Below are 67622 nucleotides of genomic sequence, written 5' to 3' on the forward strand. Positions count from 1 at the left end.
TTTTATTTTTCAATTACACCTCCATAAACATGAGGGAGAAAACAGTGTGGCCTCTCACTTGAAGTTCTGGTTCAAATTTCAGTCCTGCTACCACTGTGTTATTAAGCTCAGTTTCCTGGTCTGTAGAATGGATCATTTTGAGGAACACATGCGTGTGTGTGTGTGTGTGTGTGCGCGCGCGCGCGCACAAACCCATTTGAGCCATGTCTGGCATAGAGAGAGGCTTATAAATGCTACGCTACACCGCGCGGTATAGTATAAGTGGTTAAGAAAACCAGAGGTCCTGGGTTCAAATCCCAGAGCTGTCACTTACTAGCTAGGTAACCTTGGACAAAAAGCCTTGATGGTCCTCAGTTTCCTTTTCATATAAGGAACGTGAATAATAATACCTACCAGACAGGGTTAGTGTGAAGATTACATGTGCCAGTAGTCAAAAAATGCCTGGTATAGGGGCACCTGAGTGGCTCAGTGGGTTAAGCCTCTGCCTTCAGCTCAGGTCATGATCTCAGGGTCCTGGGATTGAGCCTGACATAGGGCTCTCTGCTCAGCAGGGAGCCTGCTTCCCCCTCTCTCTCCACCTGCCTCTCTGCCTACTTGTGATCTCTCTCTCTCTGTGTCAAATAAATAAATAAAATCTTTAAAAAAAATGCCTGGTACATATAAGCATTTGGTAAAATGATATTATAATTTTATAATTATAATATAATATTATAAAATTATAATATAATTTTAACTTTTCCATTCTGTGTAAGCTCCATGAAGGTGGAGCTTTCTGCCAGCCCCATTCACTGCTAAACTCCAGCACCTAGAGCAATGCCTGGGACATACTGGGTTTGCACTTAAGAAATATTGACCAAGCTTCTGCTTTGTTTTCACGTTATCCTTTCTACCTGAAATATTCTCTCCAGTGGCTTCTGATAGAGTGCTCTTTCTACTACATGATATATTCACCTTTATCATTCAAAAAAAAAAAAATCTGGTCTGTGATTTTTTTTTCTGACATTGGAAATCTATCATGAAGGCAGATCAAAGAGGGGCAGGGGACCCGTGCTACAAATTGCAGAAACACAGCTCCAAGTAGCTTCAGCAGAAAAGAAGAATGGCTCATGAAACTAAACACTTCAGGATGACTGCTTCAGGAATAGTTGGATCCAGGAGCCCAAAGTCAATCACAAGATTCTTGTCTTCTGCTCCAGCTCTCAGCTCTACTTTTCCATGTGTTGGCTCCAGCCTGAGGCAGGGTCTTCTCTCACAGCAGCTAACAGCAGATCCTATCTCTTTAGAGTCATATCTGCAGAGAGAAAGCTTCTTTCCTGAGGGCAAGTCCAGGGACTGACTCTCAGTGGGTCTCATATCCCCCCTTGAACTGTCCACTCTAACGACTGGCTGGGTCTGTCAGATGCCCATCATGGGGGGGCGGGGAACGCAAGGAAAGTCAGGCTCTGTAAGAGGATGGACAAATTTCCCAAAGGAAAATCCAGATGCTTTTTTTTTTTTTAAAGGAAGAACGGGTGGGCAAGTGGAAATGACGGATGGCAATGACATCCCAAGGAATACTCTTCTCTCCCTCATTCTCTTACTTACAGGCCAGTTGGCAAGCTTTGCTTTTATGTGCTCTCAAGAGTACTAACACTTGCCCGTTTCCAGAGCCCACGTTCACTTCCTTTCTCTGTGAGGAAAGTCCTGCTCTGTCCATGCTCCCGGTGAAGTCAGTTACAAACTGCCCTGATATGATGTGTTCCCTCTGGTTTCACATGTTTGTCCAGTCTCCTCGGCTAGGTGGCCACCTCTATGGGCACGGACCTTGGTTGCCACACCTTGGTACTTGACCCCTGCTTCTGTCTTCCCCTCTCCTACCCAGGGGCACTACTTCAATTCTGAATCATGGAAAGAGTAGAAGTGGTTCATATCAATCTTGCCCACAGGACTCAGATGTCTGAGGAGGTGGGTGGACACTCAAGGTCTGGAGAAGACCCTAGGGCTCTGGGAAGGGCCCAGAATATGTAGAAAAAATGACAAGCTAAGAGATGAACATTTGGATCTTAGGGCTACACACAGGGTCTTAGTGTAGTTGGGAATGGGATGGGACGGACCCGAGAGCCAAAGAGGGAAGAAGGCATTTATGGAAAGGTGAGACCTGCTGGAGGGACAAGGAGCTAATTATCTGAGCTGAGAGGGCCTGGGTGGCTCAGTTGTTAAGAGTCTGCCTTCAGCTTGGGTGATGATCCCAGGGTCCTGGGATCAAGCCCCACATTGGGCTCCCTGCTCGGCAGGAAGCTTGCTTTCTCCCTCTCCCACTCCCCTTCCTTGTGTTCCCTCTCTCACTATGTCTCTGTCAAATAAACAAATAAATGAAATTTTAAAAAATTATTTGAAGAGCTGAGGAAAGAGTGTTCTAGGCAGAAGGAAGAGTAGGTACAAAGGCCCTGAGGTAGAAGTGCGGCTGGTGTGTTTGTGGGGCAGCCAGAAGGTGTGAGAGGGAACAAAGGACGCCCGTGGAAAAGATCCTGAGGGCTTTGTCAGCCATTGGGAGGGTTTTTGCTTTTGCTCAGAGTGACATGAGGAGCCACAGGAATCAGCGAACCCAGGGCCAAAACCGGGGCAAGAGCAGGGAAATGCAGGTGGGCAGAAACATATATGCTATGTATATTCTTTTGCATAAGTCCGATATTGTATAAAAATATAAGCAGTGATGGGGCACCTGGGGTGCTCAGTTGGTTAAGCAACTGACTCTTGATATCAGGTCAGGTCATGATCTCAAGGTCGTGAGATCAAGCCCTGTGTTCCGAGCTGGGATTGGAGCCTGATTAAGATTCTCTTTCCTTTTCCCTCTGTATTCCCTGCCCATGTACATATACTCCCTCTCTAAAAAAAATTAATATAATATAAGCAGTGAGTGTGTTCCTTTCCTGGGGAGTGAGCTGTCCACTCAGCTTGGGGTGTCACATGCAGTGGGCCAGACGAGTGAGGGACATGGCAGCAAGGGGTGGCCAAGACCCCGTGGAGGCCACGAGGGGAGGGCCTGGGGAATGGTGTGGGGCCCGGTGTCAGCCTCAGCACTCAGGGCCTGCCTGCCTCCCTCAGATACCTGACAGGGCCTGTCCTGGGGCTCAGCCCAGGATCTGTCTCCACTCTAAGTGTTCTTTATAGAGAGGCTTGATGAATCCGCAGCTGGCCCCTAAGGGGTGGGGTGCGGGCAGGTGGGCAGGGGTGAGTCCCATCACTGGTTCTCAGATTTGAGGCTATCCTCATCCTGGCCCAGAGATTTCTGCTTCTGGCCTGAATTCTGTTCTGATGCGTGTTTCTGGGTCAGTCACTAGGCCCCCTCTGCCTGTGTCCCCACCACCTGCTCCCCCGACCATCCCTACTTCCTGAGGTAGCCTCTTCCGTTTCTTACTTTCCTCCTCCCACTCTCCTTCAGCCTTTGTCCATTGATGACAACCGTCCCTCGTCTTTATTAACAACAACTAACATTTCTTTCCTCGTGAGTCTTACACTACTACCAATAGCTAAAACCTATAGTTTTACCATATACCAGGTCCTATTCCACTCGCTTTATAAATAATAGCTCGTTGAATCTTCTAGACTATCTTTCGAGTTTGTATTATTTTCCCCACATTATTGATGACAGAGCAGGCACAGAGAAGTTAAGTAACTCACCTAAGATCACACAGCTACTCAGCGGCAGCCATGTACGTAGGTAATCGTCACGGCATCTTAACCACCTGGTGGAAGCAGCCACGCCACTCTGGAGATGAGCCAAGAACGGGGAGATTTCAGGCCTTGACCAAAGCAAGTGTTGGCACCGTGAAAGCGAAGGTCTGTCTCCCTCCCCAGTGGGGCCCTGACCCATGAGGCCCTATGCTGTTCCAAGTTCACCTTCATGTCTGAGCTGAGAGCTGGGCAGGGTTGGGATGATGAGCCTCATCTTGTGGATGAGGAAACTGAAGCACAGAATGTCTGCGCCATTCTCTCGAGAGGGCACATACACTTGGGGAAGGGCCAGTAGGGCCGGGACTCGAACCGGGACTTTCTATCTCCATGCTGGTGTTTTTCCTCTGCAGCCCTGCCTCCTGGGCTTCAAATTCTTCCTTCCCCCACAAAGCAGGCAGCCCATCCTCTCCTCTCTTAACACACAGAACACCCAGCAATAAACATCTCATCAGTAGTTAGCCCGCCCCTCCCCGCCCAGGCCTTTCTCTCAGACCCTCCCAAGGTAATCCCAAAAGAGATTCCCCATTTAGAGGCAGCACCCCAGGTCTGGGGGAGGGGGCGTGGTGAATGCACGAGGCGGAATGAATCCTGTAGACCCCCGGGGTGTGGGTGGGTTGGGGTGCCCAGGATGGGGGGCAGGTGCTGTGACTCAGGGCTTGGGGTGGGTCTACCATCCATGAGTGGGAGACTCAGAGGTGTGACCCCAGATCCAGCCTGGCCTCACCTACCCCCAGCCTTCCTGCCTGCACCTTCGTTTCATGGAGGGGTTAGTTCCAAGCCTTGGAGCTGACATCAGAGGACCCAGGGATTCCCCTCACTAGCCCAAGCTGAAAGCAGGGGACTTGAATTCCAGTCTTCATTCTGTCACTGATCTGTTGCGTGGCCCTGAGGAAGACTTCCCCTCCCTAATTCCATCCTGATGTCACATCTGAAGCTTCTAACTTCTACTTCCTAGGCTCAGGATTCCCATGCAACCCCGTGGAGTGCCCCACGGGGTCCAAGCCATAACGGGGTACTCAGAAAATGATCATAAAATTGGTAGATGGTTCTTTTTCCTCTTTTTTAAAATCATCTAGGTTTTAATTTCCCTACGTAATAGCAGCATTTGAAAACCGTTACTACTTTTAAATGAGGAACCTGAGGTCCAGGGCTGGCCAGTGACTCACCTGAGGTCACCAGAAGTATTACCTACATACTAGAGTCCAGAGCTTGGCGCCCTTGGCTTCCTTTCCAGCCCTTCCCAGCCTTCACCACATCCCTTCCATTTCCTGCTGGGAGCCCAGCCCAAGCTTCAGCTCACCTGCCAAGGTCCACATCTGGAAACAGAGGCCCGGGTAGACAGAAAGGGGCCCAGCCCCATCCTCCAGGTATGGGGACAGAGGCTGGAGCCACCCTCCTTGGCTCTCTGGTTTCTTGGTGAAGATCTGCTAAGATTGTCGGCTAAGGACCGTACCCAGCTGCCCAGTTTCCCACTTGACATCGTCAGTACCAGTTGTAGCTATTGGGGACATCCGTGCACATAACTGGCACGAATGCCCACCCTTGTGGGTCTCAGACTCTAGCACATGGAGACAGACCAAAAAAGGGGAGAGAGAAAGTGTTAGATGTTTTTAAATGTTATGTAGAAAAATAGTGCAGGGAAAGGGATAGAAAGTGGGCGGGGAGGGACGCCTGGGTGGCTGTCAGTTAAGCATCTGCCTTCGTCTCAGGTGATGATCTCAGGGTCCTGGGATGGAGCCCCAAGAAGCAGGCTCCTTGCTTCTCCCTCTCACTCTGCCTGCCACTCCCCCTGCTTGTGCTTACTCACTCTCTCTCTGTCAAATAGGTAAACAAAATATATATATATTTTTTAAAGTGCCAGGGGGGACTTAATAGATACAAGCAAATAATTTCAATGAAGTGAACATATATTAAAGATAATGTCCACAAACTACGATTACATGGGATTTCTGGAATCTAATGAAGGGAATCTATAAAAAGCTAAGAATAAAATACTTAATGCAGTTTAAAGCTTAGTTGCTGAAATGAAGAAAAAAATACAGATATTCACTATCACATCTAGTTAACATGCTGGAGTACAGAGCTAGAAGAACAAACAACACACTTAATGTGCATTTTTTAAAAAAGATTTTTATTTATTTTTTGACAGAGAGACAGTGAGAGAGGGAACACAAGCAAGGGGAGTGGGAGAAAGAGAAGCAAGGGGAGTGGGAGAAAGAGAAGCAGGCTTCCCGCTGAGCAGGGAGCCCAAAGCTTGGCTCGATCCCAAGACCCTGGGATCATGATCTGAGCCGAAGGCAAATGCTTAACAACTGAGCCACTCAGGTGCCCACCCTGCAATGTGCATTTTTTAAAGGTATAAAATCTATAAAATCTCTTTAAAGGTATAAAGCCTACCTTTTACAACCAGAAACGAAGTAGGACAAAGTACAAATTAATGATCTTTCCTGAACTCATCAAGGAACTGAGGTGACAAGGCAAGCAACTGACCTCACATTCGGAACAGGATAGATATCTTCAGTTAGAAAACAGAATATTTATTTACTTACGGCAGACACTGATAAATACCATCTAAACTGACAAAAATAGTAATCTGGAATTTTGTTTTAACAAAACCCACTGCAAATTAAAAACATAGGTTAAAAATGAAAGTATGTTAAAAAAAAAAGATAAACCATGTAAACACTAATCAATAAGAGCAGGACTCACCGAATTGATTTCAGACAGAGTAATCTTCAGGGAAAAAAAATGCAATATTATCGTGGGTAAAAAGAGAGAGACATCACACTCTGATAAAAGGACAGTTTTTCAAAAAGACGTAACAATCTTAATTGTGTCTCTACCTAAACAATACAGCATCAAAACACATGAGAGAAATTGATAGATCTAAAAGGAAAAAATATATATATATCCACAGTTATGGTTGGAAATTGTGACATTTCTTTCTAGAAAAAAAGAAAAGAGAAAGTGCCAAGGGCAGAATTGCGTCTTTTAATCAGGTCAGTGAGGACTCTGTTTGAGAAGGTGACATTGGAGAAGGGATCATAAGAAGAGAGTGGGCTTTGCAGATAACCAAAAGAGTGTTCCGGGCAGAAGGGACAGCAGGTGTAAAGGCCCTGAGGCAGCAGCATGCCTGGCATGTTCTAGGAGCAATGAGGGAGAGAGTATGGCCGGAGTGGTATGAATGAGGATAGAGTAAGCAAGATAAACAAATATATGACATCCATTGCAGACAGGACTTATGGCAGGAAGGAATGAGCTATTCAGGGGAGGAAGCCTGTGACAAGGGGTAGGGTGAGAAGGGGGTCTACCGAGAAGACAGTGAGGGCTTTCTAGGCAAAGAGAAGAGCTTGTGGAAAGGCAGGCTGGTATGAGATGTTGCATCGTATTCAAGCACAAATCTCCAGTTGCTGGAACAGAATAGGGCATCGGGCAGGGATGAGGCTGCAGGGATCAGCCTTAGCCAGACAGGGAGGTGCAGAGAATCAACAAGAGACAGAAGGCCTTGGGGAACCCTCGGAGAAGGTCGGGAGGATTGGGAGGTTGTGGTGATAGAGCAGGAGATGGAATTCAAGGTTTGAGAGGCACAGCAGTTCTGAGCAGTTCTGGGTAAAGGATGGGGAGTGGCTGTGGTCAGAGGGTAAGTGGGCTGGCTTGCCTCCAGGACGTATGGCAGGACTTGGGGGACAGCCAGACCTGGGTCTGTCCTCACAATCAGTCTCAGGATGTTTGCCCCCCCGCCCCGCCCCCAAGTGGGGAGCCTCAAGGGCATGGAGCTGTCACCACTAGGGGACACTGCAAAGGAAACTATTTTGGGCTAGGGAGGTGCCAGCTGCTCGCTCTTCCTTTTCCTTCTCCTCCAGGCAACCGTCTGGGATTGCTCCCCCAAATGTACTGGTACTTCCCAAGCGGTTGGTTCCAGGCGGCCCTACTGGGCAGGGCCAATATAGGGCTGAGGAGGCAGAGCATAGAAAGGGAAAGCCCCCTTGGTTTCTGTCTCACTGCAGGGACCCAACAGGGAAACCCCACATGATCCCAAAAGGAAAGTGGGCCTTGGGGAAGACCGAGAAACCCCCATCTTGTCCCTGAAGATGGAAAATCCAGGGTGGTGCTAAGGGTGGAGTTGTGCTGGAAAGGAGACTGGTGGTTGGTACAGACCAGCCCTGACAGCCATCCGCAGAGCAGAAACACAGAGCTGGATTATTCTGGGACCTGACTGAGCCCCATCCTGACCTCACACAACCCCAGCCTAGTGAGCCCTGACCCTAGACATCAACAGAGTTCTTATCCTAGCCCAAGCCTGGGCACTGACCTGAGTCACGGGCTCTGTCAGAACCACAGCCCAAGCTCTGTACCCAATCTGGACAAGAGCTCGAAGCCCATCCCAAATAGTCCCAAGCAGACCCTCCAGGTCATTGATAGCTCTGACGCCAAGTGTCGACAGAGGCGGGATGTTGACCCCAGACAAAGCTCTAGACCAAGTCCAGCTCTAGACCAAGTCCTGATCCTAGTTATAGACTGAGTGCTAATCTTAGATCTTACTCTGATCAAAGACCGAGCTGTTGGCTCTGAAGGGAGACATTCTCCTCTGCCCTGACCTTGGCCGTAGACCGAGATTTGATCTTGCCCAGCCTGGGACCCCACTGCTCCACATCAAACCCTATCCCAGCTCCACAAGGAGCTCCCCACTTCCTTCACAGTCCCTCCCTCAGCCATCTGGTAAACCAGAAAGGAGTGGGATGACTCAAACCCCCAAGTCTTCTCTGATGGGCAATCCCCTTACCTGGCCATCTGTCTTCTACAGGATAGGGAGCTGGTGATGGAAATAGGATGATAATGACAGAGCAGTGAAACAGAATGGTTTGAGTCTCCGGGACCTACTGGTCCCTAGAACTCACCCAGGAGAGGGGACATGAGTGTAGGGCCAGTCCTGGAAGCTCAGCAGGGGGTCTGGAGCTTGGCTTGACCGAAACCCCAGCTTCCCGCCACCCCCCTCTGCATATCCCGCCCCCTCTGGGAAGGGAAATGACATTTCCCCATTTCAGCAAGGGGTGGTGAGGAGAGAAGACTGAGCGCAAAGCCGAAAGTACAAGCAGGACGGAAAGTGAAACCGGCGCAGCCCCCAGTATAAGACCCCTGCCCGGGAGATGGCTGGCCACACAGGCTGGGCCCCGCTATGGGCCAGATGGCAGGCGACCTTGGCTGGCGTGAGTCTGAGGCCAGGGCTGGGGGTGGAGGGTGGGCAAGCCTGGCTGACACTGGGCAGGGGGTGGGAGGGCTTGAAGGGTATGGATGGGGGCAGCTACTTGGCCAAGACTAAGAATACAGGATACGGTCGACTGGAGAATGGGAATGAGTCTGGCATGAATGCAGGGTGGAGCAGAGACAGAGGGGTGATTGGTCGGCCAGGGCTAGCCAGAGGACAGGATGAGAAAGAGGTGGGCAGGCAGTTTGACGATGACCAGGACCAAGCATGTAAATGAAGAGTTTGGTTTGAGTGAATGAGCAGGGACAAGACAGTTTGGCTGACAACTGGGGCTGATAGAGAAGGAACAGCAGGAGGAGTTGGCTGGAGTGTGGGGCTGAGGCCAAGGAGTCAGCAGCCTAAGTGGGTCAAGGGTCTGTAGCTTGGAAGATCTGATCCTCTGTGGGTGACTCAAGGAGTCAGAGCCTGGAACCAGAACCACAGGAAGAGGAGCAGATAGTAGGGCCATGGTAAGGACCAAGGGCTAGAGGATGGGAATAGAGCCAAGGCCAAGGACCCAGGACTGGGTACAGAGGGTAGGGAGAAGCCATGGGAAAGGGCTCCAGAGCTCAGACAGGATGCAGAGGGTCAGTAGGAAATGGCACAGCTCAGTGCTGGGTGGGCAATAGCCACCAGAGCCTGGGGGCACGCACTTTCCCTCAAAATAGAGCTAAGAGGAACCCCACGCCATCAGAAGTCTCTGGGATAACAGAGGGGTCCCTAAGCCAGGGGATCCTGAACATGGGGGTCTCAGGCACTGCCCCCCACCTCTGGAAGTACATTGGTGAATGGAAGCACCCAGAAACTCCCCTTGGTCTTTATTTATAGGACAATTCGGGGAGCGGAGCCCAGGGGTTAGGGATCAAGATCGGACAGGGGAGAGGCATGGAGAGGAGGGTGAGCAGGAACAGACTTAGACTTACAGCCTAGTTTTGGTTTGTGTTTCGAGAATTGTGTAACTCCAGTGATTGCTAGATTTCCTCTCCCTGATGGAGAAACCGCCAAACACTGCCTTCTTCCCATGGCTCCCACCCTAGGGCCCCCCCACCACTCTTCTTTCCAGGAAACATAGAGCAGGAAGTACTTTCAGAAATCAGCTGGTCTCACTCCCCCATTTTATAGATGGGAACCTGAGACATAGAGATAGATGACTTGCTCAAGGGAAGAACCTGGATGAGAAATAGAGGTTCTGCCTCCCATTCTGGGCTCTCCTCCTTTTCCTGGCACCCCCTGTTCTTCCAACACTGCAGAGTGACCCACCTGCCTTGGTGGTGGCTGGACCAAGCCATCCTTCTGACTCCCTGGGATGGAGCCTCCAGCACTGCCCGCCCACCCCTGGGGCTCTAGTTCAGGCCATCAGAGCTGCCTGGCTAAGCTCAAGGAATCCTCTGGCAGAACACAGCATGCCCATTGCAGGGGAGGTGGCTGCCTCCTCTAAGTTCCCTGGGGGAAGCACCCAGGCTCTGCGTTTGGGCAGATCTGGAATCCAGTCCTGGTTCCCTCACCCTCTAGCTATTTGAACTTGGGCTGGTCAACTTCACTGAGCCTCATTTTCCTCATCTGCAAAATATAATAATATGATAGCCCCAGGGTACCGCATACAGTTGAGCAAGTTGTTCACTGAAAAAGACATTTAGCCAAGGGAGTTAGTAGGGATCAAGATCCAGCCTGACATCTGCTTGCAAAGGTGGGTACTCTGTGCAAGGTTGTGTCTGCCTTGGACAAGGGGTAACTTCTTTCCATACACACAGAGATGCCATATGGTATCCTCAGAAGCTCCCATCTTATTGATGGCTGTGCGGGGTCAGCGAGATGGTGCACAGGGCTTGCCTAGAGCGCAGGCTAGAAAGGGCACATGAGTTCTTCTCAAAGAACCATCTCCCCCTCTCTCCAGGGCTCGGTCTTTTGCTGCTCTCCTTGCTCCTGGCTCGAGCTGGTGTCTGGGGATTCCCGAGACCGCCAGGGAGGTCCCCCCTGAGCCTGCAGGAGTTGCGGAAGGAGTTTAAGGTCAGCCTGCAGCTCGCCAGGAAGCTGCTCTCCGAGGTTCGGACCCAGGCCCACCACTTTGTGAGTCTCCCTAATGCAACCGATTTTGAGGGTGGGCAAATCCCCACTCTCTCTGGCCCTCACTAACAGACCTTGCCCCACAGGCTGAATCCCACCTGCCAGGAGTGAGCCTGGACCTCCTGCCCCTGGGGGATCAGCTCCCCAATGTCTCCCTGACCTTCCAGGCCTGGCACAGCCTCTCTGTGAGTTGGTGGATGGTGGATTGGGGCAGGAGAGCTGGCAGTAAGGCTGGGCCGGGTGGATGGAGATGGAAGTCGGGGATCGAACAGAAAATGGATTTGGGGAGGAATCAGATCTGGATGAGGCTGAGTATGTCATTGGAAATAAAGATTCAGCTGGAATAAAGGAGTGGTGTGAGAATGAGGTTGTACATACAGAGGAGAGATAGGTTTGGGACGAGGAGTGGGGCTAGGGTTGGAAGGAGGCTAGAGACAAGATAAAAACACAAGTGAGGGGATGGATGGGGAAAGGGGATGGCAAAGAAGGGGTCAGAGTGGGGCTGCGGACAGAGAGTGACAGGATGGTGGAGATGAGGTTGGGTTTGATCCTCAGCCTGTGAGGCTTGTCTGACCCCTTCCCTTCTTCCCACAGGACCCAGACCGGCTCTGCTTCCTCTCCAAGATGCTTCACCCCTTCCATGTCCTCTTGGGAGGCCTGGGGAGCCAGGGGGGCTGGACCAGCTCCGAGAAGATGCAGCTGTGGACCATGAGGCTGGATCTCCGGGATCTGCAGCGGCATCTACGCTTCCAGGTAGCATGTTCCCCCCCTACCACCCCACCTCCTCAACACCCAGAGACCAACACCAAAAAATTGAAGGTCTTTGCCTCCCTTTTAAAAACACAGGTTTGCGTAAGTGTGGAGGGAGATGCTCTAGACCCTCTTTTGGGCGGGGAGCTTGCTCTGTCCCCTGAATCTCTGCCCTCTCTTGGGGTCTTGGTCTGAACAGCCCTGAAGCTCCCAGAACGGCTGTTGGCATCAGCAGGCTGTGCAACCAACCTGGCTCCCTTCTCCCTCAGCCTCTCACATCACCAGGCCTTCCTGAACATTCCCAAGGGAAACTGGCATTTTCCTTTTAACAAAAGGAAAATAGGGTCTCCTGGGTGGCTCAGTCGGTGAAGCATCTGCCGTCGGCTCAGGTCATGGTCCCAGGGTCCTGTGATTGAGCCCCGCATCAGGCTGTCTGCTCAGCGGGGAGCCCACTGCTCCCCCTGCTTGTGCTCTCTCTCTCCCTCTGAGAAATAAATAAAATCTTAAAAATAAAAGGAAAATAGAAAATGCAAGCAGCCTAAAAGCTAGCTATCCCACCTCTCTGCCCATTTCCAATCCTAAGATGACCCTTAAGAGAAGAACTTCTGGAATCCCAAGTGCCCAGGGCAATCCCGGATGAATGTGGCATCTCCATGAGCAGCAGCAGCAACTTGCTCTATGACTTCCATTTTCTTTTTTTTTTAAGATTTTATTTATTTATTTGACAGACAGAGATCACAAGTAGGCAGAGAGGCAGGCAGAGAGAGAGGAGGAAGCAGGCTCCCCGCTGAGCAGAGAGCCTGATGCAGGGCTCGATCCCAGGACCCTGGGATCATGACCTGAGCCAAAGGCAGAGGCTTTAACCCACTGAGCCACCAGGCGCCCCTGACTTCCATTTTCCTGAACCAAAAAAAATCAGGCAGGATGCAGGAGATGGTGACATAATGGCAGCTCTAAAGGAGGGGCTGTCAGGGGATATCATGCCCCTTGTGGTCTCTGATATCATTCTGTACCAGCGGGCACATAAAGGAACAGGGATGCGCTCCCGGGTGCAACTGGGCTGTTGTCTGACCCGTGGGCATCTCCCCGCAGATGCTGGCAGCAGGACTCAAGCTCCCCGAGGAGGAGGAGAGTGAGGAGCAGAAGGGGCGGCTCGAACGGGCTCCAGGGAGTCCCTCGCAGGTGTCAGCGCAGCCGTCATGGGCCCAACTCCTCTACACTTACCAGCTGCTGCACTCCTTGGAGCTTGTCTTGGCTCGGGCCGTGAGGGACTTGGTCTTGCTCTCCCATGCCGGACACACAGCCCCAGCTTTGGGATGCTCGGCGTCCGACTCCCGGCCCTGATAGGGTGACTTCTCAGCCCCTTCCCTTCACCCTTCAGGACCTAAGGACTGGAGTCCGGGCAACGGGACAGCTTCCGGCTCATGGGCCTTAAACGAGGCAGGACTCCACCGGCTTCCCGCCCCAACCCCTCCCCAATAACTTAAGGCCCCTCCGGTCCCTAGCAGATATTTATTTCTTGGATATTTATTTATTGTTTAGGGAAATGATGGTTTATTTATTGTTTCAGAGCCTGCTTGCTGTCCTTGGGTCAGGCCACCATGCGGGGTGCCCAATAAAGCACTCTTATCCTCCCCTGGCCTCTTCTTTTCAAAGAAGGGGTACCTGACCCCTGAAGGACAGGAGTCAGTAGCCTCTGGCCACCCTGGGCCTCTTTCTGCTCCTAAATTCTGGGGGCTCCTTCCCCTATTCTGGCTTGCTGGGCTGGTGGTTTCCAGGTAACTAGCAGAGTTGCGAGATTTTTGAAAGCTCAAGGCCTCTGGTGCCCCTCTGTTTCCCGTTGCAAATGGAGCTCATAGGCGCCACTGACCTCCTTCTTCTGGGCCAGTTCCCACCCCCAGGGTTGGCGTGACTGTTCCACAGCTCCCCCGAAGGCCCCCGGTGGGGACCGGGAGCAATCAGGGAGGGAAGGCTGCGGGGAGAGTCGTCCCGTCCCCTCCGTCCTCCAGACAGCCAAGACAGATGGGAGAGGTGCTCGGCACCTGCCATGAGAGGTGGTCCTGGCGGGCCAGGAAGTCCGTGGGCCTCATCACCGAGTCACGCTCCTCAAGTTCATGGTTCTCACGGGCGTCTGGTTCTGTCTGTTCCATGAATAACACACCGAAAAGCTGAGGCCCAGAGGCAGAAAGGGCATGTCCAGAGTGGCAGATGGAGAGAGGTGACGCAGGGTTCCGCGGTCCTTCTGACCCTCACTCGGGGCCAGGCTCCCGGGGGGCTCAGGGGCCCCTCACTGCGGCTTTGGCTGGCCCAGGCGGGCTTGCAATTCCTGCATCATACCCATGTGTGCAAGGCCAAACCTGCAGATGGGAGACAGGTGATGGGAGCTGGCCTCCAGGTGGCCACAGCCTCCTCCACACTCCAGCCCAGCCACCTCACCCCCTGGGCTTACCCACGTCCCAGGGGCCTTCTCCTGGCTGGCAGTGGGGTCCCTTCGGGTTTTGGGGGTCTGGGTTCTGGGGGCTCCTCTGCTTGGAGAAGTCTCTGCTCCGGGGCTGACAGCTGTTCCTCTGGTGGGGGGCTGGGAGGCACCTCTTGCCGCTCAGGCGCACGGGTCCGTCGGAAAGAGGGCCGGGAGCGGCGCAGCGAGGAGTTGCGAGACAGGAGGACCCGGCTCCGGGGGGCAGAGATGTCCAGGAGAGCCCCAGGGAGCAGGGCCTGTGGGGAAAGGGGCACAGGGTACCACAGGGCCAGATTCGAGATTCTGCTCTATCCAGCCCCGGACCCCAGCTGGAGCTCTCACCTCACTCCAGAGGCCGCAAGCACCCCCTCCAGCACTTCCTGCCGTCTCCCCCGTCTCCCTGTGGGGCCCAAGCTCAGCCTCTGCAGGCTCCTGGCTTGTTGACTGGTCCTCCTGGCCCTGGACGTCCTCCAGGCCTTCTGGAACAATATCCTCGGCCTCTGCTCTCCGGTCTTCAGTCTCCTCAGCATTCTCCACATCAAGAGGTCTTCCTGCCTTTTCCTCGGGTCGGTGGTCCCCACATCGCCCCTCACTGTCTTGCCCCTGCTCCTTCATTTGCCATCCCACAGCCTCTTCTTTCAACAGCGTCTGTCCTTCCGGGAGCCCCTCGGCTTCCCTTGTGGCCTTGGTCCCCTCTGCCCTCACCACCTGGGAGCCCGAGGTAAAGCCATCCATCCCACAGCTTCCTCCCTCCACTGCAGGCTCCCTGACCTCCACCCACTCTCCCCTGGGCTCGCCCTCTCTGGCCTCCAAAGCCTCTGCCTGGGCCCCTCTGCCAGCCGCCTCCTCGTCTGCTGAGCCCTCTGAGCCAAATCCCAGCCAGCCTCGGTTTTCTCCCCATGTAACTTCCATCAGCTCCACTCCTCCCCGAGCCTCCTGCCTCCCTTCTGAGCCCCAGGCTTCCCCAGCCTCTCTTGCGGGCCCTCCCTCCACCCCAGCTGCCCTTCCGTCCAGAGCTACATCATCCCTTGCTATCTCAGCTGCCAAAGAACTGGCCCCTGGGTCCTCGCTGTCCTGGAGGCTCAGAGTGGCCTCCTCTAGCCTCCCATCTCCGCTGGGTGTTGGGTCTGCCCCCCAGGGCACCGCGGCCTCCACCTCCTCATCCTTGGTTTCTCCGCCATCTGACTCTCCCAGGGACTGACCTGTCCCTGCGTCTGCCCCATGTCTTCCACCCAGCTCCTGGCTCTCTGTTCCAAGGGTCTCTCCCTCCTCTGCTCCTATTTCTTGGGCTTTCTTCCACCTCCCGTCTGCCTCCGGGACATCTGGGAACGTAGACTCTTGGCCTCCCTCGGCCTCCTCCAGTGCCTGGCCTCCTGCAACCTCCCCCTCTTCTGCATCTGCTTTTTCCTCCCCGGTATCCCCTCTTTCTACATCCCTTCTCTGGTTCTCCCAGGCCTCTGCCCCAACCAGGCCTCCCATGTTCCTGGGATATTCCTCCGGGCTCCCTCCCGTCTCCTCTTTGCTCAGGGCCAAAGCGCCCCAGAGCTCTTCCTCCGGCTGCTCCACCAGGGTCTGGGAGCCTGCCACCAGCTCAGGTTCCCGGCCTTCCGTGACTTCATGCTCAAGGTCACCCCACCCCGCCCCACTACACCCCTGTGCTTCTCCACCTGTCTGAGCCTCCCCATCACTCCTCTCCTGGCTGGACTCCTTCTCAGGACTGCTGGCCTCTGGGGTCACTTCGAGGTCAGCATCCTCTTCAGGCTCATTTGCCAAGTTGTCCTTGGGCAACTCAGCCTCTGAGACCCGGCAACCCTCTTCCTCCTCTTTGGCCTTTTCTGCCGCCACCTCCTCCTCCAGACGGGCTGGAACAGTCCTGATCGCTGAGGTTTGCTTCCCCTCAGCCTCTTTCCCTCCCTGATCTTCCTGGACCTCAAAGCCCTCCCTTACCTCCTCCTCTGAGCCCTGGCCTTCTTCAGCCTCCGCCCCTGCTCTCTGCTCCTTAGCTGGCTCTTCTGCACTCTCGGTTCCCAGGACCCGGGTCTGTCTGGGGGGAAAGCTCATCTCAGCCTCTCTATTCTCATCCACCTCCTCCTCCTGCTCTCCCCTGGAGGCCTCCTCAAATGCCCAGGTCTTCCGAGTGCCCTCTGAGGTCTTTTCTCCTGAGACTTCCCCATATTCTGTCATCCTGGCTTCTGAGAGGTCACCCTCTTTTCCAACTGAGGTTGTCCTGGCCTCTACCCTACCTAAAGTTATCCCAGCCTCCTCGCTGCCTGAGGCTGTTCTATTCTCCTCCTCCCTACCTGAGGCTGTCCCATTCTCCTCCCTGCCTGAGGCTGTCCCGTCCTCCTCTCTGCCTGAGGTTGTCCAGTCCTCCTCCCTTTCTAAAGCTGTGCTGTCCTCCTCCCTGCCTGAAGCTGTTCTGTCCTCCCCACTGCCTGAGGTTGTCCCATCCTCCTCCCTGCCTGAGGCTGTCCCGTCCTCCTCCTTGCCTGAGGCTGTCCAGTCTTCCTCCCTGCCTGAGGCTGTCCAGTCTTCCTCCCTGCCTGAAGCGGTCCTGTCTTCCCCACTGTCTGAGGCTGGGCCATCCTCCTCCCTGCCTGAGGCTGTCCTGTCCTCCTCCCTGCCTGAGGCTGTCCTGTCCTCCTCCCTGCCTGAGGCTGTCCAGTCCTCCTCCCTTTCTAAAGCTGTGCTGTCCTCCTCCCTGCCTGAGGCTGTCCTGTCCTCCTCCCTGCCTGAGGCTGTCCCATCCTCTTCCCTGCCTGAGGCTGTCCAGTCCTCCTCCCTGCATAAGGCTGTCCAGTCCTCCTCCCTGCCTGAGGTTGTCCCATCCTCCTCCCTGCCTGAAGCTGTCCTGTCCTCCTCACTGTCTGAGGCTGGGCCATCCTCCTCCCTGCCTGAGGCTGTCCCATCCTCCTCCCTGCATGAGGCTGTCCAGTCTTCCTCCCTGCCTAAGTTTGTCCCATCCTCCTCCCTGCCTGAAGCTGTCCTGTCTTCCCCACTGTCTGAGGCTGGGCCATCCTCCTCCCTGCATGAGGCTGTTCCGTCCTCCTCCCTGCCTGAGGTTTTCCCATCTTCCTCCCTTTCTAAGGCTGTGCTGTCCTCCTCCCTGCCTGAGGTTGTCCCATCCTCCTCCCTGCCTGAGGTTGTCCCATCCTCCTCCCTGCCTGAGGCTGTCCAGTCCTCCTCCCTGACTGAGGTTGTCCTGTCCTCACATTCTGTCCCCGACTCCTGTGCTTCCTGTGCCCTTGGGCCTTCACTACCCCTTAGGACCACCATCAGCTCTTCTTCCTGCCCGGCCTGTTTGGCTGCAGACCCGTGGATCTCCTCAGCAATTGCCTCCTTGACCGGTTCTAGTGACTCCCTGCTGTCCCCTGCTACCTTTTGCCCATTGGCACCTACCACCCCCTCAGGCTCCCTGTGCCAGGTCCACTCTGACTCCGCCTTTCTGGCCACCTCTGGTTTTCTTTCCCTGACCTCTTCCGCCTCCTCCTCCTGTTCCCAGGTTCTTAGTGTCTCCTCTCTCTTCACTTCCTGCTCACTGGGCCCTTGACTCTCCTGGGCTTGGCTGCTGTTGTCTCGACCAGCCTCAGACCCTGCCTCGGACTCCTTTCTGGCCTCTAAGTGGGCCCTTGGCTCCTGGCACCTGGCGGCCTTGGCTGCCTCCTGGACCCCAGTGTCTTGCCTCTCTGCCTGAGACCTGTGGGAGCTGCCTTCTTCCCAAGCCCAGGTCTGTTCTGTAGCTGAACTTCCCTCCTGGCATCTTCCAGCTTCTCTGGGCCCTCTCAGCCCTCCATCCTCCTGGCTTTGGCTGCCTCCAAGGCCCTCCAGGGCCTCCTGGGCTTCCTTCTTTTCAGGTTTCCCTTGCCTTCCCGCAGCCACCTCCCCCAGTTCCTCGGCTGCCCTCTCCTCCTTCCTGTCTGCAGTAGGGACTTCATCTCCCATAAGGTAGGAGACAAAGGAGCTGAGGGAATCCTAGAAGGGAAGGGGGAGGGGACAAAGGCATTAAAGGGAGGCCCAGCCCTCTCCCTTGGGACCCTGGCTCAGAGGAACTCAGGCCACAGAAGAGGGGGTCTGGGCTCTAGGAGGGGAAATAGAACTGGATTTGCAGAAGGAAGAGGAAAGGGGCTAGATTTGGGGTAGGTGGATGTGACTATGGAGGTGGGGGGGATTGAAATCCAGAAACGATCCGGCTAGGAGGCTACCTGATCCTGGGAAAGGGATCATGAGTATGAGGAGAGTCTCAAAGAGAGGAGGGAAGGTGAGGCCCCAGGGAGCAGGGTGAAACTCTCTGACATCTCTTTGCCCCTCTCACCAGCGCTCCCCGCAAGGCCTGATGCAGCCCAGGGAGATGTAGCCGGAGGAAATCCATCCTGTCTGTCTCCGTCTGTGTGTCCAGAAAGCCGACAAATGACTGCCCCCACCTACTGAGACAAGGCAGTCTTCCCCAGGGCCCAAGACACTTCCTCTTCCCCTGTGTCTCCCTGACGCACCCCCTATCCAGGCCCTGCCCACCCTCTGCAATGCCCACAGCAGCTCCCAGCCTGGGCTGGGCAATGGGTGTGCATCGCACAGGGGACTCAGGTGCATATTTGGAGCTGAAGAGCAAGGGGGGAGGCCATAAAGAAAAACCTGGGAGCAGCAGACCTCAGAATTGGGGAAGGGGGAGGAGAGAGGGGGCGTGTGGCAAGAGCAGCTCAAGTGACTCAGGTCTTGTATTCACACCTCAGCCATTTCCTGCTCCCCCCAAGCCACAGCCACTCTGTGAGAGGAAGCTGGGGTTTGTGGTTCCTGTTTTGCCTAGGGACAAGGAGTGGGAGTGAAGAGGGGCTGGTAAGAGCTTTGGCTTCTCATTTTAGGGTCATTAATGCTTCCTTAACGGGAAGAAGGGGCTGGATTGGTGGCTCCAGTGCCCATTCCCTCATGTGTAGTCATTCTTGTGAAACAAAACTTGGCTAAGCTTTGTATTGTGGTTATTTGTGTCTACCTTCCATCCTCCTGTGAATTCCTTAAAGGCAGAGGCCATGTATGACATGTTGCTGAGTTTGTAGGGTCCCGCATGGGTAGTAGGACCCCATTTTTCACTGGTTGAGTAATCTGGGAAGCAGACCAAAGGGGGCACATTTCAAACAGTAGTTTGAGGACTCGGTGGTGAGAAAGAGCTGGTAGAGGTGAGCACCAGCTGGTGGAAGCCCATAGAAGAGATTAGCAGGGGAAGGACTCAATGAAGAAGATTCAGGATGCTGCTTTACCACCTAGAGGAAGGTAAGAGAATAATCACTTCTTATTTTGAACTATATGAAGCGACTTTGATCTACACCTCTTCCCGCAATCCCCTGCCTGATCCCCACTTTCCAAATTTCCAATTAGACAAACCAGATGAGATCACAGAATCAGAATCTTGGGCCTTAGAATCCTCTGGTTTAAGCATTCTTGATGCAGGCAGGAATTCCACCGCAGCCTGCTGAGCCAAACATGTCTGCCTCTGGTATTCTATTTCCTATTGTTAAAAAGAGTCTGTACCGTCAGCTTTAGGTCTAACCTTGTATCATTACCAGCAACTTTCTTTTTTTTGTTTTCTCATGTGTAAAACCAGGGGGTCGATATTTCTGTGATATTCTTTGGTTCTGGGATAATTTGGGCAAAGAGATCTCTTTAATGTTTTGGATATTGCCAATAGACAGAAATTCTCCTGAGAGTTATCTTGATTTTCAGTTCTTGAAGCCGTTTAAGGGCAACAGAGAGGAATAAGAATCCCCTGAAGCTGGCTGTCTTTATTCTCCGCCAGAAACCGGGACTAGAGTAGCCCGGTGGCCATACTTATTTCTGGCAATTGAGGGCCGGGAAAGGAGCTGAAGCAGCTCACTGCCATGACTAGTACTGGCAAGGAAGGCCAAGACCTTGCGCCCCGCTAGTCTAACGTCACGGCTCTTCTTGGCGATCCTACCCGCTCCAGTTTTAAACCAGCGGTTCCAGGGTTCTCCGAGCCTCTCTCTGGCCCCCGCCCCGAGGCCAGGAAAGCCTGAAGCCGAGAGGGAGAGAGGACCCGGAAGTTAGGGGTGACCTCCAAGCACGTGATGAGGGGGCCCGCGGGCGCTGTCACGTGACCCGCCTACCTGCGGTACCTCGGAGCCGAACTTGCAGCTGCTCTTAAAGGTACAGACCGCGGAGGCCCCTGCTTTAAAGGGGGCCGGGGCAGAGTCCCATGGGTGGGGCAATAGTGGGTGTGCGAGGGCGCGAGATGGACCCCCGTGGGTCGCCCCGCCCTAGTGCAGCGGAGAAGCCGGAGCTGGGACCTGCAGTGGGGCGTTGATCCTTCTCATCTGTCGCAGACCCTCACCCGCCTGGTTGGAGCCAATCCTGGACTCTCGCTGACTTTGAACCCTTCGCGGGACCTGAACTTGATGCCATGGGAGGCTGTGCGGGCTCGCGGAGGCGCCTTTTGGATTCCGAGGGTGCGTATTCCCGCCCACCCTCCTGAGAGTGACAGCCTCTGCCCCGCGACCCACCTGACTTGGGGCTCGGGCGCCGGCTCGGACCCTGGGAGGACACCTGTGGGGCCTTCGTGCACCTGCGAGTGGGGTGGGGGTCATGCTCTCTTCTTCTCGCCCTCCCAGGGGAGGAGACCGCCCCGGAACCTCGGTCCCCTCTGTTGGACCGTCAGGGCGCCCTTTGGAGGAACGTGATGGGTTTCTGGTGAGTGGCCCGAGGAGTTCAGCAGAAGTAAAAATGGGGTGGGAAGAGTTGGGAAGCAACAGGAGGAAAAAGGGAAGAAAGAGCTGAGCTGTGAAAAAGGAGCTGAATTCACAAATATTTACTGAAGCCATTGGTTTGCCCTAAGGCAGCGCGTAAACTTCCAAGACTTGACTCAATTTACTTCCCACCTTCAGACTTGGACCAGGTCCTCCTATCAGATGTAGGACTACTTACTTCATGTTTTCACTCCAAGGAATTCAGACTTTAAATTTGTAAATATGTGTATTTTTTAGAAGAAAACTTTAAATCACTACTCTGGGCAGGAAGCCAGTGTTTTTCCTAATGCACGTTTTAATAAACACATCTACACTTTTTAAAATGCCATCCATCTACCTCCTGAAATCATTCCAGTTTTGAGTCTTGGGAAATCCTTCTAGCGCTAACCTGAACCTTGAGGGCTTAGGTGGTGCACTGGGTTGGACGTGACTTCACATGTGATTCCGAAAGAGTCCCATCACCTCTCCGAGCCTCTCTACTTGACAGTAGCAAAATGGGAAGAAAGGCGGAACCACTTCGTGGGCTTGTGAAAAGAGCCCATGAAATCTCTGGCACTGGGCCCAGTTCCTTTCCCATCACTGAGTGCAGCTCTGGGAAATGAGAGTAAGCAAGAAAAGATCCTTCGTGGGTCATAAAGGGCTTTGGTAGGATCATCTTTTAATCCCCACAGCAATCTGTGAGGTAGTGAGAAGGAAAACCTGTGTCCCCATTTACACGTGGGTAGCCCAAGGCCACTCAGGTAGGAAGCAGCAGGTGTGGAACCCGAACACAGTCCTTTGGGCTTCAAGCCCCAGGATCTTTCTACTGTTCCACAACACATCAGAGAGCATGGATCAGTGCGTAAGAAACCCCCCAGGAACTGAACCATGATGGGAGCTTGGAGGGAGAGTCATCAAGGTTGACTCTTCTCTTCCTGGGAGAGATGAGATGTGAACCCAAGTCTGTCATCCCAAAGCCTGTATTTCTAGCCCTAACACTGAAATGGAAATGGGGCCTGGTGAGAGAGAAGAACAGGCAAGCTGATGGAAGGCCACAGGAAGGGGCAATTTGGTGCTAGGACTGTGAGTAGATTGTTAAGCCTGGAAGGAGGTTAAGATCTGTTCTTATATGTCAGTTGTATCTCAATAAAACTGATGGGGGAAAAACGTCTATCCTGCTCACTCCAGGCTCCTGGGCCTTTGTAACAACTTCTCTTACGTGGTGATGCTCAGTGCTGCGCATGACATCCTTAGCCACCAGAGGGCATCTGGGAACCAGAGCCATGTAAGTGACCGACTCTAATTCCACCACCATATTTAGTCCTTATGGGAAGATGGGGGACTCCCCCTAGAGCAGGAACCCCCTTTGAAAAACTAATGGAATGGGGGTGGCCCAGGGGTGGGGCAAGGGGACTGAAGTTCCAGCTTCCCAGACCACAGAGCAAGGAAGGGTTTTTAAGCATCGATTGGTGCTACGTATATAAACTCAAAGGTTGGCTGGGTGGGGCCATGGTCTATGAAAGCGCTTCTTAACCGCAGCGCTGTTAATTTTAGGCTGGAGAATCCTTTGTTGTGGGGCTTTCCTGGACATCGTACAGTGCTTAACAGCACCCCTGTCCTCTACCAGTAACATACCTCCTGTTCAGTAGTTGAGAGAAGAATGTCTCCAGGCATTGCCAGATGTTCCCTGGGGGGTATAATCACCTCCAGTTAAGAACTTCTCGTCTATGATGAGCTGGAGGTGGGGGTGGGGGGATGGGGGGGGTGTAAGTGCCAAAGGAGTACAGCCACCACCTTGCAAGTCCAAGTCCAACAGGGAATTTGGTCCAAGATCAGCTTTTCTGGAAAGCCATTTTTCCCCTTGGCTGAGTAGCTACAAAGACTTCATAGAATTATTTAAAACGTTGGCATTTACATACTCGCATGTCTGCCTAAAATAGTTACTTGAAATCCTCAAGTCAGGGGGTGCTCAGGTGGTCCACACGTGAGCCCAGCAGGGAAACAAATGAGACCAGGCTTGGAGCCCCAGGGCTTTGAAAAACAGGACGTCCTCCTAGGGGCCTAAGGGGAGTAGGGTGAAGAGGAAAGGGTCACTATGGGGGTGTGGTTTAAGCCCACCCTCGTGGATCTCTAAGTGAATCTCTTTTCTCATTCTCAGGAGAGAGGGATGCATTTCCAGACTGGGCATAGAGAGGCCCACTCCCAAAACCGATGTGGCAACCACACCCAGGCCTCCATTGGAAGAGGTCCTTATAAATATATTTAGATCAGAGGAAATAAGGTGCTTAGGGATGATACGGCTCACTCTCCTACCTGTGCCTTGTTCTAGAATGACAGTAAAATTTGGAAGCCTCAATTTTTAAAAAACGAAAGCTCCCGAGTGTGTTACCCAACTAGAGCCCATGTACGGGGCCATCTTAGACCTTTGGGTCCTTAGTTTGAGATTTGTGCGTTAAGCTTTCCCGCCCCCATTGTGCACATAGAGAAACTGAGGTCCCAAGAGGCCAGTGTTGACCCAAGGCCATCCCTCAAGTCAGGGCTGAGCTGGCACTGGAGCCAGGCCCTTTTTGTGTCACCTCTTGCCTCCTTGGTGAAAGGCCTTCCTCTGTCGCCAGGTGAACCCGGACCCACCCCTCACCCCCCACAATAGCTCCTCTCGATTTGACTGCAACTCCGTCTCCACGGCTGTGAGTACCCATCTGGTCCTCCCCGACCCCCCGCCCCCTCCCTCAGCACCCAGCTGCGGCTGTCATGATTATCATAATAAAGACATTTCCTGAGCCTTTTCTGTGTGTGGCGTCCATCAGCTCATGTAATCCCCAGCGGTCCTAGGAGCTAGCTAAGCTAAGCACTACCCAGCCTCCATTTTTCAGACGAGGGAACTGAGGCTCTTGACACAAAGCTAAGGAGCCGCAGAGCTGGGACTTCAACCCAGACCTGTCTGACCTCAGAGCCTGTGTCTGTAGCAGGTGTCTGTCTTCCCTTGGTCACTTGGTTGGGAGGCTTGTCCCTAGGACCATCGGGGGTCTCATTCCGTTCTTCTGTTCCAGGCAGTGCTCCTGGCAGATATCCTTCCCACCCTCGTCATCAAATTGCTGGCACCCCTTGGTCTGCACCTGCTGCCCTACAGGTCTGAGAGGGGGTGGCCGGCAAAAGGGCAGGCAGGACCCGAAGAGCGGGACGGCCGTGAGGGCCCGGGAAGAGGCGGGACGGTTAGGGCATTGCAGGCAGAGGCTGACCTCCCTCTTCCCTCCCTACCTCTCGCCCTCAGCCCCCGGGTTCTCGTCAGTGGGATTTGTGCTGCCGGAAGCTTCCTCCTGGTTGCCTTTTCTCATTCAGTGGGGACCAGCCTGTGCGGTGAGTGTGAGGTTTTGTGTCAGGTGGGGAACCCAGAGGAGCCGAAAGAGCATTGTGGGGTAGTCTCCCCAACTTCTGAGAGGAAAGGGATTGTTTTTGTAACCCTCAGAAGCCGGCTGGGACTGTCATGAGGAGGAGATGGGAGACGAGGTCATTTTGGAGGGGGGGTGGTTGGGGTCAGGGGTGGGGGGGCAGAGATAGGAGGAAATGGGGGGAGTACACGAGCTCGAGATGAGCAGAGTCACCAGGACTCCATGACGGGGGGGAGGGTGGGGGGCGGCTGAGGCGTCCAGGATGAGTTCTTGCTCATAACTGGGTAGATAGGGGGTCCCATTCCCTGTGAGAGGCATGTGGGGGGGCGGGTAAGTTCTTCAGATCTGAAGCCCCCCTGTCCAGGGGATCTGAGCTGATGCAGAGGAGGTCGTGGCCAGACCCCTCAGGGGATTGGGGGTGTGGCGGAGGCCAGGTGTGGCCATTGCCATGCTTGTCCTCCCCCCCAGGTGTGGTCTTGGCTAGCATCTCGTCCGGTCTGGGGGAGGTCACCTTCCTCTCGCTCACTGCCTTCTACCCCAGGTAAGCAGGAGGAGCCGGGAGTGGGGGAGAGGACCCCCTGGTGCAGGCTTGGGTCCTTCCTCATCTCTCGTTTTCTTCTCAGGGCTGTGATCTCCTGGTGGTCCTCAGGCACTGGGGGAGCAGGGCTGCTGGGAGCACTGTCCTATCTGGGCCTCACCCAGGCGGGCCTCTCTCCGCAGCACACCCTGCTGTCCATGCTGGGTGTCCCTGCTTTGCTGCTGGCCAGGTAGGCTGCCTGGGCTGGGCAGATGAGGGAGCCGAGGGGAGAACTAGATCAGGCTCCCAGTCTCCAGATCCCAGCAGCCTCGTAAAGAGGGCATGTGGGTTCTGGACTGGGAGAGGACTGGTTTGAGTTCTGGAGCTGCTGCGTGTTGGCTGTATAGCGTGGAATAGGGTGCCTCACCTCTCCAGCCCTCCTTGCTTCCCTATGGGGAGACGTGCACATGGCATCCAGTATGGAGTGGATCCTGAGATGATTGGCTGGGGTGGGGGTGGGGTGGGGTGGACTTTCTTTTACTGATTTTGAGGCTATTGGGAAAAAATTTTAACTAGCTGGTCAGACCTGTGATTTCACCGATGATTGCTTGGGACGAGGCTGTGTAGAAATAAAGTGAATCAATTTCAAAGAAAATCATAAGCAAAAAAAAAAAGTATATTGGAGGAGTCTAGACGTGGCCGAGTGTAGACACGGTCTCTATTGGAAGAGACTGAAATTGGAGAAGTTTGGGCCCAGCACAGAATGAACAGGGAATGATCATTAGAATAACAATGACAAGAAAACGGAGTAGACCTGCTCCATGTGAGCCGGCAGGCTGAATGGGTAGCGTTCGGGCCCACGGGTAGCAACAACAAGGAGACAAATTTCAGCTCTAAGGAAGGAAGCACCTTTCTGCAGTCGGAATTTTCTGGCACAGGATGGGTGTGGGGCTGACAAGGCGTGAGGAAATGAGGGGGGGCTCCCCTGGGAGGGAGCGGCCCCTCCAGCCCGACAGAGGGCCTTCGATCTCATCTTCCTCCCACCCGTTCTAGCTATTTCTGTTTGCTCACACCTCCTGAGCCCCAGGACCCTGGAGGGGAAGAGGAGGCAGAGACCTCCGCACGGCAGCCTCTGATAGACAGCGAGGCTCCGGAGTCAAAGCCAGGTAGGAGACCCAGGAGTCCCTCGGAGTCATCGCTCTCTCCCCAGAGGGGCATTAGCCTTTCCTCTCTGTGGTGGATGCGGTCGGGAGGGCAGGTGGACAGCAGTGCTGGTTGTGGTAAGAGCCAGTCGTATTCATCTATTAAAGAGCTACACACTGGGGCACCTGAGTGGCTCAGTCGGTTAAATGTCTTGTCCTAGATTGCGTTTCAGGCCATCCTCTCAGGTTTGTGGGATCGAGCCCTGCCTTGGGGCTATAAATAAATAAATCTTAAAAAAAGAAAAAAAAACTGCTCAGTGAGTACTTACCATGTGCTGATTTTTCTTTAAGATTTTATTTATTTATTTGATAGATCACAAGTAGGCAGAGAGGCAGGCAGAGAGAGAGGGGGAAGCAGGCTCCCTGCCGAGCAGAAAGCGAGATACAGGGTTCGATCCCAGGACCCTGGGATCATGACCTGAGCCAAAGGCAGAGGCTTTAACCCACTGAGCCACCCAGACACCCCACCATGTGCTGATTGATGAGCCCTGTAGGTACCGGGTGACTGAGATGAGGAAAGGGGGCCCATTCATAAAGAAGTAGCTAAATCAGAAAGATGTTATTTTTTAAGCTTTGGTAAGTGCTGGCCAGACAGAAAGCAGGGATTGCTGCTAGGAACTTGGGCAGGGGGATAGAGAAGGGTCCCACCTAGAGGCCATGGTCTGTGAAGGCCTTTTTGAGGAGGGGTCATTGGGCTGAATTTTGAATGACAAGGAGTCAGGTTGTAGGCCAGGGGAACAGCATGTGCTAAGATCCTGAGGTGGGAAGGAGCTTGACTGTTCGAGAAGCAGAAGGAAGGGGCCAATGTGTCTGGGTTGGAGATGTATGGCTATCAGACAGTACAAGAGCCATGGAGAGGTCCCACCTGTTAATCCCCCCCCTTTTTTTAAATCGTGGTAAAGTTTACCAGTTTAACCATTTTGGGGGGCAGAGAGAAAAAAAAATCTTAAGCGCAGAGCCCAATGGGGGCTTGATCTTGAGACCCTGAGATCATGATCTGAGTTGAAATCAAGAGTAGGACGCTCAAGGGACTGAACCACCCAGGCGCCCCTTAACCATTTTTGGTTGTACAGTCCAGTGGCATTTAAGTGCATTCACGCTGAGAGTGTGAATGTGGTTGGTCCTTGCCCACCAGCACCCCTCTGCCGAGTCCATGTGCCAGCCTCACCTGCCCTTCCCTCCCTCCCTGCAGACTCCAAGTCAAACCTCTCCCTTCTGGAAAGGTGGACCGTGTTCAAGGTATGGCTGGGTGGCTCTGGCGCCCCCCTGTGGCCGGTGCCCGCCTGCCGGCCTTCCACTTAAAATGTCTTCTGACTCTTCAGGGCCTGCTGCCATACATCGTTCCCTTGGTGGTGGTTTACTTCGCGGAGTATTTCATCAATCAGGGACTGGTGAGTGAGGGCTGCTGGGGTGGGGGTGGAAGTAGCCGTCAAGGCGGGGCCCCGCATGTCTCCGACCACCTGCCCTGTCCACTCTTTGCTGCAGTTTGAGCTCCTGTTCTTCCGGAACACGTCCCTGAGTCACGCTCAGCAGTATCGCTGGTAAGAAGGGTGAGAGGGTGGGTGGCGGGACGGGCGGGGGACTGACGGGGAGCCCTTGATGCTAGGGCCTGGGGGTGGCCGCGGCCACCCTGCTGAGGGGCTTCTTCCTCCTCCCTGCCCGCATTGAAGGTACCAGATGCTCTACCAGGCCGGTGTCTTTGTTTCCCGCTCTTCTCTCCGCTGCTGTCGCATCCGTTTCACATGGGTCCTGGCCCTGCTGCAGGTACCGAGCCCGGCCCTCCCTCCATTCCCACCTTGGCTCCCAGCTTCCCAGACCCCAGGCTTCCTTCCCACTTCTCCAGGAAGTGTGTTGCTCGCCGTCAGATTCTGAGCACAGGGAACAGAAGGCCAGCAGGGCTCTGGCTCTGTGTAAAATATGTGGCCTTGGTAGCCCGGCAAAACCCGGGCGCAAATCCCAGCTTCCGTTCTCTGTAGCTGTGTGACGACGGGCAGGTCCCTGAACCTACCTGAGCCGAGATGGCCTCGTCTGTGAACCGGCTGCGGCCAACATCTACTTCTCAGGGTGGTTGTGACACCCAGAGACGGGAAGCGTTTTAATCCACTGGAAGCACGCTCTTAATCCTTATTTCCACGAGCCTTGTGCAGAGGCACAGGCTTTCAAATAATGTTTCTGTGGGTTAAAAAAAAAAAGTGCTGTTCTTTTATTCTGGGTGGTTCATTACAACAAAATCAACGATGTCACAGCCAACAGGTCATTTACCACAAGGCTGGTGAGCATATTTAACTCCCTGTGGTGGAAGTAGTACAGTGTTAAGCGAACACACACCGTTCTTGCCATGGTCCAACCAAAGTAGCTTCACAGAACCAGCCTTCAAGGTCACAAGTCTATAGCCCCTGGAAGTTACTATCAAAATTAACCTTCCTTTAGTCCAGGAAAGCCCTTTTCAATAAACTGAGCCCAATTCTAGGATAAAAAGGTGGAAACCAGTATAGTTTGCCTTTGACTATTACGGCAGGACCCTGTGACTGTCCTTCAGCTTTCTCCTTCTTGATCTGAGTGGGGATGCCAGCCTAAAGGCCCTGAATCATGTCAACAATTCTGAACTCAGGGGTTCTTCGTTAGACGCCACTGAAATGCATAGCTTATGATTTTCCATAGAATTAGAGACTTATAATCATTGAATTCCATTACAGAAAGCGCCTGGCCGCGTGCCACAGACAGATGCATTAGCGGGGTGTCACCAGTCACATTAGCATTGCTGGGATGTGTTTTTTTTTTTTTTTTTTTTTTTTATTTATCTGACACAGAGAGAGACCACAAGTAGGCAGAGCAGCAGGCAGAGATAGAGGGGGAAGCAAGCTCCCTGCCGGGGCTCGATCCCAGGACCCCGAGACCACGAGACCACGAGACCACGACCAGAGCCGAAGGCAGAGGCCCAACCCACTGGGCCACCCAGGCGAGAGAGGGGGAAGCAGGCTCTCCACTGAGCAGAGAGCCCGATGCGGGGCTCGATCCCAAGACCCTGAGATCATGACCTGAGCCGAAGGCAGAGGCTTAACCCACTGAGCCACCCAGGCGGCCCCGGGGGTGTGTTCTTTTTTAAAGGCAGATCTCGGAGCTCACCTCAGGCTTAATGAATTAGAACCTTCGAGGGCAAGGCCTATGTGGGTCACGTGATTCCCAGTGATCTGTCTGTGCAGTCCAATATGTGCGCCACCACGGCTCAGGCCTGGGACACTGCAGTCCTGTGGAGGACTGGGGCACAGAGGGGAGACCTGCTCCCTTGGGTGGGGTCAGAGAGTCCTCCTTAAAGAAACGAGAACGCTGTAGCCAGAGTTTCTCAACCTCGGCGCTGTTGATTTGGGGTTGGATCCTTCTTTGTTGTGGGGCTGTCCCGTGCACCGCAGAACTGAGCGGTATCCGTGGCCTCTACCCACTCCCTCCCCACTCACGACAGCCAAGAACATCTTTAGCCATTGCCAAGTGTCCCCTGAGTGGCAAAAATCACTCCCAGTCGAGAACTGCTTGTCGACACCCATAGTCTCAGTCTGGTAAAATGGCGGGGGAGGGGCGGGCCTCTCTCTTCAGGGAACCCTTGGGAGGAGGCAGGAGAGCCCAGGAGTGGGAGGGGTCCTGCTTCAAGCTGAGCCGTGACAGTGGTAACCAGGAGATCCCAAGTGAGGGAAGGAGAATAGTGTTCCAGGGACGACATGAGCCAAGGCGCAGTTGGGAGAGTGACCTGTGACATCTAGGGTGCCAGGACAGGATCAGGAGAAGGCCTGCCCCAGATCCCAGGGTCTGGTAGGCCCGCGGGGTGCTGGGATTTGATCTGGGTCTGTCAGCCCTCTCCTCAGCATCTCCCAGAACCAGGGGCCACTGGATGGGACCGCAGCCTCTGGTCCCAGGCTCAGCCCTCCCCTCCTGCCTCCCCAGTGCCTCAACCTGGCCTTCCTGTTGGTGGACGTGTGGTTGAGCTTCCTGCCCAGCATTTACCTCGTCTTCCTGGTCGTTCTGTATGAGGGGCTTCTCGGAGGTGCTGCCTACGTGAATACCTTCCACCAGATTGCCCTGGAGGTCAGCACGGGCTGGGTCAGGGCTACGGGGACGGCTGGGGGGGTTGCTCTCTGGGGAAGGCCTGGGCCGGGGCGGCTAGGACCAAAGCCTCACCCCTGCTTCCTGCCCTCCGCAGACGAGTGATGAGCACCGGGAATTTGCCATGGCAGCTGCCTGTATCTCTGACACTTTTGGAATCTCCCTGTCGGGGCTCCTGGCCCTGCCCCTGCACGACTTCCTTTGTAACCTGTCTTGACACTGCGGCTTCTCAGGACATGGGACACACTAATCTGGGCCTGCACTGACAGGCGGGCGAGTCAGACCGCAGGCGCACAGCCCAGAACTCACCCATGAGCCCTGCCCCAGGTTTGCCTGAGCAGCTGGGGTGCAGAGACACGCAGAGGTGCCGTTCTCCTTTGAGCGAGCCGGCAGTGTTCGCCGTCTCCCAGGCTGGCCTTGGGGACTTTCTTCGTGGTGTTACATCCTCAGAATAAATGCCTATTTTATTAATTGACTCCTGTGCCATTTTTCTGCTTGGAAACAAAATGTTCTTTTGTTATATGAGTAACACAAACCCGCTTTGAAATATATGCAGGAGAGTATAAAGAAAGCATTTCAGCAGATTTCTGCCCGGTCTTTGAGGCTTTACTTATTCATTCACTCATTCATTCATTTCATTCATTCACTGTATGATGCAATCTGCATATATTTTCCCCCAACATGTAAGTTTGCAAACATAGAGGTTGAAAGAATTCCTACAATAAGCACAAGTGTAGCCACCCCCTGAGTTCTGTGGGGAACATTCAGCTCCCTGCAGTTACTTTATGACATGTAACACTCCATCCAAATGAGTCTCTGATTTTCATAATGTATTTCAAAGTAGGAAGTGGAGTTTAATACACTTCCCTCTTTTTTTAAGATTTTTTTTAAAAGATTTTATTTATTTATTTGACAGATCACAAGTAGGCAGACAGGCAGGCAGAGGGGTGGGGAAGGAAGCAGACTCCTTGCCGAGCAGAGAGCCTGACGTGGGGCTTGATCCCAGGACCCCGGGACCATGACCTGAGCTGAAGGCAGAGGCTTTAACCCACTGAGCCACCCAGGTGCCCCTTCTTTTTAAGATTTTATTTTATTTTTTAAAAGATCTTATTTATTTGACAGACAGAGAGCACAAGCAGGAGGAGCAGCCAAGGGAGAGGGAGAAGCAGACTCCCTGCTGAGCAGGGATCCCGAGGCCAGGCTTGATCCCCAGGATCCCGGGATCCTGACCAGAGCCGAAGGCAGATGCCTAACAGACCGAGCCACCCAGGTGCCTCTCATTGAACAACTTTGAATATAAATCTTTTTTTTTTTTCCTAAGATTCCATTTATCTATTTAACAGAGAGAGAGAGATCACAAGTAGGCAGAGAGGCAGGCAGAGAGAGAGGGGGAACCAGGCTCCCCACCGAGCAGAGAGCCTGATGCAGGGTTCGATCCCAGGACCCTGGGATCATGACCTGAGCCGAAGGCAGAAGCTTAACTCACTGAGCCACCCTTGAATATAAATCTTTTAAGGGACCCTTGGAATAATGGGTTTGAAATGCTAGTTACATATTTTTTTCCTACAAAACATTAAAATAAAAGCAGACAGTCCCTGGCTTACAATGGTTTGACTTAGATTTTTCAACTTTACCGTGGTGTGAAAGCAAGGGCCTATTGAGCAGAAGCTGTACTTCGAGTTTTGAATTTTGATCTTTTCCCGGTTGGCGATATGTGCTATCCTCACTTGTGACGCTAGGCAGGGGCAGCCAACCACAGCTCCCAGCAAGCCCTGCCAGCGTGAGAGTCAACAATGGACACACAACCCTTCTAGCCATACAAGTTTGTCACTTTCGGTTCAGTATTCAATCAATTACATGAGATACTCCACAGTCTTGTAAAATAGACTCTATTGTAAAATTTATTTATTGTAAAATAAATCTCTGACTTTGCCCAACTGCAGGTGAATGTTAAGTGTTCTGAGCACATTGAAGGTAAGCTAGGCTAAGCAATGACATTCAGTAGGTTAGAGGTATTACATGCATTTGCGACTTTAGATAGTTTCAACTTATGATGGATTTATCCGGACATAACCCTTTCGTAAGTTGGGGGAGATCAGTGCATAACCTTTGGAGCTCGAAGTGAGCATCCTTGTATTCTCTGAGACTATTCTATTCCATCCCATCCCTGCCAGTGATGTTTGTAGCCCACGCTCAGGAAAATGCTGACATGGTGGTTAATAGCATGGGCTTTGCAGGCAGAGAAGCCTGGCCTTCAGGTCCCAGCTCTGCCATTCATGAATTCAGGATCTCAGGCAATTATCTTCACTTCTCTGCACCTCCGTTTGCTGGTCGGTCAAATGGAGGTAACAGTAGTACCAACAGCTCACAAGGTGGTTGTGAAAACTACATGAGCTCTTGGGTAGGCATGGTCAGCCCCCAGTACATGTTAGCTTTGTCCATGCTATGGCTGGAGTCCTGCCTTTCTTTTTATACTGCATTATGCCAATGGTTCTCAAACTTGAGTGTGCTCCAGAGATCTTGTGAAAATACAGATTTCTGGGCCCAGGCCCAGGGCTCTGATTGAGGAAGTATGGGGTGGGGACCAAGAATATGCTTCCCTATCGTACACCCAGGTGATGCTGCTAGTGTTACTCTTGGGACCACACTTTGAGAACCACAGAATTATGTTTTTCCTTTTTATTTTGTTTTTAATTTCTTTTTTTAAAATGACTTTATGTATTTGAGAGAGAGTACGAGAGATAGCATAAGAGGAGAGACGGTCAGAGGGAAAAGCAGACTCCCCATGGAGCTGGGAGCCCGACATGGGACTCTATCCCAGGACTCTGGGATCATGACCTGAGCTGAAGGCAGAAGCTTAACAAACTGAGCCACCCAGGCGCCCCTGTTTTTCCTTTTTAGAACATTCTTTATAGGGACTTATATCTAGATACATAAAGAACTCATAAACTCAAAAAAAAAAAAAAAGAACCTTTGGGACCCCCCACAGTGGGCCCAATTTCAATCTTTTGTGTGTGGATATCCACTTGTCCCAGCACCATCTGTTGAAAAGACTCCCTCTAGATATGTTTTAGAAAATCAGCTGTTAAGGGGTGCCTGGGTGGCTCAGTGGGTTAAACCTCTGCCTTTGGCTCAGGTCATGATCTCAGGGTCCTGGGATCAATCTCAGGACCTGAGATCGAGCCTCACATTGGGCTCTCTGCTCAGCAGGAGGCCTGCTTCCCTCTCCCCCTCTGCCTGCCTCTCTACTTGTGATCTCTCTCTGTCAAAACAAAACAACAGGGGTGCCTGGGTGGCTCAGGGGGTTAAAGCCTCTGCCTTCGGCTCCTGTCATGATCCCAGGGTCCTGGGATTGAGCCCCACATCGGACTCTCTGCTCAGCGGAAAGCCTGCTTCCTTCCTCTCTCTCTCTGCCTACTTGTGATCTCTCTCTCTCTCTCTGTCAAATAAATAAATAAATTAAATATTTAAAAACAAAACAACAAAATTAATCAATTTAAAAATTTTAAAAAAAGAAAATCAGCTGTTGAAAATCACTTGACTACAAATGTGTGGATTTATTTCTGGACTCTTAAGTCAGCTCCATTGATCTACATGTTAATTCTTCTTATTTTAAGATTTTTTTTTTAATTTGACAGAAATCACAAGTAGGCAGAGAGGCAGGTAGAGACAGAGTGGGGAGGAAGCAGGCTCCCCGCCGAGCAGAGAGCCTGATGTGGGGCTCGATCCTAGGACCGAGCTGAAGGCAGAGACTTTAACCCACTGAGCCACCCAGGTGCCCCCTGGGTTAATTCTTATGCTAGTACAACACTGTCTTAATTACTGTGGTTTTGTAGTGAGTTTTTGAAATTGAGAAGTGTGAATCCTCTTTATTCTTCTTCAAGAATGTTTTATGAGGGGCACCTGGGTGGCTCAGTGGTTTAGGCCTCTGCCTTCGGCTCAGGTCATGATCTCAGGGTCCTGGGATCGAGCCCTACATCGGGCTCTCTGCTCAGTGGGGAGCCTGCTTCCTCCTCTCTCTCTCTCTGCCTGCCTCTCTGCCTACTTGTGATCTCTGTGTGTCAAATAAATCAAATCTTTAAAAAAAAAAGAATGTTTTATGAATTTTAGGGTGAACTTGTCAATTTTTCTACACAGAGGCCAGTTGTAATTTTGATAGAGATTGCATTGAACCTGTAGATCAGTTTTGGAAGTATTGCCAACTTAACAACATTATCTCTTTTGATCCATGAACATTGGATGCTTTTCCTCTTATTTAGATCTTTATTTTCTTCCAAGAAAGTTTCCTAGTTTCATAGTATGCATTTTTCACTTTTTGTGTTAAATTTATTTCTAAACATTTTGTTCTTTTTTGGTGCTTTCGTAAGTGGAATTGTTTTCTTTTGTTTTTTAGAGAGGGGGTAGGGGCAGAGGGAGAAGGAGAAAGAGAATCTTAAGCTGGCTCCATGTCCAATGCGGAGCCTGATGTGGGGCTCAATCTCACGATCATGAGATCATGACTTGAGCCAAAATCAAGAGTCTTACACTTAATTGACTAAGCAGTCCAAGCACCCCAGTGGAATTGTTTTCTTAATTTCCTTTTGGGATTGGTCTTTATAAATGTATAAAAATACAATTGCTTTTCATCTATTGATCTTTTACCCTACAACCTTGCCAAACTCATTATTATTTCTGATAGGTTCTTCATAAATTCCATAGGATTTTCTATACACAAGGTCTGTCCTCTGCAAACTTTTCTAATCTAGATGTCTTTTATTTAACTTTTGCTGAAATTGCTTGGCTAGAAACTCTAGTACAACCCTGAATAGAAGTTGTGAGAGTAAACTTCCTTGTCTTGTTCCTGATTTTAGGGGAAAAGCTTTCAATCTTTCATCATTAAGTATGATGTTAGCTGTGGATTTTTTGTAGATGTCCTATATATCATATTGAGGAAGTTCCCTTCTGCTCCTAGTTTGTAGTGTGTTTTTATCGTCAAGATGTTTTGCATGTTGCTAAATCCTTTTTTTTTTTTTTGCATATATTGAGATGATCATGTGGTTTTTGTCTTTTACTTTATTGGCATGGTGCCTTACATTAATTCATTTTCATATGTTAACCCAACTTTGCATTCCTCATAAATCTCACTTGGTCATGGTTTGTGTATCACATTTTCTAGTATTTTGCTGAGGATCTCTGTGTCTCTATTCATTAGAGATACTGGTCTGAAGTTTTCTCATATAACTTTTTGTCTGGTTTTGGTATCAGAGTAATGCTGACCTCATAGAATGAGTTGGGAAGTAGTCCCTCTTCTCTTTTTTGGAAGAGTTTGTGAAGAACTGGTATTAATTCTTTAAGTAGTTGCAGAATTATTAACCAGTGGAACGAACTGGAACTGGGCTTTTCTCTGTGGGTAGTTTTTGGTACACGTGGTTTTTAAGCATTTGAAATGGGGTTAGTATGACTGAGAAACTGGACTTTTAATTTCATTTAATATATGACAAGTTATAGATGACTATTGTTGACATTGGACAGAACAGGTCTTGGACAGTGGTTCTCAATGCGGAGGCACTACCCCCTCTGGTCATTTTGGAAGTTTGTGGGAGTTTGTGGGAGTTTTGAATCTCACTATGAATGAAAGCATCGCCCTTACAGGCTGAGGGCCAATTTCCTATGCCCGAATGGTTTCTCAGCGTCCCCACGAGACATCTAACAATACGTGCCAAGAATCTAACTTCATTTTACATGTGAACTTGAAATATAGCTTGCTTTCTTTTATTTTTTTAGGATTTTATTTATTTGTCAGAGAGAGAGAGAGAGAACACAAGCAGGGGGAGAAGCAGGCAGAGGGAGAAGCAGGGTCCTTGTTGAGCAAGAAGCCTGATGCGGGACTCCATCCTGGGACACTGGGTTCATGACCTAAGCCGAAGGCAGACACTTAACCAACTGAGCCACCCAGGCATCCCTCTCACTTGCTTTTAATATACACTGAATTTTCCAGGAATTCAACTATTATGTACATCGGAAGACGATTGTGTTTTGTTTTGTTTTGTTTGGATCTTAACTAAGAACTGTTCACTATATTTGGAAAATCCCTTCACTGAAGGCAACACTCATAGTAAAACCCATTGTTTTTTGGCTGCCATTGTAGCTGACTCGTTTACTGTGATTCTAAATACATGTAAAAAGTCTCAATATATATACACATATCTCTTTCAAAATATCAAATATAGGGGTGCCTGGGTGGCTCAGTGGGCTAAAGCCTCTGCCTTCGGCTCAGGTCATGATCCCAGGGTGCCAGGATCGAGCCCCACATTGGGCTCTCTGCTCAGCAGGGAGCCTGCTTCCCCCCAATCCGTCTTTCTGCTACTTCTGATCTCTGTCTGCCGAATAAATAAATAAACTCTTTAAAAATACATCAAATGTAAAGAAAAAAGTTCAACATCTGTTCATATGATGATTGTCTTCCCATAAATCCAAACTATGTAATTGCATGTAGGTGCAAATCTCTGACTACTTCTTTATATCTTCTAGGGAAATCACACATTAACATTTACGTATTTAAGTATATGGGGTTTTTTAAAAGATTTTATTTATTTGAGAGAGAGAGAGAGAGAACACGAACGGGGAGAGGGGCAGAAGGAGAGGGAGAAGCGGACTCCCCACTAAGCAGGGCACCCAATGTGGGACTTGAACCCAGGACCCTGGGATCACGACTTGAGCTGAAGGCAGACACTTAACCAACTGAGCCACCCAGGTGCCCAGTACATTTTATTTTTTAAAAGATTTTATTTATTTATTTGACAGACAGAGATCACAAGCAGGCAGAGAGGCAGGCAGAGAGAGAGAGGGAAGCAGGCTCCTCGCTGAGCAGAGAGCCCGATACGGGTCTCGATCCCAGGACCCCGGGACCACGACCCGAGCAGAAGGCAGAGGCCCCAACCCACTGAGCCACCCAGGTGCCCCTTAAACAAAGAATATTTTCCTTTCTCTCCTTTATAAATACAGTTAGAATATAGCAATATTTACTGAAGCTGAATGTACGCTTACTCTATGGTCTAGCTACGGGTCTATCTCACCCAAGAAATTAAGTATTAGGGGCGCCTGGGTGGCTCAGTGGGTTAAGCCTCTGCCTTCCACTCAGGTCATGGTCTCAGGGTCCTGGGATCGAGCCCCGCATTGGACTCTCTGCTCAGTGGGGAGCCTGCTTCCCCGTCTCTCTCTGCCTACTGCTCTGCCTACTTATGATCTCTCTCTCTGTCAAATAAATAAATAAAATATTTTTAAAAAAAGGAAGGTAAGTATTTATGCCCACAAGAAGACTGGTATAAAAATGTTGATAAAAGCTTTACTCACAGGCGCCTGGGTGGCTCAGTGGGTTGAGCCTCTGCCTTGGGCTCGGGTCACGATCTCAGGGTCCTGGGATAGAGTCCCACATCGGGCTCTCTGCTCAGCAGGGAACATGCTTCCTTCTCTCTCTCTCTGCCTGCCTCTCTGCCTACTCGTGACCTCTGTCAAGTAAATAAATAAAGTCTTAAAAAAAAAAAAAAGCTTTACTCACAACAGCCCCAAGCTGGGCACCACTCAAAGCAACAGGAGAATTAATATACTGTGGCACAGTTTCAGGATTGGAGTACCCCGCGATCGTAATTTGTAACAATGTGGATGAATCTCACAGGCTTCTGAAAGAGGTTGCAGAAAAAACAAAAAAAGACATACATTACAACTCTATGTATGCATCCGAATCTCAAGAACAGGCAAAACTGGGCGCCTGGCTGGCTCAGCGGATTAAGCGTCTGCCTTCAGCTCAGGTCATAATCCCAGGGTCTGGGATCAAGCCCCAAGTGGGGCTCCTTGCTCAGCGGGAACCCTGCTTCTCATTCTCCCTCTGCCACTTCACCTGCTCGTCCTCTCTTTCTCTTTCTCTCTGTCACATAAATAAATAAAATCTTAAAAAAGAAAAAAAAAAAGAATAGGCAAAACTAACAGACGATGGTCCAAGTGAGATCGGTTAGTATACTTTGCCATCTGTATGCTGCCTTTCCTTTCAATAGCAATCAAAATCCAGCAACACATGATTGAACCCATACTTCCTGAAATGCACTGAGGGAGATATTAAGATGTGTAAAGATACTATCCCTGTCTTCAAGGAGCTCAGGGGCTATTTGGGAAAATAAAACACACACAAAGTTAAAAAAAATGTGCATGTCAGGTTATATTTAATATGAATTTCATAATGCATCTCAAGGTATTTGTTTTAAAAATGGGACACTGCCTCAACCAGAGCTGAGGCCCCCATAACTGGAGTGGAGTGAGGAAGAGAGAGCATGGTACCTAGGATCTAGTCCCAGAGAGGAGTCCTAATTCCGCCCTTCTCCTCCTTACCTCCCCATCCCCCGCCCTGTGCTCTGTCCTCTGCCTCCTCCCAGTCCCCTCCCCTCTAACGATTATAATGTATCACCCTTTGTCCATCTTTAGGAAGTAAAATAGTGTCTCCAGAAGAGTCTTCTGTGGTCTTTGAATTGAAGTATCTGGTTTGGGGACCTCACTGTCGCTAGCTGAGCCACTGCTCACTCATTCAGAGTTGTGGTTTTCTCCTCCGTAGAAGGAGATGAGTAGTAGCTGCTTCGCCTGCCTACCTACAAGTTTGTCCTGACTTTCAAATGCCTTTACACATTTGGAGTTGCTGTTGAATGCCAGCAATGACTAACACCTTTTGGCTGGCTGGTTGCATCATCACAGGCATTCAGAGAGAAGCGATTTGCCAAGGGAGTTGTGACTCCCACGTGCAACAAAGGCACCAGACTGATCAAAAGCTCCGCCAGGGTGTGCTTCCTGTTCTGGGACCATTAAGGATCCCATCAAAACCTAGGCATAAAATTCACCTATTAAAAATGCCCATGTTATGCTTGGCTCCAGTTAGAAAGCCTCGTTATCCTTATAAAGGAAGAAATTCTCAGGTTTACTGAGAATTTTACTCCACTTTTTACTCCACTGCCCTCATTCCCATCCATCCTCATCACAAGACTAAGTTGTTTTAACTCAAAAAATTGTCAGGGTCTAGCTCTGAAACAGCAAAGCTCTGAACAGCTCTGATGGCTATGAAATAACGTTTAGGTTGGAATACAGGCTAGCCGTGTGATCTTGGGCAAGTCACTTCACCCTCTAGGTGTCAACATCCTCTTCTCTAACGGGTTGTTGTGAAGATTTTAAAGAGGCATTCATTGAGAGAAGTCTGAAGACATGCATTTTATGGTTCTTGATATAATGGTACAATAGTCTGCCATTAAAAAGAATGAAACAGGTCCATATGCCTTATAGAAAGAGCTGTAAGATATGTGAATAATGAAATAAGATACAAAAGGACAAAAAGAATGCTATGATTTGTGTAACAAAAAAGGTGGAGAGGGGCACCTGGTTGGCTCAGGCAGTTAAGCATCTGGCTTCAGCTCAGGTCATGATCCCAGGGTCCTGGGATGGAGCCCTGCATCAGGCTCCCTGCTCAGCGGGGAGCCTGCTTCTTCTCCTGCTCCCCCTGCTTGTGTTCCCTTTCTCACTCACTCACTCTCTGTCTCTGTCAAATTAATAAATAAAATCTTTTTTAATAAAAGGTGGGGATATACATATATTCCATCTCTCCATTGATACATCTCTCCGTATAAATATAGATACATAAAAAATATACATAAAGGTATATAGTATAAGGATTATAACAATAAGGATCTATCAGATACCTAGCTATCTATAGATCCTTATTGATATAACCCATATACACACACTTACACACATATCTCTATCCTTTTTTGTATCTTAGCTATATATACAGAGAAATGTGTGGAAGATTAACACTGTAACCTGATAATTATGGTTGCCTCTGGGGAAAGAAGCTGAGAACCGGGGGGTCAGGGGTGGGACAGATATTTCTTCATTCTTGTACCTTCTTCTGTATCATTTACATTTTGTAATGTACATTTAGTTAATGTAATTACATTCTGTAATCATGTACATGTTTTAAGAGAAAGATCATCCACGTGAAAGAGCTTGGCACACACTAATATTCATCTGAATCTATGTTACACTTCAATAAAAAATTCACTTAAAAAGCCACCTCCCTGTTAAATTGAAATTTTTCACAATGACTTAGTAAGGGATGGGTAAAAAATAGAATTCAATTTTTTTTGCAACTTATCAGGGTCTTGGGAGTAACAGGAAGCTGCTCTAAAATCAGTAGTTTTCCTTTAGTGTGAATTGACATTTCTTCATCTCCAGTGACATTGATTTTTATCTCACTCAGCCTCCTTTCCCTCTTACCTCGGGCTCCCTTGGCAATTTCTGTGCATTCCCTTTCTGTTTGGGGAGGTGAAGAGGTTGGTCTCAGAATCAAGTGGGTCTGGGGGAGAGAGAGGGAAGAAGGGAGGAAGGTAGAGAGAGAGAGATAGGGAGACAGAGAGAAGGGGAAGAGAAGAAAAACACAGGTGACAGGTCAAGACATACAGAGAGGCCCTCCACATTCAAACCCCAACGTACCAGAAACTGACTGTGCCTTGATCTTCCCCATCTCCAGGATTTTCATGCTGTTTTCTCTACCCAAAGTGGCCTCCTTCTTTCCCTTCAGTTTGCTAAATCCTACTTTTCTTTCAGAGGAACACTGTGCCTCCTATGTAAACCCAGGCCCAGACATGCAGCAAATACTGAATGACTAGAACTACCCTTAAAAAGGTAAAACAGTCTCTGTGCCATTAAAACCCCCGCTGATGGTTTCTTTAGCCTGCCTGGATTTAAATCCACAGGCCTATGAGGACCTGCATGGTCTAATATTATCTACATCTGTACTATTAATGCCTGCTCACTCCACTGATAACACACTGGCATTCTCCTTATTCCCAGAACATGGCCGAGTTCATTCCTCCCTTAGAGCCTTTACACTTGCTGTTTCCTTTCCCTAGAAGAAGAGTTGGGAATGCTCTTTGCCTAGAAGACCATCTGCATGGCACTCCTCTTTCTGTCATTTGGATGTCAACTCAAATGTCACCTCTTCAGAGGCTCTGCCCTTCTTATTCAAAATAATCTTCCTGGCTAACCCGTTACTTTCTGAAATTATCTGTTTACCCGATAATTTATGCCACTCCAATAGGCTATGAGTTCCTTGTGAAGTCAGGGACCACTTCTATCTTATTCACGGATGTATTCAGTGCCTAGAATCCTGCTGGTTCGTAATAAATGCTTGGTAAATCAGTATTTGTGGCACAATGAGTGAATACTAGCTAACTGTTTATTGCATGTTTATTTTGTACACGGCACCGCCCTAAATGCTTCACATATACGAAGTCATTTAATTCTCGTACATCCTATGACGTAGGTGCTAGTATTTTCATTTTATAGTCGGCGAGAAAGCAGCACAGGGAGGTTAAGAAAGTTGCCCAAATTCACACAAAGTGGTAGAGGCAGGATTTGAATCCAAAGTCTGATTTGAAGTTTGCTCTAAGCCTAGCTCCAAAACCTAGCAGCTCATCAGCGTTACGTGGGCGTTTTTTAAAAAAGTAGACTCCTCGCCCTGAAATTCTGATTCCGCAGGTCGTGGGTGAGGCTGGGTATAAACGTCGACAGTCGGCTTTGAGACTCTCCAGGCTCCGCCCTGCCTGCCACACCTGTCCCCGCCCCTGCGTGGCGCAAAAACCACAGGAAATTGTAGTCGCGGATATAGTTCGTCAGCGTCTCCCGGAAGTGACGTAAGGACCCGTCTTCCCTCTTCTCGCGTTTCCGTCGTTCCGGCTACACGGTGTGACTCGCGAGCTTCGACGGTGTGTATTTCTTGGGCCTTGTTCTTTGAGGAAGGGACGCAAATCGGGGTACTTGTGGGGACGATGGGAGGTGGGGGTCGGGAAGTGGCGACCTTGGCCCCTTCTTGTCGTGATTCCGGCTCTCCCGCAGGTCCGGCTGCGCCTGCCGCAGCCCCTCAGCGCCGTCGCCATGTCGCGGTTTTTCACCACCGGTTCGGACAGTGAGTCCGAGTCGTCTCTGTCGGGGGAGGAGCTCGTGACCAAACCCGTCGGGGGTAACTACGGCAAACAGTGAGTGGGGGGCCTGCGCCGTGGTGACCACTCGGGGAGTGCGCGGTTTACCAGGCTCCGGAAGGCCGAGTATGTGAAAAGGAATGGAGGTGGGGGCGACGACGAGGTTCGCAAAGACGCGGCGAGACCGGGTTCTGAGGATTTCGAGAGTTGAAGGGACGATAGGATTGTCGAAGGGACAACCTTCACGCTTCAGGGTGCTGTGAATGTGGGAGTTCACCCTCCTGGTGCAAGGGGATAGAGTCGGAAGAGATTTCCTACTGGCGGGGTCTGTTGCATCAGCTTCCTAATTGGCCTGCATGTCCACAGGCTCTGTACCACCCCTCCTCCGCTCGGCATCGGGCTCCGAAAGCCCTAGTTACTCTTACCACCAAAAAATCCTGCTCACAAAAAAATCCAAAGTGCTCACTTGGGATTTGGGATCTGCTGGATGTGGCTCTGAAGCCCAGCCACCTGGTACTCTTCGGCTGGCTCCCCATCATCTATTATTAACTTCTCTTTGATATATCCTCTGGGGCGCCTGGGTGGCTCAGTTGGTTAAGCGTCTGCGTTTGGTTCCAGTCCTGATCCCAGGGTGCTGGGATCCAGCTCCACATGGGGCTCTCTATTCATCGAGGACTCTGCTAATCCTTTTTCCTCCCCTGCTTGTGCATGTGCTCTGTGTCAAATAAATAGATAAGAATCTTAAAAACAAATAAATACTCTTCTCCTATCTCTCTAAATTGAAATGCTTTTCACTTTCTGAAACAATGCAATGTTTCAGGAACTTCTTGCCATTTGCACCTTTTCTGTATCCCATGCCACTGTTTAATAATACATATAAATACACACATGTGCTCACCCAAATAGAATTTTATATTATTGCCACAATCAGAAAACCAACATCGCTTTTTCTAAAATACAAAATAATTGGAAAATGAGTAAAATGAAATGAATGGAGATAGGTTGCTATCTGAATGTTGTCTGTGGTCTAGTCTCTCTTCTTTCTTTCTTTCTTTCTTTCTTTTTCTTTATTTTTAAAGATTTTGTTTATTTATTTGACAGAGATCCTGAGTAGACAGAGGCAGGCAGAGAGAGAGGGGGAAGCAGGCTCCCTGCTAATCAGAGCCCGATGTGGGGCTCAATCCCAGGACCCTGAGATCATGACCTGAGCCAAAAGCAGAGGCGTAAACCCACTGAGCCACCCAACTGCCCCTAGTCTCTCCTTTTTAAAGAAAAATGCCAATAATAGAAGTTCTAAAGCCCTTAGGACTTTCTCTTTACCATTGGCTTCTCACACACTCTGGGAAACATTGGTTTCTATGATCTAATTCAACTACCACCTTCTTAAAGCCTTTTCCATTCTAGCTGAAGAACCCTTTTTTCTTGACTTCTTTTAGTACTTAGGTACTCGTGTTTTCATGTAATTAGTTTTCTGACTTAGTAAGTAAATACCTGTGTTTATTTTTGTGAGGGTGGAGATGGTCATCTTTGTATATGCAACAGTGTTTGATAAAACGGTCATACGTGAAGTAGGCTTAGATGATTGAGTTGTGTATGACGAGGTTTTGAAGAGGAAGCATCAAGGGTGAGCATCAAATAGGATGGCCTGAGTAATTCCAGTCTTTCTGTCCCATCTGAGAAGGGAACTAGAGATCACTTGAAAAGACTGGAGCAAGGAAGAGCAGTTAATGGTCTCTGTTTTTTCAAATAGGCCATTGTTGCTGAGTGAGGATGAAGAAGATACCAAGAGAGTTGTCCGAAGTGCCAAGGACAAGAGGTGAGGCCATGGGGAGGCCAGGTAGTGGGGAATCTCTGTAGCAGTGAGGGTTTTCTGGTGTTGGTGGGCATGTCCAATGTGGTTTTGGGCTCCCAACCCAGGTTTGAGGAGCTGACCAACCTCATCCGGACCATCCGTAATGCCATGAAGATTCGGGATGTCACAAAGTGCCTGGAAGAGTTTGAACTCCTGGGAAAAGCATATGGGAAGGCCAAGAGCATTGTGGACAAGGAAGGTGTCCCCCGGTTCTATATCCGCATCCTGGCTGATCTGGAGGACTATCTTAATGAGGTATGATTTCTGTGGGTGAGGGAGGATCCAGAGGGGATTGTGGACCTGGGGCCTGCTCCTAACCCACTTCTGGGGGTCCTCTCTCCTCTTGCTGTACATACGGTACTTCCTGGGGCCTGAGAAAAAGAGTGGTGAAGCAAAGAGAGGGATGTTTTTTGGCCAAGAATTTTAACCATAATTACTTTCATATTCTTACTTGTGTTGTTTTTTTTCTTTTGGTCACGATACACAAAGGATTTTTTTTTTTTTCTTAAGATTTTTATTTACTTATTTGACAGAGATCACAAGTAAGGAGAGAGGCAGGCAGAGAGGAAGGGAAGCAGGCTCCCTGCTGAGCAGAAAGCCTGATGCTGGGCTCTATCCCAGGACCCTGAGGTCATGACCTGAGCCGAAGGTAGAGGCTTTAACCCACTGAGCTCCCTAGGTGCCCCACAAAGAAGCTTTTAAAAAATAAGTTAAATACAGTTGGTAGACAGTACAGATGGTATACAGATAGCAAAACTCATGGTTGTGATGAGTCTGACATTCCCTGTTCTTTCTTCCGTGTACTGTCCTTTAGCTATGGGAAGATAAGGAAGGGAAGAAGAAAATGAACAAGAACAATGCCAAGGCCCTGAGCACCCTGCGCCAGAAGATCCGAAAATACAACCGAGATTTCGAGTCCCATATTACAAATTACAAGCAGGTGGGGATGCTAGAGGCAGACTTTCTGAACTATGGGGACAGTAACCACCCCCCACCCTGAGCAAGATAGAAGGGCATTTGCAAATGGAAGGCATGCCTGGAGAAGGAATCAGGACATGTTTCCAGAGGACATGTCTCCAGGGTGGAGGGGGAGGACGGTGTGGAAGGAGCGGTGTTTGGTAGGCATCATTCGTTATTCTCACGTCTCTCTTGATTAAGAACCCTGAGCAGTCTGCAGACGAAGACGCCGAGAAGAATGAGGAGGATTCAGAAGGTGAGGGGTGGGGGCCCTCCCTGAGAAGGGTTACTAGTGCACAGTGATTCTCTTGGCATGCTTTCTTGGTTGCCCTCCGCCTCGCTGTTCACCGCTCTGACTCTCTTCTCTGTCCTTCCTGCCTCCAGGCTCTTCGGATGAGGATGAAGATGAGGATGGAGTCAGCGCTGCAGCTTTCCTGAAGAAGAAATCAGAAGCTCCTTCTGGAGAGAGTCGCAAATTCCTCAAAAAGATGGAGGTAAGAGCCAGGGCTGGACTACGAAGGGCGATTTGCCTGCCATGGACCATTCTCAGGTTCCTGGGGAGAAGATGACTCACAGAATCCTAGACTTGGGAGGGGTGGGGTTTAGTGAAGTCTGGTTTGAGACCAGCCTTTGTGTTGGGTTAGAGCACGGAGCAACCCGGAACCTGGAGCACTGGATTCAGGGCCACAGTCTGCCCCCCAGGAGCTCTCTATCCCTAGAGCAAGTCCTCACTTCTCTCTCGGGTTGGGGGTCCACTCCAGCTCTTCATATGCTGGTTCATGAATATCCACTCTTGTTTTGCTCCTGAAAATCTCTGGAACTTGGGGCAGCAGGGAGACCAGTCAGTCTCCCCATCTTTTTCCTGCTGATCCTCTCTCTTCCTTCTCTAAGGATGATGATGAGGATTCAGAAGATTCAGAAGATGACGAGGACTGGGACACGGGTTCCACGTCTTCTGATTCTGGCTCAGAGGAGGAAGAAGGGAAGCAGACCGTGCTGGCCTCACGATTCCTGAAAAAGTAAGAAATCAGTGGTGCCTTGGGCCACAGTGGGAAGCGGTCACCTGGAGGGTGATTGCTTCTTCCTTGCAGTGTTTTTGGGTTGTCCAGGCCAACAGAGGGGTCTTGGGCAAGTATGTGGGGTGGCTGTGGTCACAAAGCTATTGTGTCCTGAGGATGGGATTCGAAGGTCCCAAAGTCCTTTAACCGTGAGATGACTCACCGCACACGCGGTGTAGGTGTCTTACTCGCACTAGCTAGCTGCGCGCGGTATCGGGACAGTCTGCTTTCCTTCTAGTCTTCTGTTTTCTCATCTGTAGAATGAGGGTTACCTGCCCCTGGCTCCAAGGAGAGCTGAGAGTGGTGTGTCGGGCAGCAGCTCAGCCGAGGACCGACCAGCAGCATGGCTGCTCTTCTCGGCTTCCCGGGAACACTCTGGGAGCTGGGCAGGAGTCTGATTTGGACTCTGGTTCCAGCCCTTAGTCCTTCAGTAGCTGGTCAGCTTTGCTAAGTTACTTAACTCTCATCATGGTCTTCCATGTCTTCATTTGGAGTCGAGGTGATGCCTATCCCTGTGTGCCCCACAGCGGTCCAGTATCAAGCCCATTGATAACGGTGCCGCTGCTTATGGGAACTGTTGCTGTTGTGGGGGTTGCTGTCCTGCTTTCAAAAGTTGGGGTTATGTTGCTTCAGAAGGTCGTGAGTTCCCGGGCCCTAGAAAGGACTAGGCAAAGGCATTTTGTTGAAAAGCATTTTTTGTTTTGTACTTCACTTAACTGGTAAAGCCCAGGAAGCGTATGTATTTGATTGTATGTGTGTTTATAACGCCTCTGATGCCACATGTGTGGGGTTTTTTCCTCACACCTGCCGGTTCTCCAACTCTCGGGACACCAGCGTGGTGTTCAACAGACTCAGTTCTGCAGCAACCCAGAGTTAACCACAGACCCCACAGGTTAAGGGCTTAGTTCTACGAGACCACCACCACCTCAGAAGCCAGTGGCAAGTCCCAAGTTTGGCTCCTGTACTTCTGACCAACCAGCTATAAATTCAGAGCTTGCAGAATCCCCTTCTCAGTTTCAGTAGTTCGCTAGAACAACCCATAGAACTCGGGAAAGTTCTTTACTTGTAATTACCCACTTATTTTAAAGGGCTGTGAAGGGTACAACTCAGGAACAGCCAAACAGAAGAGATGCGCAGGACAGGATGTGGGAGAACAGGCCCAGAGCTTCCATTCCCTTTCGGGGTACACCACACTCCCAGCACCTCAGTGTGTTTTTACCAACTGGGAAGCTTTCCAAACTTCATCGTTTAGGGATGTGTATGGCATTTTATTACATAGGCATGAGTGAGTGAGTCATTGCTCCTTGGCGATTAGCTCAGTCTCCAGCCCTTACTTCCCATCTAGTGGTGGTGGTGAGGCTGAAAGTCATAAACCTCTATAATCATGCCGTGGTCTTTCTGGCAGTCCACCCCCTCCCTTTCTCTGGGCAACCACTATCTAGATAAGTTTGCTTTTTCTAGAATTTCATGTAAATGCAACCACACAGTTACTTGATTGGGAGGGATTTGGCTTTTTTCACTCAGAGTAATTAAGGTTAATCCTATCTTCTATTTTCTTTGTCACTCTCTTTTTTCTACTTTTTTTTTTTTTTGATTAATATATCATGTATTATTTGCCCCAGAGGTACAGGTCTGTGAATCGGCAGGCTTATACATTTCACAGCACTTAACATAGCACATACCCTCCCCAGTGTCCATCAGCCAGCCACCCTCTCTCTCTCCCTCCCCAACCCTCAGTTTGTTTTGTGAGATTAAGAGTCTCATGGTTTGTCCCCCTCCCGATCCCATCTTGTTTCATTTTTTCCTTCCCTACCCCCCACAACGCCCTGCCTCTCAAATTACTTTTTTCTACCCTTTTTTTTTTAAGATTTGTTTATTTATTTATTTGACAGACAGAGATCACAAGTAGCCAGAGAGGCAGGCAGAGAGAGAGGAGGAAGCAGGCTCTCTGCAGAGCAGAGAGCCCAATGCGAGGCTCCATCCCAGGACCCCGGGATCATGACCTGAGCCGAAGGCAGAAGCTTTAACCCACTGAGCCACCCAGGCACCCCACTTTTTTCTACTTTTTAAACCATTTATAGATTGTATACTTTTTTCTCCTCTTACTCAGTGGGTTTCCTTCCACTGGTTTGGTAGTTATATTTTATCCTTTTAGAGTTACCCTTGATTTATATTTTTAGCCTGTGAAATTTTATTTTGTATACCTAATGAACAAAATCTAAAATTAGGTTGAGTTAAAATTCCAGTTGACAGAAGTTGGGTTAACCTTGGGATCCTCAAAGGTCTTTGACATTGCGTTTGAGTTTATGTAAACGAATAATTCAGAGATGCTATTTTTTACTTGAGTCACAAGACCAGTTTTTAAGGTTGATTTCCAGCCAGGATGAAAGGAAGATTTATATAAAAGGAAAAAGAACAAGGAGAGAGAAATCACAGATGGTATGGGAACAGTGAATTTTGATTGCACGTTTTTTTTCTCATTAGCTATCTAAGCCAACCAGGGTTGGTGTTAGTTGTTAATGGGTTTTCTAGAAGCATGACCGTCTGTTTCCATAATGTCTGCCAGGATCCTTTTTCAGCATCTCCATAGTAAATCAGTCTCTACCCTTTTCCTCATCAGATTTTCTCAGCTTTTGTTTTTTGGTTAAAACAAGCACATAAAGGAATGAGTTTAAATCAAGAGCTTCTATCTCTTTTTGGTGTACAGTAAGGCTGTCTAGCAACATTAAGGCACCTGGACATTGGGTAGTAGGTTTGGCAGAAAATATGAGGCCAATCACAGATATTATCAGAAACATTATAGTCTATGTTCTATTTAGTTTTTGAATCAGGTTAAGCCTATCTATGGGAATGCCTTAGAGAATCAGTGAACTTTTAAATGAAGTGGATTTTTTTCCTTTTTTCAAGTGGCTTTTTTCTTTAGCGCCCAAGCCTAGGGGAGGGGCAAAGGGAGAGGGAGAAGCTTACTCCCTGCCAAGCTTGATCCCAGGATTCCAGGATCGTGACCTGAGCCAAAGGCAGTTGCTTAATCAACTGAGCCACCCAGGAGCCCCTCAAGTAGCTTTTTTCTTAATTGACATACTTTTCCAAAGTATCCAAATACCGTCAGATGTTCTTCATTGTACATCTTTATTATTGTCTTGGCTGCTTTATTATAGTTTTTATTTAGAGTTAACTAATTTTTAGCTAAGGAAGTTATTAATGTGAGTTTGGGGCTAAAATGTTGATTTAACTTGCTGTATGGACATTAGAGGTAAATTACAGATTGGACATTAATGTTTCCAATGTTTCCTGTAGTTGGGGTAGGAAGTCTTTTTTTTTTTTTTTTAAGATTTTATTTATTTATTTGATAGATCACAAGTAGGCAGAGAGGGGGGGAAGCAGGCTTCCCACTGAGCAGAGAGCCGGATGCGGGGCTGGATCCCAGGACCCTGAGATCATGACCTGAGCAGAAGGCAGAGGCTTAACCCACTGAGCCACCAGGTGCCCTTGGGGTAGGAAGTCTTAAGTACAATCTGATGAAATCTAGTGTCTTGGATCCCTTCTGATAAATGACCACGTTATTCTCTTAATCGAATGTGAGTGTTGGGTCACCACTTTCGGTGTTCTGAGGGTGAAATCTGAAGCCGGCCCCTGTACGTGGAGGTCAGGGAAAGACCAAAGAAAGAGGCAGACGTCTCCACGTGGGCAGCGGCAGGTTCTGTAAGCAAGGGAGCTAACAGGCGAGACTTGTCTTGGAAGGTGCCAAGGCTAGTCCATCTCTGCACCCGCCACAGGAATCCTACAAGTTTATACAGAGCTCTTAATGGGGTAGTGTCACATACACAGTCCAGAAGTCTGGTCTTAACACGTTACTCACAGGGCTGTGTTCTTGAACCAGCCCCCAGAGTGGGAATGGTGGGCAGAAGTTGCAAGGATGGGGAGAAGGTAAGGGGTCTCCTGTTACCCAGGGTCAGCTCGAGGGTCGCCCGGCAGTTATGTCCTCTCGATGCCCTTCACCAGTGAACAATCACGATTTTTTTGAGACTGAGATAATATTTAACTGTTGATACGGTGAGTAAGATTCTTTTGAAACTTCGATAATATTTAACTGTTGATAATGTAGACAGTGGATAAAAAAGGCAAAAAAGATTACTGCAAAAGGAGTGAAAGAGAAGGAAGACACATAATTTTAAAATGTAAGTCTGTTGTCTCGGTTATGAACCTTGATTTGAAGGCGTGTTGGAGGAAGTCTTATACCCCCAGTAGCATGACTGTGGGATTCACAGACATGCTGCCCACTTCTAAGAGTTACTGGCTTCTGAAGGCATATGTGTGTGTGTGTGTGTGTGTGTGAGAGAGAGAGAGAGAGAGAGAGAGAGAACCTCAGAATGAAACTGGTGGGACTGGATGTCCAAACTGTTAGGATCCTAAGCAGGAGCACATAGGGACTCTAGATCAGTAGTTGTTGTTAAGAGGGTGTGGAATGATCCTTTCCAGTGTAGTTTTAGGGCTGACTTATGTTGGTGTCTCTTAATACCTTTTGACTCTTGGCTTTGTATTTAAAAAGAAGTGTATTTGGTGATACCCCGTTGGTGAAGTAGCTTTGCATCAGTTGGATTTATAACCAAGAGAGCATAAACATTAGTTTTCTAATTTCTAACAAGATGTGAATATACGAAGGTATAATCTTTCATATCAGAGAGGTCAAGCCAAATTTGTCTTCCAACTAGAATTTCATAGGGTGAGAGGGGCACCTGGCTGTCTCAGTGGATGGAGCGTGCAACTCTTGATGTCGGGGTTATGAGTTCGAGCCCCATGTTGGGTGTAGAGATTACTTAAAAATGAAATCTTTTTAAAAAAAGGGGGGGGTATTTCATAGGTTGAGAGTTCATTGTGTTTTTGAAGTGTTAATCCTAATATCCTTAGGGCTAGGAGTAAAATTTTAGGCCTGGAAAGATTAAGTTCCTTTGAAATTTAAGCAACATTTATTTTAAAATAGCATTATGTTTTTTGTTTTTTTTTTTTTTTAAGATTTTATTTATTTATTTGTCAGAGCACAAACAGGCAAAGTGGCAGGCAGAGGCTGAGAGAGAAGCAGGCTCCCCACTGAGCAAGGAGCCCGATGTGGGACTCGATTCCAGGACTCTGGGATCATGACCTGAGCGGAAGGCAGAGAATTAACTAACTGAGCCACCCAGGCGTCCCATAAAATAGCATTATGGTTTTTGATCTTAAAGGTTTAGGGATATGACCAAGAGGTTTCAGTTTAATGAACATACTTTGTGTGTTTGCAAAGGATTTTACCTATAAAGGGAGTTTTTGTCATTAAAAAGAGAGTGTTGCTATAGTATAGGGAGAAAACCCGCAAGCTGTCAAGTTCTGACAGGCATCCTTTAGCAGGCAGGAAAGTGATCCATCTGGCAAATTTATAAATTACTACTAAAATAGTCAGATCTTTTTAAGCAGTTAAAATGAAAGGTATTTGTAGATATTTAAGTGGCAGTTGAAGAGAAATACAATTTGACTATCTATTAAGTTTGGAAAGATTTGTTCATCAGTATCTATGAAAGTTTGAGATAATTTGTTTCTGTTGTTGGGCTTACATTTCATTACATAGTATTAAAGTGCGGAGATGGTTTCAGACACCAAGTGGCCTGAGACCACTTTGGGATAGCCAGTGGTCTTTTTTGCTTTTGGGGGGGAATTTTGTTATCTTGAACAGTTTTTTAAAATCAGAATTTAGTTTAATTCTCATAAGTGGGGAGCATTCAGTCTGGGAACAACAAATATTTTTACGCTAATTTCAAACTGGTTAGTTGTTGGCTAGTGAGAAGATTAGATAGAGCAACTAGTATTAAAGAACGACAATGTCTCCTGAATATAGTTTCCTCCGGGAGACCTGGGAGGTTAGCTTTGGGCAACATGGCAGGCTGTCCACAGTGAGCGGCCTGGCCCCTCTACCTTATTAGACCAGGAAGATTTTCTTAGTGAGTATGATGTGGTCACAGGCCTTGGTTTGTTCTCGGCCAGGTTCACATGCTTGATAGTCCTTGCTTTGGCTATGGTTACAGTTAACTTTAGTTCACTCTTATCGAATATAACTTGAACCCAGGGCTTGATGGAGAAAAAAAGAGAAGTTCATGAGAAGAAGCAGCCTCAGAGGTAGAGTAGGACTGGTCTTTCATCTTCTCCCATGCTGGCAGGGCTCCCACCACAGAAGAGGACAAGAAGGCAGCTGAGAAGAAACGGGAGGACAAAGCCAAGAAGAAGCACGATAGGAAATCTAAGCGCCTGGATGAGGAGGAGGAAGACAATGAAGGCGGGGAGTGGGAAAGGGTCCGCGGTGGAGTGCCCCTCGTTAAGGTAAAGGCTTTAGTGTTTTGTGTTTTTTTGTGTTTGCCTTTTTTTTTTTTAAAGGATTTATTTGAGAGGGCATGCGCATGTGCTTGAGTGGGGAAAGGGGCACAGGAGAGAATCTTCAAGCAGACTCCTCGTTGAGTGCAGATCCCGGTGCAGGGTCAAGTCCATGACCCAAGCCGAAACTAAGAGCCAGGCGCTTAACTGATGGGCCACCCAGTTTAATACTAAAATGGGCTTTAGTATTCAAATGAATTGGGAAACCATTTGGAGGAGCACACAGGGGCCCCCCTGGTTGGTTTGGGAGAAAAGTGAGGGCAAGAATGGGTTTATATCAGCTTGCACATGATAGGACATGTGTTACCCAGGAGAAGCCAAAAATGTTTGCCAAGGGAACCGAGATCACCCACGCTGTTGTCATCAAGAAATTGAATGAGATCCTACAGGCACGAGGCAAGAAGGGAACAGATCGGTAAGATTCGTGGGCCTGGACTGTGGGATTACAGGGTGAATGCTCTTTTTCTCTAAAACATGGATGGAGGTTGATGGGGAAATAGCACTGTTTGGGAAGATCTGTGTGTGGCTGCCATTGAAGGAATGGTGTACTTGGAGCATATCAGTCTGCTCTGTACTCTCCCTTTGATCTTAAACCAGTCACTTAGACTTTGGGGATTATTTTCCCGTCTGCACAATGGGAATACTCACTTTCTTTAATTATTTGGACCTGGAGGGAATAGCAGATTGTTAGCATTGTTGCTGCTTCTGTTTGGAATTTATAAAGGAGAAGCAAGTAGGCAGGTGGTGAGGGTAGTGGGGTAGTGGGAATGACCGCTGCCTTGCTTGTCTAAAGAGGGCATGCTGTGTGACAAGATGAGGTGTTTTGATTGGTCTCTGATGCCTCACCCCTTTCTCTTCCCCTCCAGGGCGGCCCAGATTGAACTGCTGCAGCTGCTGGTACAGATTGCATCTGAAAACAACCTGGGAGAGGGTGTTATAGTCAAGATCAAGTTCAATATCATCGCCTCTCTCTATGACTACAACCCAAACCTGGCCACGTACATGAAGGTGAGGGCAATGAAGAGGAGCGTCCCAGAGCTGAGCTAGTTGGAGTGGGGGTGGGGGGGTCCTGCCTGGTGTTTTAAAACTCAAGGGCTGTGGAAGCGGTCTTGGTAGTTGAAGGCCCCGTGGATTCCTGGCGAGGAGTCTCTGTTTCTCCCACCTTCACACCCCTGACTGCCGTCTGCTCTCTTGACAGCCTGAGATGTGGCAGAAGTGCCTGGACTGCATCAATGAGCTGATGGACATCCTGTTTGCAAACCCCAACATCTTTGTTGGAGAGAACATTCTGGAGGAGAGTGAGAACCTGCACAGTGTTGACCAGGTAAAGACATAAATTGGTGGGGGGTTGGAGGGTAGCACCTGGGTGGCTCAGATGGTTAAGCATCGGCCTTTAGCTCAGGTCATGATCTCCAGGTCCTGATACCGAGGCCCACATTGGGTTCCCAGCTCAGCAGGGTCTGCTTCTCCCTCTGCCTCTGCCTCTCCCTCTGCTTATGTTCTGTCTCTCTCAAATGAATAAATAAAACCTTTAAAAAAAGAAAGAAAGAAAGAAAGAAAGAAAGAAATTGGAGGCTAATTGGAGGTGTCTGCTGATGAAAGCTCAGTGGAGACAGAAGGGTCACAGTGTGGCACTGATTCTGGGCTCATTTATTTGCTCCTCCTTGCCTTCTTGTTCAGCCACTGCGTGTCCGTGGCTGTATCCTAACCCTCGTGGAACGAATGGATGAAGAATTTACCAAAATAATGCAAAATACTGATCCTCACTCCCAAGGTAAGCTTGGGCAAGCGTGGGCATCAGTGAGAGGGAAAGTGTAGGGAATAAAACAAAGGGTTTCACTGACCGTGTCTGGGGGGCCAGCCCTTCCCTTGCCCCAGCATTCACATGAAGGGCCTGGGAAGATGCTAGGCCCCATTCCCATAGCTTCTGATTCAGTAGGTCGGGGGTGGGGGTCCCCTAAATTTTGCATTTCTTACACGTTCCCTAGTGATGCTGCTGTTTGTGGACTATACTTTGAGAATTGTTGGGGTCTGGCCTGAGTCCGCTTTGCTTGTTTGGCTTGGATCAGAGGCATTTGGGTTGGGGGTATGAACGCCCGCACATGCCATCAGGCGCATAGTGATGAACAAGGCAGCCGAAGGCTGGAGCTTACATTCTGGTTCTGGAGAAAGACAGTTAAACAAGTAGGTAAAACAAGGCAATTACAGATGATGTGAAGCCTGCATTAGGAATTTAAATAGGGACCTGTGTTAGGGGATGGCCGCTGTGGATAATGCTTGAAGGAAGCATCTTAAGGTGGGGCCATTTGAAGTAAGATCTGAATGAGGAGGAGGAGTTAACCAGGGCAGGAAGTAGCAGAAGAGCTCACCGGACAGGAACAGAAAGTGGGTGTCCGGGAAGGGGATGGTGTTTTCAGGGCACGGTGAGGAGACCGCTGGTGGGTACAGGAGTCACATGGAGGTAGCTGGCTTGATGGGCATGGATGATGGGGCAGCCAGGTGCCCGCTGAGCAGAGGGGGGCTCTCCCTGCCAGAGTACGTGGAGCACCTGAAGGACGAGGCGCAGGTGTGCGCCATCATCGAGCGGGTGCAGCGCTACCTGGAGGAGAAGGGCACCACCGAGGAGATCTGTCGCGTCTACTTGAGGCGCATCCTCCACACCTACTACAAGTTTGATTACAAGGCTCACCAGCGGCAGCTCACCCCCCCCGAGGGCTCCTCAAAGGTGAGTCTTGCGGACCTATCCCAGAGGAGAGGGAGGTGTCTGTGCCAATGTAACAGCGGATCTGACTCCTGGGAATTCTCGGAGGCAGAGCGGGGAGGGACGCGGGCAGGGTCGGGAACAAGGCTGGACAGAGCTGAAGCCTGAGCCGCTCAGGGAGGAGGTCTCTGCCGAGTCTCCCAACGGCACCCTGTCCCGCCCCCCCAGTCTGAGCAAGACCAGGCGGAGAACGAGGGTGAGGACTCGGCTGTGCTGATGGAGAGGCTGTGCAAGTACATCTACGCCAAGGACCGCACGGACCGCATCCGCACGTGTGCCATCCTCTGCCACATCTACCACCACGCCCTGCACTCGCGCTGGTACCAGGCCCGGGACCTCATGCTCATGAGCCACCTGCAGGACAACATCCAGCACGCCGACCCGCCGGTGCAGGTAGGATGAGACCGGGCCAGGCCCCTGTCCTTTGGGCGTCCTGGCTCAACCAGGTTAGCTACCTGTCTGGCTGGTGGAGAAATGAGCGGACACCCAGATGCCCGGCGTCTCTGATCCTCCTGCCCGTTCGCATGTGGGGGCCTGTTCTGACGCCACTGGAGGCCTCTGGGGTGGAGGTTAGGGTTTGGCTCATGTTTATGATCCCTACTGTGTGTCTAGTTGAGGAACATAAGAGAGCTCTTACTTTAGAAGGTGAGAGAAGTCTTAACAAGTTGTTAAATTAAGGAAAGCACGGGCCTAGGTGCAGTGCGGTATGTTGGCACAGGACTGTGGGACTGCTGACTGTGTTGTGGCAGCATGGTGGGGACGTTGTCATATGGGAGCATTGCAGCCGCGCCAATAGGCAGGTCCTGTAAATGCGTCTGGAACAATAAAACAATCTTGGTGTGTATAATAGTACATGTTAACCTGCAAATCTGAGGGGGACCCACGTGATAGCAGTTTTTAAACAGCATTCGAATTTGTCCTGTCTTAGTCCAGTGCATGGATTTATCTCAAGTTCTTGATCTCTGTTCCTCTTGATAGGCTCCCGGTCTGTTTCCAGTGTGGGGCTGTCATAAACGGCTGTACATTTTCTCTTGGGTGAATGGTTAAGAGTAGAATCAAAGTGTAGGTGTGTGTCCGGTTTCATAAGAAACCCAAAAATGGTCACATCACTTTACACTCCTCCCGGAATGTGTGCGTATTATACTCCTGGCGTTGTCGATCGTTCTAATTTAAGCCACGTTGGTTGTTTAATGGTGTCTCCTTGTAGTGTTGGTTCATAGTTCCCTGATAACCCCTGAAACTGACCGCTTTTTATTCTAATCTGACATTTGTCAGACAAATGTTTTTCAAATATTTTTTTCCTGTGTGTGTTCTGCCTGTTCATTTTTAACACCATGTCTTGTGGTATAGTCTAATATAACAGGTTTTTTTCGGTTTTTTGTTTTTTTTTTTAAAGATTTATTTATTTGACAGACAGAGATCACAAGTAGGCAGAGAGGCAGGCAGAGAGAGAGAGGAAGAGAAGCAGGCCTCCCGCTGAGCAGAGAGCCCGATGCGGGGGCTCGATCCCAGGACCCTGGGATCATGACCTGAGCCGAAGGCAGAGGCTTTAACCCACTGAGCCACCCAGGCGCCCCTTGAAAGTTCTTAAAGGCTTTCACATTTAGATACATGGTATGAAGTCAGGGTCAAAGATGTTCTTTCCCCATCTATTGTTTTGGTGACTTTGTAGAAAACCGCATGGAAACAACCGTATGGCCTCATCACTGTGAGTGTGTTTTTGTTCTCTTGTGCTGTGTTCCATTCATTCATCTTTGTGTCTTTGTGCCAGTCCCACACTGGCTCGATTACTCTGACTGTAAGTCTTGAAGTCAGGTAGTATGAGTCCTTCCACCTGTTCTTTTCTAAGAATTCTCACATCAAGTTTAGAATTTTCTTGTCATTCTCTACAAAAATGCCTGCTGGAATTCTGTGGACTCTATGAATCAATTTTGAGAGAATCTTAACAACAATCCAGTCTTCCAGTCTTATACCTTATTTCATTTTGAATTTCTCTCTGCAGTATTCTGTGGTTTTCATTGTTGAGGTATTACACATTTTTGCAGAAATTATTCCTCAAGGGTTGCCTTATCAGTTAAGCACCTGACTCTTGATTTTGGCTCCAGTCATGATTTCAGGGTCATGAGATCGGGCCCTGCATTGGGCTTCGCGCTGGGTGTGAATGAAGCCTGCTTAAGATTCTCTCTCTCGGGGCACCTGGGTGGCTCAGTGGGTTGAGCCTCTGCCTTCGGCTCGGGTCGTGATCTCAGGGTCCTGGGATCGAGCCCCGTGTCGGGCTCTCTGCTCAGCGGGGAGCCTGCTTCCCTTCCTCTCTCTCTGCCTGCCTCTCTGCCTACTTGTGATCTCTCTCTCTGTCAAATAAATAAATAAAATCTTAAAAAAAAAAAAAAAAAGATTCTGTCTCTCCACCTCGGTGGCTCAGTGGGTTAAGCCTCTGCCTTCGGCTTGGGTCATGATCTCAGGGTCCTGGAATCAAGCCCTGCATCGGCCTCTCTGCTCAGCAGGGAGCCTGCTTCCCTGCCTCGCTCCCCGCCTGTTTCTCTGCCTACTTGTGATCTCTCTTCTTTTCTCTGTCAAATAAATAAATAAAATCTTAAAAAAATAATAAAATAAAAATTTTTTTAAAGATTTATTTGACGGACAGAGGTTACAAGTAGGCAGAGAGGCAGGCAGAGAGAGAGAGAGAGAGAGGAGGAAGCCGACTTTCTGCTGAGCAGAGAGCCCGATGTGGGGCTTGATCCCAGGACCCTGGGATCATGACCTGAGCCGAAGGCAGAGGCTTTAACCCATTGAGCCACCCAGGTGCCCCAAAAATAAAAAATTAAAAAAAAAAATTCTCTCTCCCTCTTCCACTGTCCTCCTTCCCCCACCCTCACTTTCTCTCTCTGTTTCTCTAAAAAAAAAAAGAAAAAAAGAAACTATTCCTAAATATTATGACTTTCATTGCTATTGTAAATGTTACTGTTTTTTTATCTAATTTTCAATTGTTAATTACTGATGTATAAAAATACAATTCATTTTTGTATTTTGGCCTTGAATGCATCTGTTTTGCTAAATTCACTTGTTCAGTTTAGCTTCTCTGCTGAAATTACCACGTCATTTGCATACAGACAGTTTTATTACTGTACTAGTCTTTATGACTTCCCTTTTTTAAAAAAAAATTTAAAAGTTTTTATTTATTTATTTGAGAGAGAGAGCGCGTGCGCACAGGCGGGAGAGAGGGGCAGGAGAGGGAGAAGCAGGCTCCCTGCTGAGCCGGAAGCCCCATGCAGGGCTCGATCCCGGGACCCTGAGGTCATGACCTGAGCCAAAGGCAGAGGCTTAACGACTGAGCCACCCAAGCACCGTTCTGTTTTTCTTTCTTTCTTGCCACCTTGCCATCACTCAAATCTCCAGTATGTAGTGCTTCACAGAAGTAGCGAGAGCAAGCATCTTGCCTCGTCCCCAGTCTTAGGGAAGCGGTCAGCATTTTATCCTGGAGTATAATGTTAGCTGTGGTACTTTTGTAGATGCACTTTCTCAGATTGATGACGTTCTCTTCTGATCCTAGTTAATGGAGAATTTTTGTCCTAAAATAGATGTTGAATTTTACTTAGAGCTTTTTCTGCATCAACTGAAATGATGCAGTTTTTTCTCCTTTATTGTGTTCATACGGTGAGTAACCATGATTTTGGATTTTTGTATCTGCTTTTCATTCCAGAGATATGGCCTATTTGATCATGATCTGTTATCTCTGTTCTATACAGCTGGATTTTGTGTGCTAATGTCTTTTCAGGCTCTTTGTATCTGGGTTCAGGACTGGTACTGACCTATATACTTCTATTGTCATCAATAAAGACTTTATCCCTCCCGCCCTCCCGTTTATACTACTTAAAATCTTCCCGTCTTCATTAGTGGCAGGTGCATATTTTCAGTTGCCTAGGCCAGAAACCTCAGTCAAACTCAATTCTTGTTTTTCTCTGACGTCCCTTGTTTCATTCCCACTCCCCACCCCCGCCACCTGTGCTCAGAGTCCGTACCTAACCACTTACCAGTTCCGCTGTTGCCCTCTGGTCAGAGCCACCGTCATCTTCCTGGTCTCTGCTTCTCTCTTCCTTCAAGCTGTTCCTAATGCAGCAGCCAGGCTTAACCCTGTCAAGTCAGATGATACTTATTTTCTCAAAACCTTCCCATGGGTTCCCATCCTAGAAGCATCACCGTGGCTTACAGGGCCGTGTGCTTGCCTGTCCAGTTCATGCTCACATCTTTACAGTTCCAGCCGGATGGCTCTCCTGGTCCCTTGAGTACACCTGGCACGGTTTTCCACAGGAGCCTTTTTGCATTGATTTTTCCTTTTTTCTAGAACACTCTTCTTCCAGATATCTGCATGACTTCGTCCCTTTTTTTCTGTCAGGTTTTTATTTAAACTTACTCCCCTCAGAATGAGGCCTTCCCTAGTTACCCTATAAAATTGAGTTCCTGCCACCACCACACAGCTCCCTTCTTAACTCCCTCCTCTGTTTTCTTTTTCTCCTTGGCATGAGTCCCCTTCTGCATACTGTGGTTATTTTGTCCTCCATCCCCTTATCCCTAGCACGTCAGCTCCATGGAAGGACGGGGACTTGTCGGTTTTGTTCTCTATCCCAGCCCCTAGCCTAGTGCTCAGGATCCTGGAGGTGCTCAGCGTACATTTGCAGACCGGGTAGATGGCTTGCCTTGTGGCGGCCCCTTCTGAGCACCTTGCCCTTCGTTCCCAGATCCTGTACAACCGCACCATGGTGCAGCTGGGCATCTGTGCTTTCCGCCAAGGCCTGACCAAGGATGCGCACAATGCCCTGCTGGACATTCAGTCGAGCGGCCGGGCCAAGGAGCTGCTGGGCCAGGGGCTGCTGCTGCGCAGCCTGCAGGAGCGCAACCAGGAGCAGGAGAAGGTGGAGCGGCGCCGGCAGGTGCCCTTCCACCTGCATATCAACCTGGAGCTGCTGGAGTGTGTCTATCTGGTGTCTGCCATGCTCCTGGAGATCCCTTACATGGCCGCGCACGAGAGTGACGCCCGCCGCCGCATGATCAGCAAGCAGTTCCATCACCAGCTGCGGGTGGGCGAGCGACAGCCTCTGCTGGGTGAGTGTGGGCCCTGCAGTGCAGCGGACTTGCTCACTTGTCCCTTAATGCCTTTTCTTAATTCTTTTTTTTTTTAAGATTTTATTTATTTATTTGAGAGAGAACATATGTACACAAGCAGAGGGGGAAGGAGAGAGGGAGGGGGGTAAAGCAGGCTCCCTGCTGAGCCTGGAGCCTGATGCAGCGCTCGATCCCAGGATCCTGGGACCATGATCTGAGCCAAAGGCAGGCATTTAACCAACGGAGCCACCCAAGTGCCCAGAGGCTTTGTTTTATGCTAATTGGAAAATTGAGAAAGTCTGTATCTCCAGCATCGCTTAGGGGTCTCTGTCTCACTGCAGTCCCTGCTTCTTTATGACTGCCAGGGATCAAAAGGCAGTTTCTAGTTCGGGTCTGTGCTACTCTTGGTTTTATAGGGAAATAGTCTTTGAGCCTCTAACTTTGGCTCTTTTAAAAGTGACAGAGTAGAAGCTGATCAGAAGGGTTGTGTTCTCTTCCTTACACTTACCCTTATTCATACGTTTTTCTCTGGGGCTGATCTGTTACACTTTTGAGCTTGCTCCCTGTGCTAGGGCCTGCCGTGTTCATGTTTCTTTACGCCTGCCATCCATTCCAGTCGTAAAGTTTTTTGCATTTTGTTGTCTACTCTGAATTCCAGTTACTCTTGCTTGCCATGTTTTCTTTTCCTGGGTTGACTTTAAAGAAAAACAAATTGAAGCAGTGATACACAGGTATGGTTAAGTCATGAAGAGGGGGGTATAAGAAGGAATGAAGTTTGGTAGATACAGTTCCAGCTGAGATACTAGAACATTTTTTTAGGTTGGGGCGCCTGGGTGTCTCAGTTGGTTAAATGTGTCCCAACTCTTGATCTTAGCTCAGGTCTCGACATCAGAGTCCTGACTTCAGCCCCCATGTTAGGCACCATGGGTGTGGAGCCTACTTTAAAAACAAGAAGGAAAGAAAAATTTTTTAGGTCTAGGGAAATGAACCTCTGAGGATAGACACAATAATTGCTGTTGTTTTCAAGGGGCTCACCAATCCCCTGAAGCATGTCATAGACTGATTTAGTCTAAATAAGTGTATTTTAATATTAAGTGATTTATACAATCACGTGGCTATTTAATGGAGAGCTGGGAGAGTCCCAGTCTGGTTGGTTGCTCTCCTGTTCCATGTTCCTCCTTGAGTGGTGCCTGAGGCAGGAGCCATGGTCCCACGCTTACCCCAGGCCCTGCCGTATTCCCAATCTTTCAGGTCCTCCTGAGTCAATGAGGGAACACGTGGTTGCTGCCTCCAAGGCTATGAAGATGGGCGACTGGAAGACCTGCCACAGCTTTATCATCAACGAAAAGATGAATGGCAAAGTGTGGGACCTTTTCCCCGAGGCTGACAAAGTCCGAACCATGCTGGTTAGGTGAGCAGAGAGAAGGCCCTTGGTGGGTAGGGAAGAAAGGCCTCCTCCCCTGAAGATTTCCCCCCTTTCCCCTCTTCTCCTCCGCAGGAAGATTCAGGAAGAGTCGCTGCGGACCTACCTCTTCACCTACAGCAGCGTCTATGACTCCATCAGGTCGGACGGGCCCTGAGGTGGCAGAGGGGCCCCAGCCTTGTGGTCCAGGCTCCTGATTGCTCCTCGCTCTCTGCCTTTTTTCTCCCCAGCATGGAGACTCTGTCTGACATGTTTGAGCTGGACCTGCCCACTGTGCACTCCATCATCAGCAAGATGATCATTAACGAGGAGTTGATGGTAAGGGCCAGGGCGGGAGATGGGCAGGTGGAGTCGTGGGGAATTGGGAGTGGCGATCTGTGTCATGGCTGTCCTCGCCTCGCTTCCACCAGGCCTCCCTGGACCAGCCAACGCAGACGGTGGTGATGCACCGCACCGAGCCCACCGCCCAGCAGAACCTGGCCCTGCAGCTGGCGGAGAAGCTGGGCAGCCTGGTGGAGAATAATGAGCGGGTGTTCGACCACAAGCAGGGCACCTACGGTGGCTACTTCCGAGGTCAGTGGTTCTGTCCCTCCGTTCTCCCAAGGTCCTGGCCCCCTTCTCGCCTCTTTGTGGTCATTCACGGCCTCCTCCCCTTCCCTCTCCCCTGCAGACCAGAAGGACGGCTACCGGAAGAACGAGGGCTACATGCGCCGGGGCGGCTACCGCCAGCAGCAGTCTCAGACAGCCTACTGATGGCCTCGCTTCTGTGCCTCCGGCCTCTCGGTCGTAGTCCACGCCCCGAGTTATTAAAGTTCTGTTTAGAGTCGTTACAGTGCATGCTCATCTGCATGGCGCCAAAGAGGTGGGTGGGGCAGAGGCGTTTGCGGATTCTGTTTCTGAACTTCCACCACATGGTAGGCGCAGGGCTCAGGATGCAGAGATGACTTGTGCGTATCCCTGACTTCAGCGAGCCTGCTGCTCTCTGACTGTGACAGGAAATTGTAGTAGCACGTGAGAAGTTCTGCCAGGGGTTTGGACGGCAGTGGGTGCATCGAAGTGAACTGCATAGAACGTGGAGGAATGGGCAGTGGCTGTATAGACGAGGACGTGACTCTGGAGGGTAAATATCAGGAACACGTAATGGCGGCGGCGGTGGTGGGTTGCCCTTGCCAGGGCCTGGCTGGCGGTTCTCCAGGCAGGGGAAAGGGAAAGTCAGTGTCGGCCTGTGAGAGTGTGGTCCTTGGACCGGTGTGATCTGCTGTTAGCCTGGACCTGATGAAGACAGGCAGTGTAGCGAGGAGTCAGCGCTGAGAAACACGCCGTCCCTCTGACATGGAAATGTGCTGGCGTATTTCTTTTCTTTTTTTTTTCTTTTTTTTTTTTTTAAAGATTTTATTTATTTATTTCACAGACAGAGACCACAAGTAGGCAGAGAGTCAGGCAGAGAAAGAGGAAGGGAAGCAGGCGCGGTGCTTCGCAGAGAGCCCGATGCAGGGCTCGATTCCAGGACCCTGGGATCATGACCTGAGCCGAAGGCAGAGGCTTTAACCCACTGAGTCACCCAGGTGCCCCTGCTAGCGTATTTCTGATTTGTAACGTGTTTCCAAAACTAGTGATTCCCGGGAACTGGAGAATTTTTGTAAATGGTCCTCCACCGCACTTGAGAAGCAGGGACGTAGGCAGAGGAGAAAGAGCAAGCGCAAAGCATGGAAAGGGTGACGGGATAGTGCGCTTGCTGTGGAGTGTGTGCGGAGGGCGTGCCGGCAGCTGGATGGGCCCGCCTCTCAGAGACTTAATGCGTTGGGCTTCTGGAAACAAAATACAGGAATGGATCCAGTTTAAAGAAGAGTCATGGAGCAGCACTGTAGACTATGGGATTGGAGACCGGAGAGCCAACCAGAAAGTAAAAAACATCTGAAGCCAAGGTGGTTAGATCTGAGCTGAGGGAGGGGTCAAAGAGGGATGTGTGGAACCAGCTGTGGTGTCTGCGACCAGTTGATTGTGGGGGTGTAGAAGTCAAGAGCGAAAGGCCTTCCTGGCTGGGAATAAAGAGCTATGATAAGGCTGTTAACAAGAAGTACTTGGGAAGTCTCTGTGCTCAGGAACAAACAGCAGGGTCTGTAAGGCAGACCAAGAGTGTGGTTAGATGTTAAAATACTGAGTTTGAGACCAGTTTGGGACATAAGCGAGGCAGCTGGAGATTAAGAGTTTGGATTGCATATAGGCTAAGTGGCTGTACACAAGGGGATTCCAGAACAATGATTCAAACAAAGCAGTTTATTTCTCATGTGACAGTGCAGAGGTAGGGGAGCGGTCCAGGCTTGGGGTTAAGCCAGTTGTGTTCCACAAGGTCATCTAGGGACTCAGGGGTCCCACTTCCTTACTAGTCCACAATCCCCTGGGTGATGGTTCTCATCTACATGGTGAAAGCTGGTGCCCCAGCCCCACATCCCTGTGCAAGCAGATGGGGGAAGAGGAAGTGGGAGGCCTGGAAACTGCGCTGATCCCATTGGCTAGTACTTAAGTCCCATATTCTTCCCATCCTGTGGGGAAATCTGAAATACCTTCGGCTGGACGACTGTGTGAGTTCATTCAGACCTAGGGAGTCCTCGTACTAAAAGAAAGAAGGGGCAAGTGGACATTGGGAGACCTTTGTTAGTCTATCATGGAAAAGAACGGGAGATTTTGAAGTGAGTGTTTTATAAATGATTGTCGGAAATAGAGCAGTGGATAACATTTGTCAGAGCCAACATTATCGACCACTTGTGTGCTGGCGTTTTACATGCCTCACTTCATTGAATTCTCTTGAGGAAATTTCTGTTAATTCTATTTTATAAATGGGGAAACCGAGGGCCAAAACAGGTGAAGTGATTTGCCAGAGATCCCAGAACTGGGAAGTGAGGGAAATAGATGCACAACAGGGTAGCCTGATTCTGTGAGCCTGGCTTTTAACCATCAGTGCTAATTTTGCTTCTGGAAAGAGCGGCATGGAGGAGAGGGCTAAGGACTGAACTCTGAACACGTGAGTCAGGGGGTTACAGAGAGGTAGAACCAGGGAGGAGAGGCGACAGAAAGGCTGAAGAGGCTTTGCATCTCTGCTGTGCTGACTTATACTAAATGCGGCCCGTTGCATTCCTTAGCGGAAGGCAGGGCCCTTCATTGCATTGCCCACTGCCCTGGCTCCTTTTTCCCCTCTGGGGTCTCTGCGTGCTAACCGCCCGATGGTTAGAGCCAGGGCTAGATAACATTTTAAGCTTTGTGGGCCACATATGACCTGTCACATACAAGTTTACTGCCTTTTCTTTTTTTCTTTTTCCTTCTTTTTTTTCTTTTTCTTTTTTCTTTTTTTTTTTTGAGAGGGAGAGAGAAAGCAACGGGTGTAGGTGAAGGATGGGGCAGAGGGGGAGAGAGAGAGAGAGAATATTATGCAGGCTCCATGCCCAGTTGGAGCCTGACACGGCTTGATCGCATGACCCTGAGATCATGACCTGAGCCAAAATCAAGAGTCAGACGTTTAACTAACTGAGCCGCCCAGGAGCCCCAACTTTGCTTTTGAACAGCTCTTTAGAATTAAAATCTATGCTTGGTTGATTGTACAAAAACCGTCCACAGACCAGATTTGCCCTGGTCCCTGCCCTAGATACAAAGTGATCGGTGCCCCCCAGAATTGCTCAATAGGGCATTATCGACCAAGGCCTACAGTATGTTGGGTGTTGTTTTACCTCTGCTCTGGCATTTTGTAGGGAAGAAAAAGAGATGACCTCTCCCGATGCACACCCTTCAGTTTTTATAAAAAAACAAATTCACTCGTTTTTCCCAAAAGAAAATTTTCAAAGTGTTTTTTTAAAATACCTGAAACAGTAGCTTTTGTAAGCAAAACAAGTTTCAGATTTACAAATAATTTTCCAAAGAAACCTAATGTGAATTTGAGCACTTTAGATGAAATGTAGCAGTTTTTATTTAAAAAAAAAAAAAAAAAACTCAGATGCACAAAATCTTAAAAGTATCTTCCCAACAAATGCTTACACAGCAAATTTAGATGAAAAAACATTTTAAAAACAGACTCTGAAGTAACTTCCCAATGTGAGTTTGAGCTTATCTGGCTGAAACCTGATAATTGTACAAATGAGCTCAGATTCAGAAGTTCACAAAATGAACCTCTCAAGGTCAGTTAATTGTACAAATCTAGCTGAAACAGTAGTCTTCTATGAAAACAAGATTAAATTCAGGAGTTTTCAAAACTAACTTCCCAGGAGGAGTTTGAACAAATTTAGAGGATCAGAAAATTTTTTGTTAAACTCCAGAAGATCATCTCAGAAATACATTCAGGCAGATCTGGGTGAAATAAGAATGAAGCAGCTTTGAAATTTAAGCTCAGATTCATAAACTATCAAAACTAACTTTGTGGGGGGGGGGTGCCTGGGTGGCTCAGTGGGTTAAGCCTCTGCCTTCGGCTCAGGTCATGATCTCAGGATCCTGGGATCGAGCCCCACATCGGGCTCTCTGCTCAGCGGGGAGCCTGCTCCCCCCCCACCCCCCGCCTGCCTCTCTGCCTACTTGTGATCTTTCTCTCTGTCAAATAAATAAATAAAATCTTAAAAAAAAAAAAAAACTTTCTATCATGAATTTGAGAAGTGGAGCTAGAGACAGCTATTTTTGTGAAAGTAAGCTCAAATTCACTAACTGAAGTGTAGCATCCCAGCATCAGTTTGAGCAAAGTTAGATAGGAAACAACAGTAGTGGCTCTTGTGAAACTGTGTGAAAACACAGGTTCACGAGTTCTCAAAAGTTGCTTCCCATCTTCTGATACTGGTCGAAAGTTAAACCCAGTAGACCCTACCTCCCACTGCTTACCACTAAAAATGGGGGGTACAAAAAGTTACTTAAGGACTCTGAAAAATAAAAGCAGACATATCAGGGAGGGGAGTTAAAACTTAAGCCCTGTATACAAGAGTGAGATTCCTTTGTTCATGGCTTTTACCTCTGAGGTCAGGCCGGAGAAACCCCAGAGGGACCCATCTTAGCTGTGGTCACAGGACGAGGGTAAGGGAACCTGTGAACAGAAAACATAATCAGAAATTCCATTTCTTGTTTCTCCCCCCTCCCCGCCCCCTCCCCGGCCTTCCCACAGGGACAGGCGAAAGTTACAAGGCTGCAGTAGAGAGGCTCTGGTAAGCTAAAACTCTTGTCATCTAGAAACCAGGGAAAGGGGACAGGAGGTCTGAAGAAGGGAGTCACCTTTTTTTTTTTTCTCCCCCTGTTTGGGCCCAGGGATGCCCCTGTCGTAGAGCTCTCTCTCTCCTAGCGGCGCAGGCAGTTAAAACTTCCACAGAGCCCTGTTTTCCTGCCCAGAGATTAAAGTGCCTGCTGAAACAAAAATGTTCATGAGGGGACTTTAACAGAATCCAGAGTCTCCCAACATAATAAAAATTGTTCAGGATACAGTCTGGAACTATTCTCCACATGACCAGTCCTCAGGGGAGACGTCCATTGACAGATGCCAAAACCAAAACATTTAAAGCACCTATCATAACAGTACTGTATGAAATGTAAACACTGTAAGTGAATGAAAAGCTAGTTCTTCACATAGCCTCCACAAAACACAAGCCGATGAAATCTGACAGCGTATATCCTGCACCATGGCCAAATGGATTTATTGCAGAAATGCAAGGGGGTTCAACATCAGGAAAATCCATGTAATACACCACATTAGTAGAATAAAGGAAAAACTCATAGGGTCAGCTCAGTTGATGCAGAAAAGGCATTTGACAAATCCAATGTCCTTTCGTGATAAAATACTAGAAAACTAGGAACAGAAGGAAGTTCCTTAATGCGACAAAGGGCATTTGTGAAAAACTGACAGCTAACATACTTACTGGTGAAAACCAAAACTTTTCCCCCAAGATCAGGAACAAGACTAAGT

The 67622-nt window shown here is 49.6% G+C and overlaps 4 protein-coding genes across 7 annotated transcripts; 3 read left to right on the forward strand and 1 right to left on the reverse strand.

The window, feature by feature from the left end:
* Nucleotides 1–8792: 8792 nt before the first annotated feature.
* On the forward strand, nt 8793–13126 carry IL27 (interleukin 27). Of its 2 annotated transcripts, none has more exons than XM_032842686.1 (5): nt 8793–8921; nt 10854–11026; nt 11110–11208; nt 11618–11776; nt 12866–13126. In XM_032842686.1, exons 1-5 carry the CDS (start codon nt 8891–8893, stop codon nt 13115–13117), a joined length of 714 nt encoding a protein of 237 aa, XP_032698577.1. In that variant the 5' UTR covers nt 8793–8890; the 3' UTR covers nt 13118–13126. The 2 variants fall into 2 exon arrangements, with proteins under 2 accessions (XP_032698577.1, XP_032698578.1); XM_032842687.1 differs by having other exon boundaries at nt 10854–11002.
* An 837-nt stretch (nt 13127–13963) lies between these two features.
* APOBR (apolipoprotein B receptor) lies at nt 13964–18796 on the reverse strand. Its single transcript, XM_032842645.1, has 7 exons — nt 18544–18796; nt 17355–18203; nt 17072–17144; nt 14574–16936; nt 14223–14488; nt 14029–14130; nt 13964–13998 (listed from the first exon to the last, which is right to left on the reverse strand). The coding sequence occupies exons 1-6, from the start codon at nt 18598–18600 to the stop codon at nt 14061–14063; spliced, it is 3678 nt and encodes a 1225-aa protein (XP_032698536.1). The 5' UTR covers nt 18601–18796; the 3' UTR covers nt 13964–13998; nt 14029–14060.
* Nucleotides 18797–18959: 163 nt separating this feature from the next.
* CLN3 (CLN3 lysosomal/endosomal transmembrane protein, battenin) lies at nt 18960–30637 on the forward strand. Of its 3 annotated transcripts, none has more exons than XM_032842689.1 (17): nt 18960–19493; nt 20185–20384; nt 20561–20683; nt 20846–20924; nt 22148–22244; nt 23575–23646; nt 24010–24089; nt 24231–24316; nt 24817–24889; nt 24972–25115; nt 25919–26031; nt 27203–27306; nt 27390–27458; nt 27553–27608; nt 27738–27831; nt 30004–30144; nt 30260–30637. In XM_032842689.1, exons 3-17 carry the CDS (start codon nt 20638–20640, stop codon nt 30377–30379), a joined length of 1374 nt encoding a protein of 457 aa, XP_032698580.1. In that variant the 5' UTR covers nt 18960–19493; nt 20185–20384; nt 20561–20637; the 3' UTR covers nt 30380–30637. The 3 variants fall into 3 exon arrangements, with proteins under 3 accessions (XP_032698580.1, XP_032698582.1, XP_032698583.1); XM_032842691.1 differs by having other exon boundaries at nt 18962–19493; nt 27260–27306; XM_032842692.1 differs by lacking the exons at nt 18960–19493; nt 20185–20384; nt 20561–20683; nt 20846–20924 and adding an exon at nt 21459–21584.
* Nucleotides 30638–41913: 11276 nt separating this feature from the next.
* Nucleotides 41914–62531, forward strand: LOC116858109 (eukaryotic translation initiation factor 3 subunit C). Its single transcript, XM_032842688.1, has 21 exons — nt 41914–41939; nt 42070–42209; nt 43903–43968; nt 44070–44259; nt 44819–44944; nt 45163–45217; nt 45346–45455; nt 45853–45980; nt 52205–52364; nt 52727–52830; nt 53282–53423; nt 53614–53739; nt 54096–54189; nt 54950–55140; nt 55345–55569; nt 59913–60276; nt 61528–61687; nt 61775–61840; nt 61930–62017; nt 62110–62272; nt 62370–62531. Exons 2-21 carry the CDS (start codon nt 42109–42111, stop codon nt 62450–62452), a joined length of 2742 nt encoding a protein of 913 aa, XP_032698579.1. The 5' UTR covers nt 41914–41939; nt 42070–42108; the 3' UTR covers nt 62453–62531.
* Nucleotides 62532–67622: the final 5091 nt, after the last annotated feature.

The sequence above is a fragment of the Lontra canadensis genome, unplaced genomic scaffold (genome assembly GCF_010015895.1).
Source record: "Lontra canadensis isolate GAN:19392208 unplaced genomic scaffold, GSC_riverotter_1.0 scaffold132, whole genome shotgun sequence".
Classification (NCBI taxonomy): domain Eukaryota; kingdom Metazoa; phylum Chordata; class Mammalia; order Carnivora; family Mustelidae; genus Lontra; species Lontra canadensis.

Excerpts from the sequence above, each read along its gene's own strand:
- IL27 (XM_032842686.1), top strand. The coding sequence starts at position 8,891 with ATGGGCCAGATGGCAGGCGACCTTGGCTGGC. Across the intron at positions 8,922-10,853 it reads GGCAGGCGACCTTGGCTGGC|GGCTCGGTCTTTTGCTGCTC; the intron begins GTGAGTCTGAGG and ends CCCTCTCTCCAG. Across the intron at positions 11,027-11,109 it reads GGACCCAGGCCCACCACTTT|GCTGAATCCCACCTGCCAGG; the intron begins GTGAGTCTCCCT and ends CTTGCCCCACAG.
- APOBR (XM_032842645.1), bottom strand. The coding sequence starts at position 18,600 with ATGGATTTCCTCCGGCTACATCTCCCTGGGCTGCATCAGGCCTTGCGG. Across the intron at positions 17,145-17,354 it reads CCTCAGGCAGGGAGGAGGAT|GAGGATGGGACAGCCTCAGG; the intron begins GGGACAACCTCA and ends TCATGCAGGGAG. Across the intron at positions 14,131-14,222 it reads AGAAGGCCCCTGGGACGTGG|GTTTGGCCTTGCACACATGG; the intron begins GTAAGCCCAGGG and ends TCCCATCTGCAG.
- CLN3 (XM_032842689.1), top strand. The coding sequence starts at position 20,638 with ATGGGAGGCTGTGCGGGCTCGCGGAGGCGCCTTTTGGATTCCGAGG. Across the intron at positions 22,245-23,574 it reads CATCTGGGAACCAGAGCCAT|GTGAACCCGGACCCACCCCT; the intron begins GTAAGTGACCGA and ends CTCTGTCGCCAG. Across the intron at positions 27,459-27,552 it reads ATTTCATCAATCAGGGACTG|TTTGAGCTCCTGTTCTTCCG; the intron begins GTGAGTGAGGGC and ends TCTTTGCTGCAG.
- LOC116858109 (XM_032842688.1), top strand. The coding sequence starts at position 42,109 with ATGTCGCGGTTTTTCACCACCGGTTCGGACAGTGAGTCCGAGTCGTCT. Across the intron at positions 45,218-45,345 it reads GAATGAGGAGGATTCAGAAG|GCTCTTCGGATGAGGATGAA; the intron begins GTGAGGGGTGGG and ends TCCTGCCTCCAG. Across the intron at positions 61,688-61,774 it reads GTCCGAACCATGCTGGTTAG|GAAGATTCAGGAAGAGTCGC; the intron begins GTGAGCAGAGAG and ends TCTCCTCCGCAG.